We start from the raw sequence: 72089 nt of genomic DNA on the forward strand, positions 1-72089 counted from the left end.
AACACGGCTCAGTTAGATGGGGATTTGACATATGATATGGAGTCGGTGGCCATTTTGGATCGACAAGTTTGAAAGTTGAGGTCAAAGAATATGGCTCCAGTGAAGGTGCAATGGAGAGGGCAGCTAGTCGAGGAGGCTACTTGGGAGACCGGGCGGGATATGTGGAGCAGATATCCACACCTATTTGAGACTCCATGAATGATTCCAGACCCTTTAGAGCATAAACATTTGTTTAAGAGGGGGAGACTGTAATGACACGACCAATCATTCTGAGTATTATAGCCTCGTTCCCCCGTTTATTTCTTCTTCTATGCTCATTTGTTCTTATGTGACTTGACGGGGTGGTTGGTTTGGTTCCGAGGATATTTCGAAATAAATTGGGACAATTAGTCCCAAGGTTAGAAGCCTGAGTTGAAAGAGTTGACAGGATGTTGACTTATCTGTAAACGGCTTTAGAATGGAGTTTTGATGGTTCCGATAGCTCCGTATAGTGGTTTTGGATTTAGGAGTTTGTCTGTATATTGAATTGGAGGTCCGTAGATGATTTTGGCTTGAATTGGCGAAAGTTGGAAAATTAAAGTTTGGAGAGTTAACTTTATGGTTACCGGGCTCGAATTTTTGTTCCGGAAGTTAGAATAGGTATGTTGTGTCATTAATGACTAATGTGCAAATTTTGGGGTCAATCAAAGTTGGTTTGATAGGTTTCAGCTTTGATTGTAGAAGTTAAAAATTCATTAGTTTCAATAGGCTTGAATTGGGGTGCGATTGGTCTTTTTGATGTTATTTAATATGATTTACAGCCAATTTTAGACCTCGACTAAGTTCGTATCATGTTTTGGGATGTGTTGGTATGTTTGGTTGAGGTCCCGGGGGTCTCGGGTGGAATTTGGATGATTAAAGGATCAAAAATGGGACATGAAGCATTGCTGAGATTGTGGGCTTTCTAGTGTGATCGCACCTGCGAGGGGTTTGGTCGCAGGTGCGACGCCGCAGGTGTGGCAGGGTAAGCGCAGGTGCAAGAAGTGAGAAGGGACCTGGGAAGCGCAGGTGCGGAGGAGAAATCCGCAGAAGCGAAAGTGTATCTGCGCGAGGTATTCTGCAGATGCGGAGCTGAGAAGTAGGGATGGTGATCGCAGAAGCGATGGGATTTTCTATAGATGCGGTCCTGCAGGTGCGAAGAGGGGACCGTAGGTGCACTAGGTCGGGGCTTTAGTGGACTTTGCAGAAGCGACATTTTCTCCGTAATAACGGGATCGCAGGTGCGACCCCTGGCTTTACAGGTACGAAATGCCTGGGCAGTGTATATATTCGAAGGGTTCCGAGATTGATTTTCATTTTTGGACCTTGGGAGCTCGGATAGAGGCGATATTTGAAGGGTATTTCTCTATGTTACAAGCGGTAAGACACTTTTGATCTTTTTTATTCATCAATATTGAATACCCATTGAATTTCCCACCAAGATTATGTGTTTTTAAGGTGGAATTTAGGGAATTTTGGACTAGGGATTAGAGAGTAAGATTTGGGAATTTGAGTGGCGATTTGGTATCGGATTTGGGTAATTTTGGTATGGTTGGACTCATTATTGAATGGGTGTTCGGATTTTGTAACTTTTGTTGGATTCTGAGATGTGGGCCCAGGGTTGACTTCGGGTTGAATTTTTGATTTTTATTAAAGAACTTAGCTTATTCATATGGAATTGATTTCTATAGCTCGTGTTGATTTTATTGATTTGTTTGTGGCTAGATTCGAGTCTTTCGGGCTCTGATCCTCGATGCAAGGGCTTATTGCTTATTCCATGCTCATTTGTTATTAGGTAACACTTCTAAATTTGGTTATGAGGGTATGAATTCCTGAAACACATGTTATGTTGTTGGTGTTGAGGTGATGTAGATCCTAGGTGACGGGCATGTGGGTGTGCACCGTAGTAATTGTGACTCGGTTGATTCTATGGAATGATGTCGTCATCTAATCTTGCTATTATTCATGTTTACTCCATGTGTTAGAGAAATTGAGCTGTGATTAATGTTAGAGATCATGTCTAGGCTATGTGCTGGTACTGTTGGGACCCACATAGGTTGTTCTTTTATTGTTAAGTTATTTTCTTAAATTGTAGTTATGCACTCAGTCGCATTCATCATTTGCATATCATATCTCGGTCCCTGATATCATTTATTCTTACATCATGTATCATTGTTTTGGGCTATTGGCATGAGTGTTGTGAGCCCGAAAGACTGGAGAGATTGATGACTGAGTGAGGCTGAGGTTCTGATTGTGAGTGAGTCATGATGGGATCGGGCTGCACGTCGTAGGGAGTTTTATTGATTCATGATGGGATCGGGTTGTATGCCGCATCATGTATTATTGATTCATGATAGGATCGAGCTTCACGCCGCAGCAGAAATCATTAATTCATGATAGTATCGGGTTGCGCACTGCAGCAGGTTTTATTTGCACTTAGGCAGGATCCGCAACATACCAGCAGTAAGCACAGGTACCGTACAGTACTGAGTGACTGAGTGTGATGAGTGAGAGTTGAGACAGACAGATTGAGTGCTCTGAGAGTGGGAGTACGGGAGGCCATCATTGTGATGCATTACATGTGACATGTACATTGACATGTAGATATAGAGATGTAGCACTCCTCATGTCAGTCATACTTGGCATATTTTATCCGTGTTGAGCTTAAACTGTTAATTACTTGAAAGCATGTCCATATTTCTGAACTGTCTATCAATTGATTTTTTGAATTCTTTCTGAGTATTACCGTTATCATCTGAATTTGGATTGTACCTTTCTGAGGTCGTCACTGCTTTTAGCCCAAGGTTAGTCTTGTTACTTATTGAGTGCATTGGGTCGGTTGTACTCATACTATACTCTGCACTTCGTGTGCATATCCAGGTACTTCTGGGTACGACAGTTGCTAGCTTAGAGCTTTATCTATTGGAGACTATCGAGGCAGCTGCCTTGATGTCTGCAGGCCTTGACTCTACTTCTTTTCAATTTATTTGTACTGTTCCATCTTTCTAGACAGTGGTTAGTAGTAAGACTATGTTATAATTTAGATACTCATGTACTCAGTGACGCCCAATTTCTGGGGGATTTTTTATTGAGTCGCGGTACTTTTTTTTATTAGTAAATTATGAGGTTTTTACTATTTAAGCTTATTCCAGTATGTTTTAAATTAAAGATGCGTGGTTATTTGCGATAGGCATCATCACGACATATGAGATTTTGGGTCGTGACACACTTCCTATTTACAATATCGCTGCAATGATACATGCGCTATACACTTCCTTTTGATAATTCATTTGTATAACATGTGTATTACATGTGCTATATGCTCATTTTTCCCGTCTTATTGAATGATAACTTATAATGATCCAGCCAGCCATTTTGTGTGTTTGAGCCCCATTTTCCTATTTTATGCTTTTTGTTTGTATCTTTGTTGTTTTGTGATTTTTGGGAATGGTTGGTTTAGTTTTGGGGAAGTTTTGGAGTGAATTGGAATACTTAGTTTCAAGGTTGGAAGCTCAAGTTTTAATAATTGATCGAGGTTTGTCTTTTGTGTAAACGATCCCGGAATGGTGTTTTGATGGTTCCAATAGGTTTGTACGATGATTTTGGACATAGACGTATGTTCAAATTTGTATTTAGGGGATCCTAGGTTGATTTGGCTCTTTTTGGCGACAATTGGAATTTGAAGGTTGGAAAGTTTATAGGTTTGACTTGGAACTGATTTTGTGGTTATCGAGGTTTGTTTGGGATTCTAGGAGTTGGGATAAGTTCATTATGTCATTTAGGACATGTGTGCAAAATTTGGGTTATTCCGAGTTGGTTAGTCATGGTTTGGCATCAATTTTAAAAGTTAGAAGTTGATTACTTCATTAAGCTTAGATTGATGTGCGATTTGTCGTTTAGATATTTTTATGTGGGATTTGAGACCTCGAGTTTGTCTGCTTATGTATTAGGACTTGTTGGTATGTTTGAATGGGATCCCGAGGGACTCGGGAGTGTTTCAAATGAATTTTGGATAATTTTGGTAAAGTTTAGAATAGCTGAAGTTGTTGGTGTCGGGTGTGCTTTGCGATCGTGGAGCAAGTCACATGACCGTGAAGGTTTATTTTAGGGCAGTGGAATTTTGCTCTTTGCGTTCGCAAAGCTTTTTGAGCATTGGACTTCGCGTTCACGACATGGTCATCGCGTTCGCGTAGGAGGATGGAAGGCTGGGGTAGGCTAGAGCTAAGTCTTCGCGTTCGCGAGAGGCTTATCGCTTATCGTGTTGTTCCGGGGGAGATTGATCATCGCGTTTGCGAGTTGAGGACCGTATTCGCGAAGTGTATTTTCTGGGCAGTGTAATTTTTTGCTTGGCGAACACGAGGCTTGTGCCACATTCGTGAAGGGTAAAACTTGGTAGAGTTATAAGTTGTCATTTTCGAGACTTTGAGCTCATTTTATCATATTTTAAGATTGGGAGCTCGAATTGAGGTGATTTTTACCCACATGGATTGGATAAGTGTTCTTGACTTGGATTTGATTATTATTCATGATTCTATATTTGATTTTGACCTTTGATTGGTGAATCTAAGAGGAAAAATTGGGGATTTTTGTAACGACCCGACAGGTTATAAAATTGGGGTTATTTTTTTAGCCCCGTTGACACAGACAATCAGTCAGCACTGTACGGGTGCTTGACATTAATGTGTAATGACTCATTTTTTATAATATACATTTAAGTCATTAGCCAATAAAATAAAAATAAAATAAAAATAGAAAAGAGAAATAAAATAAATAAAATGGCCAAAGCCCAAAAAGTTAAATGCCGTAGGGCCCGGATAGAGTGGAGAAATTAAGAGATTCTTTGAAATCACAAAGAATCGAGAATTAGGGAGGAGAGAACAGAGCATTAAAGCTCTTGCAAGCAAACAAAAGGGAGAAACAGCAAATACTCATAATGCTATCACCGTGACTTTCTTATTCAGGTATTGAGATATCCATTGATACATAATTTTGTGTTGCAAATATATCTATGTCATGGAATTGTAATGATGGCTCATTATTGAGCATGATGTGATAATGATTAGGAGGCATGATGGTTAAGTAATAATAAATAATTTTTTTTTCCTGTTAAACTATCAAAACAGAACCCAAACACTACAACTGTCAAAAACTCTCCAAAACCTTGTGGAATCGAGTCAAGCTCTACAAGAGTGTACCAATAATTTCAAAATACAATACTGTTTTGGAATAGGTAGAACATCTAAAAGTTGAAAGTGACTTCGAGGCATGCAAACATTATTTTAGTAAAAAGTAACTGGACATCAAATGTGAATTCGTCCAGAATATGTATTTGGAATCTATTGAGACTTTAATATAAATATTACATCTGCAGTTTCGGATCTTTGTCTTTTAATTTAGATAGATTTGACTTTTACTCTGGTTATTATTATTACTGGAATCCGAGTACTAATCTAAGGGAATTTAATTGAATAATTAAGTTAGATGATGATAATATTAATTTTGCTCCTTTAATTCATGGTTTACGGTGTGAGATATTAAAATTTAGCTCTAAGTTTCAAAGTTAGGGATATTGAGTTTGACCCATTAAGTGACATCGGATATCAATATGTTGTATAGATTGAGGCCATTGAAGGCCGTTTGGTTGGTGTTCTAGACATTGCAAAGTTGGAAAACTTATGGTTAGCGTGGTAAGTGAGACTTTAAGCTTTGATACTTGCGTTTTCAAAAATTCATTTGGAAAATATATTTTGTCTGCCTGGTCCATGTGTTGGAACAAGCGTGTGCTTGGCAGAATCAGTGGTCTTCGACTAGCCGCAAATATATAATTTTATGAAAAATACTAAAATTATATTATAAGTTGTTTGATGGTGTGGTACGGCTGCAAGCCATGATATTGGATTTGATGATGTGATACGACTGTGAGCCATGTTGTTAGTTTTGATTATTTGATATGACTGTGAGCCATGGTGTTGGACATTGTGTAAGCTTTTGTACATCACTGTGGCATTGTGTATGTTTTCAGATATATATTTGGGGCATTGTATATGCTTTAGTGGGCATTATATATGCTACATCACATATTTGAGGCATTGTGGTGCCGTCGCGGACTCATTGGGGTGTTGGTTAATTTTTTTCACTGCCGTTTATGACTAGTCCTTAGTGTGTACTATGTTGAGATATGTGTACTTTGCTGGTTAATTTGTATTAATTTTGTGAAACATATATATTGAGTTTTTTAAAAATATATTTGTTGTATTTATTATATTGTACTGGTTATGGTATGCTTGTATTTTCTAACACTCGTTTCAGGGGTATTCAAAGTAGCGGATCGAGGATTTTACTGGGTTATATTTACGTAAAACTCAATCCTTACCTGCATTCCCATAACGATACTATTGCTGACGACGACACTAGTAGCCGACGAGATTGCTAGGATTGATCCAGTTATTGAGGTGGTCACCGTATTCACTACTAGAAATTCGATAAAAACCGACCAACGTTGGTCGGTAATGGCAAAAAACCGACTAAAACGCGACCATTTACGTGTGGACGGTATTTTTGTGGTCGAAAAGGAATACCGACCAAAGTTGGTCGAAAATTACCGACCAAAGTTGGTCGGAAATTAAATTCAAAAAAAAAATATTGCAAAAAAAACCGACCAAAGTTGGTCGGTATTTTAATTATGTAAAAAAAAAAATTTACCATCTGGGAATCGAACCGGGGTCTGTACTGTGGCAGGATACTATTCTACCACTAGACCATTTGTACATTTTGTTTTAAGACTGTCTTTTATTTGATTTATACTCTTTAATTGTATTTTCGCACGAAAATAACCGACCAAAGTTGGTCGGTTTTATTAAAAAGTAAAATTACCGACCAAAGTTGGTCGGTTTTTTTAAATGACCCGCCGAATTAACCGACCAATTTTGGTCGGTTTTTTTAATATTAATTTTTATTTATATTAATTGAAAAACCGACCAAAGTTGGTCGGTTTCTTGAAACATAAATTTTGCGGGACTCAAAAATAGTTTCCCGCATTTTTGCGCCAAAGAAAACCGACCAAAGTTGGTCGGTTTAGTAAAAAAAAAAAAAAAAATTTGAAAAACCGACCAACTTTGGTCGGTTTTTTGGTCGGTTTTTTTGCCGACCAAAGTTGGTCGGTCGACCTTGGTCGGTTTTTGCCGAATTTCTAGTAGTGATTATTCGTGGAGGTTGTCTAAAGAGTCTTTAGTATTTATTTATATGATATTCTTTATTTTGGGATTTACACACCCGACCTTGAGTCTTTCGTAATTCTCTTAGATGCTCCATGGTCTAGTATGAGATTTAGGCTAGAGTGTTGTTCCTCCATTTTAGTTATTATTGTTCAAAGCTATTTGTAAAATAATTTGGATCATTAAATATTGGTATTTAATTAGTGAAATGCTAGGAACTTACATTTATTTCGCCTGGCTTTTGTATAAATGCTAGGTGTATGGTATAAGCTGATTCGTCTAGCAGGTAGTGCTAGTTGGGTGCCAGTTACGTCTAGGGGGTAGTTTGGAACGTGAGAAAGTTGGTATCAGAGCGTAGGCCTTAAGTTCTGGGTCATGGAGCAGTGTTTGGTAGAGTCTTGTTCATGGGTATGTAGACGTCCATACTTATGACCTTGAGGCTACTGAACATCTAGGATATTTTCCCTCCTTTCATTCCTCATTCGTGTGTTAAATTAAATTAAGTTGAGCCTTAAGATGTCCCTTTTACAGATGGCTAGGACACGCATATTCTCCACTGTTGGACAACACTAGAAGTTATAAAATATATATGCAGCTAAGAGTTGCCTTGGGTACATGGGATATTATGTGCTTTGGTTGTTGGTTCGATTGGAAACACAATTGTAAATTTTGGGATAACTTTATTTCTAAAGAAACCTTGCCCAAACGTTTTTTTAAAGAAGTTCGTGGGTCAATCAATATTTTTGACATTAATCTATAAAGTGGTCCAAGGATATAATTGTTTCTTAAGAGCAATTTATTCAACATTCGAGGTTATGAGTGCAACTCTCCTTTATGAGCCTAATTAGGAGAGGGAAATAGTTGAGTAGGAAAGTAACAATTGTAATATAATAGCTTAGCTAGGTCTAGCTTGTTAGGCTTGGCTGTGAAGGACATTTTCAGGAAAGTACTTATATGGTTCTATACTTGGTGCCTCTTGAAGTAATTTGCTATTATTCGTAATATTGCAATGGTGACATTATAAGTGTGACCTTGACGTAAGAGTATATAATTCAAATGTATTGAGTATAAGCATGCTGCTGGCACTACGTGATGCAATCTGTTAATGGTGAGAGTTCGTGTATAAATGCTAGCTTGTGAGAGTATATAAGACTTAAGTATGTGGCTTTGCACCGATATTGTAAAAGGTTGAGTATGAAACTTAGCACATAGTAGCATTATACAGAGTAGTGAGACTGTCACACATCAGAATGAAATAGATGAACATTAAAAAAAAGCTTCAATACTTTTTAAAAAAATGAAATGACATGACTATCGCTGAGAAAAGTAATTAGTTTATACCTTTTTGTTAATATACGTTATGTTCGATAAAGCATATATTTGAGGAAGAAGAGCAACACATTATTAGATGTATATGAGGATTTAAAAAAAGGAATTTGTGTACTTGGATCTACCATTTGGTTTTAACCTAAGTGGGAGAGTCTTACTATTGGACTGATTTATCAGATATATATGGATATGGTTCAAAGTTGTACGAACTTGTTATAACTTAGCGTGGTTGACTTGAGCTCATCTTGGGTTATGATTTGTCGATTTCGTGTTTTCCTACAGTTACTTGCTATAAAAGATTGTCGCATTTTCTATTTTGATTAAGCCTAGTATAGATGATTCACTTGGTATGCATCTACGCATAGCTACCTCATAAATAAAGGTTCTAGACATGATAAGTAAAGGTTATGTGTTTATTTAACTATATCTCGGGGTGCTACATTAGAGTAATCAATTACTGAATTAGTCTTTATGATTAATGAATTCCCAGATGTATTTTCAGGGGACTTATCGAGTGTACTACTTATTAAGGAGATAGACTTGGATAATAATATATTTTTGAAAACTTAGTCTACTCTTTTCTCTATTATAGAACAGCTTTGTGGAGTCAAAGGGACTAAGAAAACAATTACAAGGTTTCGGAATTAAGAGGTCACTTGACCAAATGCATCGGCCACCATATTGGCCTCCGCCTTTCGACTCAAGGCATGGGCCATCACATTGGCCTTCCTAGGATGATATAGAATGGTGATATCATAGTCCTTAAACAACTCTAACCACCACCACTGCCGCAAGTTAAGATCTTTCTTTTTGAACAGATTCTGTAGACTCCGGTGGTCGGTAAAGACCTCACAAGGGAGACCGTACAAATAAAGTCGCCAGATCTTCAATGCATGTACAATATCTGCCAACTCCAAGTCATAGACCGGATAATTCTTCTCACGAGTCTTCAACTGTCGAGACGCGTAGGCAATCACCCTACCGTCTTGCATCAACACCGCGCCAAGGCCAATACATGATGCATCACAGTACATAGTATGAGACCATGAACCCGTAGGCAACACCAACACTGAAGCTGTAGTCAAAGCAGTTTTGAGCATTTAAAAGATCGCCTCACACTCCTCGGACAATCTGAAAAGAGCACCTTTCTGGGTCAATCTGGTCATAAGTGCAACTGTAGATGAGAAACCCTCTACGAAACGACAGTAATACCTGACTAAACCAAGGAAACTCTGGATCTCTATAGCTTAAGACACTCTGGGTCAATTCTGCACTGCTTCAATCTTTTTCGAATCTACCTTGATCTCCTCACTCGACACCACATGACCCTAAAATGCCACTAAATCGATCTAGAACTCACACATTGAGAATTTTGCATACAACTTCTTTTCTCTCAATGTCTGGGGCACGATTCTCAAGTGCTGCTCATGATCTTCCCGAATGCGGGAGTACACTAAGATATCAACAATAAACACAATGACGAATGAATCAAGATAAGGCTGGAATACACTATTCATCAGGTGCATAAATGCTGTTAGGGCGTTGGTCAACTCAAATGACATCACGAGAAACTCGTAGTGACCATACCCAGTCCTACATGCAACTTTCGAAATATCTGGATCCCGAATCTTCAGGTGGTGATAACCTGACCGCAAATCAATCTTTGAGAACACTTTGGCACCCTGAAGCTGATCAAACAAGTCATCAGTGCGTGGTAATGGATACTTGTTCTTCAATGTAACGTTGTTCAACTACCGATAATCAATACACATGCGCATAGAACCATCCTTCTTCTTCACAAACGAGACCGGAGCATCCCCCGGCGATACACTAGGTCGAGTGAAACCCTTAAAAGCAACCCTTGCAACTGCTCCTTTAACTCCTTCAGTTCCGTTGGGGCCATACGATATGGTGGAATAGAAATAGTGCCCGGCAACAAGTTAATACTAAAATCGATATCTCTATCGGCTTGCATGCTCTGAACATCTATCGGAAATACATCTGGGAAGTCTCTTATTATCGGAACCGACTCAACAGTAGGAGTATCAGCACTGACATTTCTCACAAAAGCTAGATAATTATCACAACCCTTCTCAACCATCCGCTGAGCCTTTAGAAATGATACAATCTTTCTAGGAACATAATATAATGCACCCCTCCACTCTAACCGTGGTAGACCTGCCATAGCCAGCGTTACAGTCTTGGCGTGACAATCTAGAATAGCATGAGAGGGCGACAACCAGTACATGCCCAAGATAACATCAAAGTCTACCATACTAAGTAATAATAAATCAACTCTGGTCTCAAAATCGCCAATAACAACTAAACACGACCGATAGACACGGTCTACAATAATAGAATCTCCCACAAGAGTGGACACATACACATGAGAACTCAAAGAATCACGAGATATATCCAATTACAAAGTAAAGTAAGATGACACATATGAATAAGTAGATCCTGGATCAAATAATACTGATGCATCTCTATGGCAAACCAGAACCATATATGTAATGACCGAGTCTGAATAAACTGCCTCCGTCTTACCTGTAAAATCATAGAATCTAGCCTAGCATCCCCCCTCTAGGGTGAACTCTACCCGTCCGTCCTCCACCCCTAGCTGGCTGTGCGGGTGGAGCGAGCAACTGGAGCAGCAACCCTGGCCTAGGAAGTATGTGGACCTAACTGAATTCGTGGAGCCTGAGTAGCCACAGGAGATGCACCCCCCGAGTTTGCGGCAGTCTCTAACCATGTGAGGGCTATCACCATACTCAAATGAAGCTCTCGGTGGGCATGGATGCTGGGACTAGCTCGGACCTGGTCGGTTGGACTAACCAATGAAGGCACCCCATGCAGGAGGTGCACTAGAAAGTGGCTGGGCAAAGTGTGCAACCTGGGACCTCGGAACAACCTGAGCACCACTAGAACCTCGCAGTGCCGAATGAACTGGAAGACTTATATAGCCTCTACCATGACGGGCTGTAGCCGCAACGTGACCATCACTGAATCCTACAGTACCTCGAGGTCTCTTGGCCTCCCTGCAATCTCTCTCACAGCCCCGCATACCCTCCAACCACTCTGCAATCTCAACCACCTGCTGATATGGAGTATCTGTCTCCAACTCTCGAGCCATACTGAACTAATACCATAGTTGATCCCCTTGATAAATCGACGAATTCGCTCTCTGACTGTAGAAACCAAGGCAGGTGCATGTCTGGACAAGTCACTGAATCGGACAGCATACTCCGACACTGTCATTGTACCCTAGCGCAGCTACTCAAACTTTATGCTCCATGCATCCCGAAGGGTCTGAGGAACAAACTCTCTCACGAATAATTCTAAAAACTGAGTCTATGTAAGTGAAGCTCCCTCAGCCGGGCTACCCTATTCGCCACCACCGATATGCCTCTCGGGACAGCTAGAAAGTAGTGAAAGCAACCCCGCTCGTCTCCACAATACCCATAGTGCGGAGAATACGGTGGCACTACTCAAGAAAATAATGTGCATCCTCTGAAGCCAAACTACTAAAAGTAGGATGGTGATATTTCTTGAATCTCTCGAGCCTAAGCTTCTCCTCCTCATCTGTTGCTGCCCTAACAGTGGGCTGAACCGGAGCAACAGGTTGTACCAGTATAATCTATGGAACCTTAGTCTACTCTTTTCTCTATTATAGAACATCTTTGTGGAGTCAAAGGGACTAAGAAAACAATTACAAGGTTTCAGAATTAAGAGGTCACTTGACCAAATACATCGGCCACCACATTGGCCTCCGCCTTTCGACTCAAGGCATCGGCCACCACATTGGCCTTCCTAGGATGATATAGAATGGTGATATCATAGTCCTTAAACAACTCTAACAACAACCACTGCCGCAAGTTAAGATCTTTCTATTTGAACAGATTCTGTAGACTCCGATGGTTGGTAAAGACCTCACAAGGGAGACCGTACAAATAATGTCGCCAGATCTTCAATGCATGTACAATGTCTTCTAACTCAAAGCCATAGACCGGATAATTCTTCTCACGAGTCTTCAACAGTCGAGACACGTAGGCAATCACCCTACCATCTTGCATCAACACCACACCAAGGCCATCACATGACGCATCACAGTACACAGTATAAGACCCCGAACCCGTAGGCAACACCAACACTAAAGCTGTAGTCAAAGCGGTTTTGAGCTTTTGAAAGATCGCCTCACACTCCTCGGACACTCTGAAAGGAGCACCTTTCTGGGTCAATCTGGTCATAAGTGCAACTGTAGATGAGAAACCCTCTACGAAACGAAAGTAATACCCGACTAAACTAAGGAAACTCCGGATCTCTAAAATTGAAGACACTCTAGGCCAATTATGCACTGCTTCAATCTTTTTCGAATCTACCTTGATCCCCTTACTCGACACCACATGACCCTAAAATGCCACTAAATCGATCTAGAACTCACACATTGAGAATTTTGCATACAACTTCTATTCTCTCAAGGTCTGCAGCACGATCCTAAAGTGTTGCTCATGATCTTCCCAAATGCGGGAGTACAATAAGAGGTCATCAATTAACACAATGACGAATGAATCAAGATAAGGCTGGAATACACTATTCATCAGGTGCATAAATGTTGCTGGGGCGTTGGTCAACTCAAAGGACATCACGAGAAACTCGTAGTGACCATACCCAGTCCTACAGGCAACTTTCGGAATATCTGGATCCCGAATCTTCAGGTGGTGATAACCTGACCGCAAATCAATCTTTGAGAACACTCTGGCACCATGAAGCTGATCAAACAAGTCATCAGTGCATGGCAATGGATACATGTTCTTCAATGTAACGTTGTTCAACTACCGATAATCAATACACATGCGCATAGAACCATAATTCTTCTTCACAAACGAGACCGGAGCATCCCCCGACGATACACTAGGCTGTGTGAAACCCTTATAAGCAACCCTTGCAACTACTCCTTTAACTCCTTCAGTTCAGTTTTGGCCATACGATATGGTGGAATAGAAATAGTGCCCGACAACAAGTTAATACTAAAATCGATATCCCTATCGGCTTGCATGCTCTGAACATCTACCGAAATTACATCTGGGAAGTCTCTCATTATCGGAACCGACTCAACAGTAGGAGTATCAGCACTGACATTTCTCAAAAAAGCTAGATAAGTATCACAACCCTTCTCAACCATCCGCTGAGCCTTTAGAAATGCTACAATCCTTCTCAACCATCTGCTAAGCCTTTAGAAATGATACAACCCTTCTAGGAACATAATCTAATGGACCCCTCCACTCTAACCGTGGTAGACCTTCCATAGCTAGCATTACAGCCTTGGCGTGAAAATCTAGAATAGCATGATAGGGCGACAACTAGTCCATGCCCAAGATAACATCAAAGTCTACCATACTAAGTAATAATAAATCAACTCGGGTCTCAAAAGCGCCAATAACAACTAAACACTACTGATAGACATGGTCTACAATAATAGAATCTCCCACAAGCGTGGACACATACACATGAGAACTCAAAGAATCACGAGATATATCCAATTACAAAGCAAAGTAAGATGACACATATGAATAAGTAGATCCTGGATCAAATAATATTGTTGCATCTCTATGGAAAACCAGAACCATACATGTAATGACCGAGTCTGAAGCAACTGCCTCCGTCTTACCCGTAAAAGCATAGAATCTAGCCTAGCATCCCCCTCTAGGGTGACATCTACTCGTCCGTCCTCCACTCCTAGCTGGTTGTGCGGGTGGAGCAGCAACTGGAGCAGCAACCCTGGCCTAGGAAGTATGTGGACCTAACTGAATTCGTGGAGCCTGAGTAGCCACAGGAGATGCACCCCCCGAGTTTGCGGCAGTCTCTAACCATGTGAGGGCTATCACCATACTCAAATGAAGCTCTCGGTGGGCATGGCTACTGGGACTGGCTCGGACCTAGTCAGTTGGACTGACTGATAAAGGAACCCCATGCAGGAGGTGCACTAGAAAGTGTCTGGGCAAAGTGTGCAACCTGGGACCTCAGAATGACCTAAGCACCACTAGAACCTCGAAGTGCCGAATGAACTGGACGACTCACATAGCCTCTACCATGATGATCTGTAGCCGCAACGTGACCACCACTGAATCCTACAGTACCTCGAGGTCTCTTGGACTCCCTACCATCTCTCTCACAGCCCCGCATACCCTCCAACCGTTGTGCAATCTCAACACCTGCTGATATGGAGTATCTGTCTCCAACTCTCGAGCCATGCTGAACTAATAGCATAGTTGATCCCCTTGATAAATCGACGGACTCGCTCTCTGACTGTAGAAACTAAGGCAGGTGCATGTCTGGACAAGTCACTAAATCAGACAGCATACTCCGACATTGTCATAGTACCCTGGCACAACTGCTCAAACTTTATGCGCCATGCATCCCGAAGGGTCTGAGGAACAAACTCTCTCACGAATAATTCTGAAAACCGAGTCCATGTAAATGAAGTTGCCTCGGCTGGGCTACCCTTTTCGCCACCACCGATATGCCTCTCTGGACTGCTAGAAAGTAGTGAAAGCAACCCCGCTCATCTCCACAATACCCATAGTGCGGAGGCTACGGTGGCACTCCTCAAGAAACCAATGTGCATCCTCTGAAGCCAACCCACTAAAAGTAGGATAATGATATTTCTTGAACCTCTCGAGCCTAAGCTTCTCCTCCTCATATGTTACTGCCCTAACCATGGGCTGAACCGGAGCAACAGGTTGTACCAGTATAATCTTTGGAACCTTAGTCTACTCTTTTCTCTATTATAGAACAGCTTTATGGATTCAGAGGGACTAAGAAAACAATTACAAGGTTTCGGAATTAAGAGGTCACTTGACCAAATACATCGGCCACCACATTTGCCTCCGCCTTTCGACTCAAGGCATCAGCCACCACATTGGCCTTCCTAAGATGATATAGAATTGTGGTATCATAGTCCTTAAACAACTCTAACCACCACCACTACCGCAAGTTAAGATCTTTCTGTTTGAACAGATTCTGTAGACTCCGGTGGTCGGTAAAGACCTCACAAGGGAGACCGTACAAATAATGTCGCCAGATCTTCAATGCATGTACAATGTCTGCCAACTCCAACTCATAGACTGGATAATTCTTCTCACGAGTCTTCAACTGTCGAGATGCGTAGGCAATCACCCTACTGTCTTGCATCAACACTATGCCAAGGCCAACACATGACGTATCACAATATACAGTATAAGACCCCGAACCCGTAGGCAACACCAACACTGAAGCTGTAGTCAAAGTAGTTTTAAGCATTTGATCGATCGCCTCACATTCCTCGGACAATCTGAAAGGAGCTCCTTTCTGGGTCAATCTGGTCATAAGTGCAACTATAGATGAGAAACCCTCTACGAAACGATGGTAATACCAGACTAAACCAATGAAACTCCGGATCTCTATAGCTTAAGACACTCTGGGTCAATTCTGCACTGCTTCAATCTTTTTCGAATCTACCTTGATCTCCTCACTCGACACCACATGACCCTAAAATGCCACTAAATCGATCTAGAACTCACACATTGAGAATTTTGCATACAACTTCTTTTCTCTCAAGGTCTGGAGCATGATCCTCAAGTGCTGCTCATGATATTCCCGAATGCGGGAGTACACTAAGATGTCATTAATTAACACAATGACGAATGAATCAAGATAAGGCTGGAATACACTATTCATCAGGTGCATAAATACTGCTGGGGCATTGGTCAACTCAAATGACATCACAAGAAACTCGAAGTGACCATACCTAGTCCTATAGGCAACTTTTGGAAAATCTGGATCCCGAATCTTCAGGTGGTGATAACCTGACCACAAATCAATCTTTGAGAATACTCTAGCACCCTGAAGCTGATCAAACAAGTCATCCGTGCATGGTAATGGATACCTGTTCTTCAATGTTACGTTGTTCAACTACCGATAATCAATACACATGTGCATAGAACCATCCTTCTTCTTCACAAACAAGACCGAAACATCCCCAGGCGGTACACTAGGCCTAGTAAAACCCTTATAAGCAACCCTTGCAACAGCTCCTTTAACTCCTTCAGTTTCGTTGGGGCCATACGATATGGTGGAATAGAAATAGTGCCCGACAACAAGTTAATACTAAAATCGATATCCCTATCGGCTTGCATGCTCTGAACATCTACCGAAAATACATATGGGAAGTCTCTTATCACCGCAACCGTCTCAATAGTAGGAGTATCAGCACTGACATTTCTCACAAAAGCTAGATAAGTATCACAACCCTTCTCAACCATCCGTTGAGCCTTTAGAAATGATACAACCCTTCTAGGAACATAATCTAATACACCACTCCACTCTAACCATAGTAGACCTGCCATAGCCAGCGTTGAAGTCTTGGCGTGATAATCTAGAATAGCATGATAGGGCGACAACCAGTCCATGCCTAAGATAACATCAAAGTCTACCATACTAAGTAATAATAAATCAACTCTGGTCTCAAAAACACCAATAACAACTAAACACGACCGATAGACACGGTCTACAATAATAGAATCTCCCACAAGCGTGGACACATACACATGAGAACTCAAAGAATCACGAGATATATCCAATTACAAAGCAAAGTAAGATGACACATATGAATAAGTAGATCCAGCATCAAATAATACTGATGCATCTCTATGGCAAACCAGAACCATACATGTAATGACCGAGTCTGAAGCAACTGCCTCCATCTTACCCGTAAAAGCATAGAATCTAGCCTAGCATCCCCCTCTAGGGTGACCTTTACCCGTCCGTCCTCTACCCCTAGCTGGCTCTGCGGGTGGAGCGGCAACTGGGGCAGCAACCCTCACCTAGGAAGTATGTGGACCTAACTGAATTCATGGAGCATTAGTAGCCAGAGGAGATGCGCCCCCCCGAGTCTGCGGTAGTCTCTAACCATGTGATGGCTATCACCACACTCAAATGAAGCTCTCGGTGGGCATGGCTGTTGGGACTGGCTTGAACTTGGTCGGTTGGACTGACCGATGAAGGTACCCCATGCAGGAGGTGCACTAGAAAGTGGCTGGGCAAAGTGTGCAACCTGGGACCTCAGAATGACCTAAGCACCACTAGAACCTCGAAGTGCCGAATGAACTGGACGACTCACATAGCCTCTACCATGATGATCTGTAGCCGCAACGTGACCACCACTGAATCCTACAGTACCTCGAGGTCTCTTGGACTCCCTACCATCTCTCTCACAGCCCCGCATACCCTCCAACCGTTGTGCAATCTCAACACCTGCTGATATGGAGTATCTGTCTCCAACTCTCGAGCCATGCTGAACTAATAGCATAGTTGATCCCCTTGATAAATCGACGGACTCGCTCTCTGACTGTAGAAACTAAGGCAGGTGCATGTCTGGACAAGTCACTAAATCAGACAGCATACTCCGACATTGTCATAGTACCCTGGCACAACTGCTCAAACTTTATGCGCCATGCATCCCGAAGGGTCTGAGGAACAAACTCTCTCACGAATAATTCTGAAAACCGAGTCCATGTAAATGAAGTTGCCTCGGCTGGGCTACCCTTTTCGCCACCACCGATATGCCTCTCTGGACTGCTAGAAAGTAGTGAAAGCAACCCCGCTCATCTCCACAATACCCATAGTGCGGAGGCTACGGTGGCACTCCTCAAGAAACCAATGTGCATCCTCTGAAGCCAACCCACTAAAAGTAGGATAATGATATTTCTTGAACCTCTCGAGCCTAAGCTTCTCCTCCTCATATGTTACTGCCCTAACCATGGGCTGAACCGGAGCAACAGGTTGTACCAGTATAATCTTTGGAACCTTAGTCTACTCTTTTCTCTATTATAGAACAGCTTTATGGATTCAGAGGGACTAAGAAAACAATTACAAGGTTTCGGAATTAAGAGGTCACTTGACCAAATACATCGGCCACCACATTTGCCTCCGCCTTTCGACTCAAGGCATCAGCCACCACATTGGCCTTCCTAAGATGATATAGAATTGTGGTATCATAGTCCTTAAACAACTCTAACCACCACCACTACCGCAAGTTAAGATCTTTCTGTTTGAACAGATTCTGTAGACTCCGGTGGTCGGTAAAGACCTCACAAGGGAGACCGTACAAATAATGTCGCCAGATCTTCAATGCATGTACAATGTCTGCCAACTCCAACTCATAGACTGGATAATTCTTCTCACGAGTCTTCAACTGTCGAGATGCGTAGGCAATCACCCTACTGTCTTGCATCAACACTATGCCAAGGCCAACACATGACGTATCACAATATACAGTATAAGACCCCGAACCCGTAGGCAACACCAACACTGAAGCTGTAGTCAAAGTAGTTTTAAGCATTTGATCGATCGCCTCACATTCCTCGGACAATCTGAAAGGAGCTCCTTTCTGGGTCAATCTGGTCATAAGTGCAACTATAGATGAGAAACCCTCTACGAAACGATGGTAATACCAGACTAAACCAATGAAACTCCGGATCTCTATAGCTTAAGACACTCTGGGTCAATTCTGCACTGCTTCAATCTTTTTCGAATCTACCTTGATCTCCTCACTCGACACCACATGACCCTAAAATGCCACTAAATCGATCTAGAACTCACACATTGAGAATTTTGCATACAACTTCTTTTCTCTCAAGGTCTGGAGCATGATCCTCAAGTGCTGCTCATGATATTCCCGAATGCGGGAGTACACTAAGATGTCATTAATTAACACAATGACGAATGAATCAAGATAAGGCTGGAATACACTATTCATCAGGTGCATAAATACTGCTGGGGCATTGGTCAACTCAAATGACATCACAAGAAACTCGAAGTGACCATACCTAGTCCTATAGGCAACTTTTGGAAAATCTGGATCCCGAATCTTCAGGTGGTGATAACCTGACCACAAATCAATCTTTGAGAATACTCTAGCACCCTGAAGCTGATCAAACAAGTCATCCGTGCATGGTAATGGATACCTGTTCTTCAATGTTACGTTGTTCAACTACCGATAATCAATACACATGTGCATAGAACCATCCTTCTTCTTCACAAACAAGACCGAAACATCCCCAGGCGGTACACTAGGCCTAGTAAAACCCTTATAAGCAACCCTTGCAACAGCTCCTTTAACTCCTTCAGTTTCGTTGGGGCCATACGATATGGTGGAATAGAAATAGTGCCCGACAACAAGTTAATACTAAAATCGATATCCCTATCGGCTTGCATGCTCTGAACATCTACCGAAAATACATATGGGAAGTCTCTTATCACCGCAACCGTCTCAATAGTAGGAGTATCAGCACTGACATTTCTCACAAAAGCTAGATAAGTATCACAACCCTTCTCAACCATCCGTTGAGCCTTTAGAAATGATACAACCCTTCTAGGAACATAATCTAATACACCACTCCACTCTAACCATAGTAGACCTGCCATAGCCAGCGTTGAAGTCTTGGCGTGATAATCTAGAATAGCATGATAGGGCGACAACCAGTCCATGCCTAAGATAACATCAAAGTCTACCATACTAAGTAATAATAAATCAACTCTGGTCTCAAAAACACCAATAACAACTAAACACGACCGATAGACACGGTCTACAATAATAGAATCTCCCACAAGCGTGGACACATACACATGAGAACTCAAAGAATCACGAGATATATCCAATTACAAAGCAAAGTAAGATGACACATATGAATAAGTAGATCCAGCATCAAATAATACTGATGCATCTCTATGGCAAACCAGAACCATACATGTAATGACCGAGTCTGAAGCAACTGCCTCCATCTTACCCGTAAAAGCATAGAATCTAGCCTAGCATCCCCCTCTAGGGTGACCTTTACCCGTCCGTCCTCTACCCCTAGCTGGCTCTGCGGGTGGAGCGGCAACTGGGGCAGCAACCCTCACCTAGGAAGTATGTGGACCTAACTGAATTCATGGAGCATTAGTAGCCAGAGGAGATGCGCCCCCCCGAGTCTGCGGTAGTCTCTAACCATGTGATGGCTATCACCACACTCAAATGAAGCTCTCGGTGGGCATGGCTGTTGGGACTGGCTTGAACTTGGTCGGTTGGACTGACCGATGAAGGTACCCCATGCAGGAGGTGCACTAGAAAGTGGCTGGGCAAAGTGTGCAACCTGGGATCTCAGAACAACCTGAGCACCACTAGAACCTCGAAGTGCCGAATGAACTGGACGACTCACATAGCCTCTACCATGAGGGGCTGTAGCCACAACGTGACCACTACTAAATCCTATAGTACCTCGAGGTCTGTTGGCCTCCCTACCATCTCTCTCACAGCCCCACATACCCCTCCAACTGCTGTACAATTTCAACCACCTGCTGATATGGAGTATCTGTCTCCAACTCTCGAGCCATGCTGAACTAATACCATAGTTGAGCCCCTTGATAAATCGACGGACTCACTCTATGACTGTAGAAACCAAGGCAGGTGCATGTTTGGAAAAGTCACTGAATCGGACAGCATACTCCAACACTGTCATAGTACCCTGGCGCAGCTACTCAAACTTTATGCTCCATGCATCCCGAAGGGTCTAAGGAACAAACTCTCTCACGAATAATTCTGAAAACCGAGTCCATGTAAGTGAAGCTGCCTCGGCTGGGCTACCCTCTTTGCCACCACCGATATGCTGCTGTGGACTGCTAGAAAGTAGTGAAAGCAACCCCGCTCGTCTCCACAATACCCATAGTGTGGAGAATACAGTGGCACTCTTCAAGAAAACAATGTGCATCCTCTGAAGCCAAAACCACTAAAAGTAGGATGTTGATATTTCTTGAACCTCCTGAGCCTAAGCTTCTCCTCCTCATATATTGCTGCCTTAACCATGGGCTGAACCAGAGCAATAGGTTGTACTAGTATAATCTCTGGAACCTGATCGATCTGGACCCGCTGCTCTGGGGTATAGGCCGCGGGAGTCTGTGCTCTTCCCCCAGCCTGAGATATGGCTGGTGCAAGTGGAATCAACCCTGCCTGAGCCAAGGTACCAAACATGCTCAAGAACTGTGCGAGGGTCTCCTGAAGTGCTGGGGTGGCAACAGGTGCCTCGAGTGCCTGTCCCCCAACTAGAGCGACTGGTGGCTCTTCTGTCGTAGCTCGGGCAGGTGCTCTGTCTGCACCACATGCCCCTCCTCGACCTTTGCCCCAGCCTCGGCCTCTTGCGGCTCTAGCAGGGGGCGTGGGTGTCTAATCGTCGGATCTTGGAGTGCGTGTCCTCACCATCTTTGAGAATAGAAAGTCAAAGATTCAGTTTTCGAAGTCAACTAATTCGCACGATAAGGAATCAAAGAAGTGAAGTTTTCCTAATAGTTCTGTAGCCTCTCGAAGATAAGTACAGACGTCTCCGTACCGATACGCAAGATTCAACTAACCCTGCTTATGACTCATAATACCTATGAACCTAGAGCTCTAATACCAACTTGTCACGGCCCCAATTTTTCTCCGTAGGATGTCATGATGGCACCTAGTTTCTATGACTAGGTAAGCCTAACAGATAATAATAACTTGATGGAAACAACTAACAAATACTAAGACAAAGCAGAATAACTGATATAACCTTCCGAAACAAAATATAACCTCATCAATACACTCCCCAAAACCGGTAGAGCTAAGTCATAAGCTCTATCCAATAAAACTAGAATATCTAATACATCATTGTCTGAAGGAAAAGAAATAGAACAATAGTAAAAAGCACAGGATGGTGACTCCAAGGCCTGCGGACGCCGAGTAGGCATACTTTGAAGTCTCCATAAGGTAGTTACAAATGATCTTTAACTACTGGCACGAGCAGATGTACTTGGATCTACATAAAAATGTGTAAAAGCGTAGTATGAGTACACCACAATAGTACCCAGTAAGTATCAAGTCTATCCTCAGTAGAGTAGTGACGAGGCCAGGTCAATACACCTACTAAGATATAAATAAGCAGTATGAAAATGTTGTACGGGTATATAATGGAAAACGAAGAAATAACTGATAAGAAACAAGATAATAACATGAACTAATATCGAAAATCAAACATGGAAATCTCATAAAAGAAGCAACTAAAGAGAACTACAATGATTATATACGGACAACAACTGCTAGAACAATAAAGAATGAAACAACAAGAAATGTTCCCACCAAAACTCTTTGCAACATGACATAAACAACAAGAATCACAAAGGGGTACTACCTCATGTACAATAAAATCACAATCGAGGTACTACCTCGTATAATCAAGAATCACAACCAAGGTACTGCCTCGTATTTACATTTCTCAATTTAAATCACAATATTTCCTTATACCGCTGCGCGAGCCTTATATTTGAAATGGGTTTTGTAAACAGTTTTCCCGAAATAGCTACATGCACTTTAGCCCACCTTAAGACGCCGCGTGGCTTCACGTAGTTCCCCTAGAAGCAACACTCATACAGGTCCTACCTTATACCACCGTATGCACATCAACCCCAAGCCTTATACCACCGCATGCGCGTCAATATCACATTACAATAATAATACAAGTGCCCATATATCACAATTTTCCAACAATCCACATTATCAATATTTCCACAACAATAGCCCACGGCTCCACTGCAACGAGTACAAGAAAATCAACAACAACAATTAATGTGAAATGCTCAAAAGGAAGATGTTTCAAAAATAACAATTTTGCCTCAACGTGATAACAACTTTCACAACTTCAATACCAATAACTCAAAAATGAGAGACAATGCATGACCACGATCCTAAATAAGAATAACTCACATTGGAAGAGATAATATATAGTAATGACTTCAAATAATGGGAATCAACAATGGAAGAGATAACATGAACAATAACTTCAAATAATGGTAATCAACACAAAAAGAGGTAACATGAACAATGACTTCAATTAATGCTAATAAACAATGAAAGTTATAACATGTATAATGACTTCAATTAATGATAATCAACAATGAAGAGATAGCATGTAACAATAAAAGAGACAACACGTCCAACTATAAGCATGAGAGCAAATTATCAATTAGGAGGTAGAACAAGTGTTAACGAAGTCATTTAAGACATGTAAGGATAGACTAACACTGTGTAAGGATAGATTGACTAAGTTAATTTAGAACATGATATGGAATTTTAATTTAAGCATGGAAATAATCTAAGGAACCTAAACTGGACAAATACTACATACAACCTGTGTACCCACTCGTCACCTTGCGTACACGGATTTTACTTAGCACAATAGAATCAAACAATACCAATCCTAAGGGGTAGTTCCCCTACACGGAGTTAGGCAGGACACTTACCTCAACTAAGCCAAATCAACACTCCAAAATAGCATTTCCTTTAAAATCTGCCTCCACACTGCTCAAATCTAACCAAAATCGACTTAATATCATCAAACAATGCTAGGGAATTCAATTGCAATAGATAAAGCTAAGATCTTTACACTTTTCCCAAAAAATTAACAAAAGTCAAGCCAGGGCCTGTCCGGTCAAAACCCGGGTACAATGGTAGATTCCTACTACCCATAACCCCACGAGTTCATATATGTGATTAGTTTTAAAATTTCAATCCAATCGACTCTCAAAACTAGATTTCTTTTTTTACAAAAACTTGACAAAGTTTCACAAATTTTCACTTTGATTCACATGGTTTCGATATTAAAATTTAAGATATGTTGATGGAATATGATTAATTTACCCAAGGTTTATAGGTGAAAACCCCTCTCAAACTCGTCTCCTACCGAGTCTAGGGTTCAAAAATGAGAGAATAAATTCAAAAACTCCTGTTTCCCAGCCCTTTAACCAGCTGCAGATGTCGCATTTGCTACACAGGATTCGCTTTAATGAACCCTTGCAATTGTGGACTAGGGCTCGCATTTGCGGACCCTGACAGCCTTAAACATCATCGCATTTGCAAGAAAGGCTTCGCAAATGCGAACAGTGTCCAATATTTATTGCATTCGCAAATGCAAGGGGGTAGTCGAAACATGTTTGAAACTCACCCGAGCCCTCAGGGCGCCAAACCAAACCTTCACACAAGTCTAAAAACATTATACAAACTCGCTCGCGTGATCAAAACACAAAAATAACATCTAAAACTACGCATCGAACACTAAAACGCATGAATTTCAAAGAAAATTAATCGTCTGAATCAGATCAAATCAACTCCAAACGACACTAAATTTTGCAGACAAGTTCTAAATACCATACCGAACCTATTTCAAGTCCCAAAATTAAATTCCGAGTTCGATAGCTAAATGTCCACCTATAGTCAAACCTTTCAACTTCAAATTGTCAAATTTCGGCATATCAACATAAATCAACCTACAGACTTCCAAAATAAGTTTCGGGTATACGCCTAAGTCCAAAATCATGATACAAAACTATCGGAGCTATAAAAATACAATTCCGAGGTCGTTTTCACAAAAGTCAATGTTTGGTCAATATTTTTTAATTTAAATATCTAAGTCAAGAATCAAGGGTCCAAATCAACCCAAAAGCTTCTCGGAACGAAACTAACCAATCCAACAAGTCATAAACACACATGTGTGAAGCATCAAAATGAAAATGGGGTGCAGTTATACAAAACGACCGATCAGGTCGTTACAGAGATATCAAAAGTATTGGTCTTCGATATTTGAACTGTTCATATATTAAATACGAGTGTTAGAGACTCAAGAAATTACCGTAAAGATGGTTAATTCTGAAAGAAATTGAAAAATACACCATTGTAGACTTCGTGGTTAGTCTATCATATTTGTTAAGATAGATATGATCCTAGTTGCAGTGATCGTGATAAGCTCATCGAGCACGCCTAATTCAGACTAGATTACTTACACATCATATGATCCTATATAGTGATATTTTAGAGATATTACGCAATAGCACGAGATGCCCATATCATCAACCGTGCTAAGAGTAATAGTATATAAAATATTTACGGATCTAGGATTTTGAGAAAAAGGGTGCACCACCAACAACGGAATTGAGACAAGTAACGAATGCATGATGCTAACTATATAATTCCAACAATTGCTAAGCTAAGGTTTGAGAGTCGTAGGTGATGAGATAGGAAGTTAGACAAGAGATGTTGGAGGATAATAATTTTCTTAACGAGTTTAGTGATTAATGACACAACAAACGTGAAAAACAATTCTCTATCTATTTAGAAGCGAGTTACCGATAATTATATGTAGCATCATACACCATTGATTTACAACCTCTTAAAGGCGTAAATGACAAATTAAAATAGGTAAAAGTTCTTCACACGTAATGTGCTAGATCATATACAATCTAAATCTTTAATAAAAGGAAATAGCAAATTTGATAGAGAAAAAAATAGAAAATAAAGAAATAAGAGGGAGTAATAGACGTAACTTTGAAAATGACAAAAAGAAAAGAAATAAGGAAGAATAACAGGTGGGAAGACCGGGGGGGGGGGGGGGCGAAAGAAAGAATAGAACAACGACGAATATTAGATTTGGAAACAAAAACCAAGAAAGAAGGGAAAGAGGTAAAATAAAATGAACATTCGTTCGTGAACACATATAATGGCCGTATCTAAATGTAACAATCACTTCTTTCTTTTAAGCAAAGTGCACCAACACACTTTTATTTTGATGGGTTCCCAAGCAGACATTAATTCAAATTTTTAGCATATTAACACTACAAACTCAAAGTTTGGGGAAGAAAGCATGGGGTCCTGTGAACCATACTTATAGGTGTAGATCCGCCCCAGCGCCGTCGTATGTAAAAGTATTATGTAGGAGCGTATGGGTATGTTCTAGCGCTGCTATACATAAGAGCGTTATGTAGGAGTGCTTAATATGTTCCAGCACGATGGAGGCATAATAGAGTATTTGTATCTAGCCCGACCACTAACCAGATGGATATTACATAGTTCCTTTTAACCGACTTCGTACATGATATTAGTTAGCAAATCGATAAATAGATATTGTCGTTTAAAGCTCTATATGGTTGCAAGTATCGTTCACCAGTTGGATGGTTTGAACCTGGTGAAGCACAACTATTGGATCCAAATTTGGTTTAGCAAGCCTCAGAGAAGGTTGCGTCGTATGTGGGGATGACTTCAAACAACAGAGAGCAGACAAAAGTCATATGCCAATAACGAGATTGTGATTTGGAGCTTATAAAAGGGGAACAAGAGTTCCAAAAGTTTTCCTTATGAGATTTATTTCGGAAAGTTGGTATGTTCATGACAAGAATCAGACAATTCAGCCCAAGAAAGTGGAACTACATAAAAATTTGACATACAAGGAAGGTCTCATATCTATTGTTAATAAATAAATTGGTAATTGAGGTGGAAGAAGGTTGCTACAATGAAAGTATTATGGTGCAACCATCCAACAGGTGAGTCCGAAGTAGACATGCGAAGCAAGTACCCGCAGTTGTCAGGTATTCTTTCTAACCTGTTCGAGGATAAAAACTTATTTAAGTGGATGAGAATATAATGACTCATTTTTTTATAATGTACATTTAAGTCATTAGTCAATAAAAAAAATAAAAAAAAAATAGAAAAGACAAATAAAATAAATAAAAGGGCCAAAGCCCAAAAAGTTAAATGCCGTAGGGCACAGATAGAAAAAGTTAAGAGATTCTTTGAAATCACAAAGAATAAAGAATTAGGGAGGAGAGAACGGAGCATTAAAGCTCTTGCAAGCAAACAAAAGGGAGAAACTAGCAAATACTCAGAAAGTTATCACCGTGAATTTCATATTCAGGTATTGAGATGTCCATTGATACATATTTTTATGTAGCAAATATACCTATGTCGTGGAATTGTAATGATGGCTTATTATTGAGCAAGATGTGATAATGAATAGGAGGCATAATGATTAAGTAATAATAAATAAATTAATATTTTTTTAGTAAAAAGTAGCTGGACATCAAATGTGAGTTCGTCCAGAATGTGTATTTGGAATCTATTGAGAGTTTAATATAAATATTACATCTACAGTTTCGGATCTGTCTTTAAATTTAGAAATATTTTGACTTTTACTCTGGTTATTATTATTACTGGAATCCGAGTACTAATCTAAAGGACTTTAATTGAATAACTAAGTTAGATGGTGATAATATTAATTTTTCTCCTTTGATTCATGGTTTAAGGTGTGAGAAATTAAGATTTAGCTCTAAGTTTAAAAGTGAAGGATATTGAGTTTGACCCATTAAGTGACATCGGTTATCAATATGTTGTATAGATTGAGGCCATTGAAGGCCGTTTGGTTGGTGCTCCCGGTGTTGCGAGGTTGGAAAACTAGTGGTTAGGAGGTTAATGAGAATTTAACCTTTAACACTTGCTTTTTCAAAAATCCGTTTTGAAAATATGTTTTGTCTGCCTAGTCCATGTGTTGGGACAAGCGTGTACTTGGCAGAATCGGTAGTTTTCGACTAGCCGCAAATATATAATTTATAAAAAATACTAAAATTATTTTATAAGTTGTTTGATGGTGTGATACGGCTGTGAGCCATGATGTTGGGTTTAATGATGTGATACGGCTGTGAGCCATGATGTTGGTTTTGATTATTTAATACGGCTGTGAGCCATGATGTTGGTTTTGATTATTTGATACGGCTGTGAGCCATGATGTTGGTTTTGATTATTTAATACGGCTTTGAGCCATGATGTAGGGCATTGTGTATGCTTTTGTACATCACCGGGGCATTGTGTATGCTTCATGGTATATATTTGGGGCATTGTGTATGCTTTAGTGGGCATTATGTATGCTCCGTCACATATTTGAGGCATTGTGGTGCCGTTGTGGACTCGTTGGGGTGTTCGTTAATATTCTTCATTGCCGTTTTTGACTAGTCCTTAGTGTGTACTATGTTGAGATATGTGTACTTTGCTAGTTAATTTGTATTAATTTTGTTGATACATATATATTAAATTTTTTAAAATATATTTATTGTATTATATTGTGATGGTTGTGTTGTGATTGTATTTTCTAATATTTGTTCCAGGGGTATTCAAAGTGGCGGGTCGAGGATCTTACTGGGTTATATTTACGTATAACTCACTCCTTACCTGCATTCCCATGCAGATACTATTGCTGACGACGACACTAGTAGCGGACGAGATCGTTAAGATTGATCCTATTGTTGAGGTAGCCACCACATTATTCGTGAAAACTGTCAAAAGAGATTTTATTATTTATTTATATGATATTCTTTATTTTGAAATTTACACACCCGACCTTGAGTCTTTTGTAATTCTCTTAGATGCTTTATGGTCTTGTGTGAGATTTGAGCTTGAATGTTGTTCCTCCATTTTAGTTATTATTGTTCAAAGTTATTTATAAAACAATTTGGATCATTAATTATTAGTATTTAATTAGTGAAATGTTAGGAACTTGCATTTATCTCGCCTGAATTTTGTATAAGTGTTATGCGTATGGTATAAGCTGGTTTGCTTGGCGGGTAGTGCTAGTTGGGTGCCAGTCACGTTTAGGGAGTAGTTTGGGACGTGACACAATGCCCCTCACCTAAGCACGTGTATGCATATCATTGTGCATGCGCTCACTACTGGTATGTAAGACTCCGAAGGGACGGATCCTGACCAAGCGCTAATCAAAATCCAATAAGGCCTGCTACGGCGTGCAGCCCGATCCAAATAACAATAAGCCAATAAGGCCTACTGCAACGTGCAGCCCAATCCACAATAACACTCTCTGCACGGCTCTAAGGCCCACCTCAGTCATCAACCTCTCAAGTCTCAAGGGCTCACAATCTTATATCACTCGGCCCAACCAGTACCACATATGGAAAATAACAACAATGTGTTGAAAGTGAATACTGAATAGAGACTGAGATATGACATGCAATGAATAATCATGACTGAGTGTGTAACTTACAGTTAAATCAGATAGCTCAAAACAACAGAAATAGCCTTAGTAGGTATCAACCAAATAAGCACATTGCCTAACATGATTTCTAACATGAATCACAACTCAAATAATCAAAGAAGAAAGGAAAACATGGATGCGACAATATATGATAGCAAAACAAGCCCGGTAATATCACGACCCAAAATCCAACTAGTCGTGATGGCACCTAACCCAACCCGCTAGGTAAGATAATTATCAACAATCTAATTCAAATGAGATTTACTGAGAAATTAAATGATGAAATGACTGAACTGTTATACAACTTCCCCAAGGACTGGTAGTACAAATAATGAGCTTCTAAGATTTAGAGTTTACAATGTTGGTATGAAATAAACACATCATCTGTTTGCAATATATATGAACAGATTAAAAATTTTATAGTTACCAAGAATAAGAGGAAGCTATGACGGAAACGCAGGTATATCTTCAATGCCAGCTCCCGCTATACACCGTAACATCAGCATCCAACATCTGCACGCAAGGTGCAAAAGTGTAGTATGAGTATAACCGACCCCATTTACTCAATAAGTAACAAACTTAATCTTAGGTTAGAAGTAGTGACGAGCTTGGACAACGGTTAAAGTATAAAACCAACAGCCAGGAACAACTCGTAATGATATAATGAAAACAGTACAAGTAATACTCAAAGATATGGTGCTCAGCTCGTTCATAGTTACGTAAAATAGGCATGCTTTTCCGGTATAACAGTAAGACCCAAATATTTCACCGAAATCATCAAAAGATGAATATGTTAGAAAAACTATGATTTTTCCCAAAAACCATCAACAACAGACAAGATGTTCCATTATCAGATGGTATGAGGAAAGTACATCTCTATGCCTCTATGTCAATGTGCATGTGAATTCTCAAATATCACAATACCGTACAACATGAGGAAATACATCTCTATGCCTATATGCCAAGTATGCATGTCAAGTGTAATGCACCAAAGTGATAAAATCACGTGATCATGCTCTCGGAGCAGTTAACCTCACTTAGCATGCTCAATCACTCAGTCCTCCTAGTCACTCAGTCCTCCCAATCACTCGGCACTCGCGCTCGTCACTCGCACTCAGCACTCACACTCAGCACTCGGCACTCGCACTCAACACTCGGTACTCGCACTCATCACTCAGCACTCGTACTCGTCACTGCACTCACTACTGGTATGTCAGACTCTAGAGAGGCGGATCCTTCGCAAACGCTAATATAACCCAATAATAGCATGAATAAATAAAGCTTGATATGGCGTGCAACCCGATCCCATAAATATCACTCATAATCAGGCCCTCGGCCTTGCTTAGTCATCATCCTTTCCAGTCTCTCGGCCTCACAAATCTCATGCCAATCAGTCCAAACAATGATAACATGATGTGACAACAAATGATATCAGAGACTGAGATATGATATGCAAATGATGAATGTGACTGAGTACATAAATGCAATTTAAGCAAATAACTCAACAGCAGGAATGACCTCAGTAGGTCCTAACAAAATAAGCATATAGCCTACATATGGTTTCTAACATGGATCACAGCTCAATTACTCTAGCATGTAGATATTTCATGGATAGAAACACGGTTAGGTAACTACACAATACCACGAAATCAATCGAGTTGTCATGCCCCGACCTCGGGGAGCGCGACCGGCGCTCAACCGAGATAACCTGGCCGAGCAAGCATGTACAATTCTTCTACCCAAACTCACTCGTGAATAAAAAGAAGATATATTTCATTAATTAGAAAATGAGAAGGTTGCATGAACAATCCAAATTTCATTACCGTTAGAACTTCATTCTTGATTTCCCAAAATATTACATTACACGTTCAAAATTTAGAAGTGGAACACGTGATACAATTACAACATTACTAGTTTGACTTCCCAAAACAAAGGTACCACCCATGTCATGTCTACGGAGCCTCTAATAGATATAAAAAGTAGCATAATGGTGCCGGCAACCAGACTCCAACTATACCTCAAAACAATATACATAGTGGACAGAAGATATAAGACCCTGAAATGAAGTAGGGCTCACTAAGTCAGCTAAAGAGAAGGTGTACTACTATTACTGATCAATACCACCTACTGTGGAACCACCTACATCCAATAAAGATGCACCGTCCCCGGCAAAGGGGACGTTAGTACATATGGAATAGTACTAGTATGTAAAACTAAACACCCTCTCAATAGAATGACTAGCAGTAAAATGAGAGTGAAACATGAAATCAATGAGAGCCTCGAACAATATCAAGGTGTCGAGTTAGGAGAAAGATAAATTTCAAGTAAGTTTCAATATTTTTAAGTTGGGATATCTTTAGTACTGATATACCATCGTGCTTTTAGCACGGAGTCCGATCTCACCCCGATCGACTAAGCCATCTCACCCCCAGACATCTAATCATAACACCACCATATGCGCGGCATGGCGTTCGATCTCAGCCCGATCGGCTAAGCCGTCTCACTACAATGCTGTGTGGGTTGACATCACATCACATCTCGCTAGCAATAATCTCATCCCATTTAAAGGGAAATATCTCAACACATCAATCTTATCCTATATAAAGGGAAACAATCTCATCACATCAACACGGGGATTTACCCCTCAATCACTCCTGCACCGGCACGTGTAGTTTCAGGGTTAGGTTAATTTGACCTACCCTTCCTCGACGACTAAACGATACTCCCAAAGAATTTGTTATTTAAAGTATTTACAACTCATATCACAATCTTTCACACACCTTTCCATTTCATTGGCACTAGTGGCAATAATTGTAATATCATTCTTGGCATGCCGGTCGTATTTCATATTTCATACTCACCTCTATAACATTCAAGCGTTACCATGGATTATAATCAATAAGAGAATTTAAAATCAAAACTTTAAGTAAACATATGAGCAAGCAAGAGTCTTAAGCACATTGAGTTTCTCTTCCATGATTAGGCATACTAACTTGCAATTGAAACATGATTTTTAAATCATAACACCTTTGGTACATTGACCATACTAGATTACATTCTCAGAGGGAATCATGATATGATAGGAATATTTGGAGCACACTTTGGGTACATACATATTTCAACACAATGCTTATTTTAGAATAATCAAATCTATTAGGAAGGAATCGGAATATGAGACATAGGAAATTGGGCCAATCATAATCGCAACTTACTAGGAAATCATGGAAATCGATTCTACATGAGAAGTTTAGCCAACATACTTTGCTTGAGCTTTCTTTGATTTACTGCAACGTTTCAAAACTCCTAGCAACTTCAATCTAATTAAAGACACGACAAAATTTATCTATAATTAGGAATATTCTCTGGGGTTCAGCTCGTTTGAGATTTTTATCAAGCACTAGGTGTGCATTAAGTCTTCAAGGTCCTCCTATGGTGGATTCCTTTACCATACAATCAATCCCCACTTCAATAGGCCATCCACAAATACTCCACAACTTCCCTACCACCTTTATTAGTACATGCATGCATAAATGACAACTCTTATTCTCAAAACCTTTTTCCTCCATTACCTATTCCCAACCCAAATTTTGAAATTGAAGGCTAGGGCTAGAATCCTACCTCTTGGATGAAGACCTTGTGAGTTATCCTTATGAATTCTTCCAAACATGAGCTAATATTGAGGAATAATATATTAGGAATTCCTCTTCTCACTTTAGACCACTTTTCTCTCTCTAAAATATCAGTTTGAACCTTCTAAAATGACCCCTAAGTTTGATTTATAAAAATAGGATCGGGTTTTAAAACAAGAAAATGCACCCTCTGAACTCAACTCTGCGGTCGCTGAGTGCACACTCAGATCAGGTCTGCGGCCCGCATAAATGATCCCTAAAACGTGGATGGTCTGGTCCAGTCTGCGGCTAGGTTTGCGGCCTGCATATCAATTGAGCGGCCAAAGAATCTCCCTCCGAAAATCTTCATGTTGGTTCTATGACGGATGTGTGGCCCGCAAAATGATTATGCAGTCGGATAGTTGACCGCAAAACAACCTTCAAAATTTGCCCATTTCTCTACTTCACTCTACGGTGGATCTGCGGTCCGCAGATCAGTTTTGCAGTCGCATAATAGATCGCAAAAATGCCTTGTTCTGCAACAATTGTTTTCTTAAACTCCCCAACGCTCTGTTCAACCCAAAAAGTCTGTACTTCGGCACCACGAAACCCCGGATTTCAGGTGAAATTTTATGTGGCCTTACACGAGTCATAATTCACATGGTGTACGCCCAAATGCCCGTCACCTAGCATGTGCGTCACCTCAACACCAAACACATAACACATATATTCAGGGGTTCATACCCTCAGAACCATGTTTAGAAGTGTTACTTACCTCGAACAAGCCGAATCCAATACAGAGCAAGCCGAACAATACTCTAGAAATGCTATCCCGTGCGTACTGACCTCTGAACGGCTCAAAACTAGCCAAAATAACTCAAGCACAACAAATAATGCATAAGGAAACAATCCCAAATGTAAAGGTCGAATTTTTACACATTTACTCAAAGTCAACCAAATAGTCAAACCTGGGCCCACACCTCGGAACCCGACAAAACTTACGTAATTCGACACCTCAAATACCTTAGCCTACGCCATAAGTAAATTGATGAAAGCTCGAAAATAAGATGTTACATCCCGTATTTTCGTATGTTAAAGTTTTGTCGTAAGTTAATCGACTTATGTTCGGGAATGAAATTATTTTGAGATTATAAGTATTATGTTGTTTCAAACAAGTGATGAGTAAATTCGTGAAGGTGAGAGGGTAAGCAAATCGAAAAAAATAAATTTCGTCGAAGTTTGACATTTTGGGATAAAATACGGTCTGAGCCATAATACCCGGTATTTATGGACTAATGCCATACAAGGTACCCCATGACCGCGATAGAAGGGTACATAAAGTGTATTAAAAGTGAGTATTATTTTAAGTAATTTTAGATAATTCTTAATTATGTGAATAATTGGGTAATTAAGAATTTTTAAGTGGGAGATTAACTTGTAAATTGAATTTTATTGATAATTAATTAAGTGAGAATCTTGGATAATTACTAATGGACAACCTCCATGTGGAAGTATGGAAAGTATGGCAGCAAATTGCCAACTAATATTATGCCTAAGGAGGTGGTGGCACAAAATAATCAAGCATGGATATTGGGCTCATCGCTGCTGGACCAAATATTGTGAATAAATACATTTTCCAATGATGGAAGTTTGATGCATGAAATTATGCATCAAAAGGATTCCAGCAATGTTAATGATTCTTCCAAGTCAAAATTAGAAGGAATCGTTCAATCAAAACTAGATCCACCAGTGTCCAAGAATGCAAGTGAAGATGCAACAACCATCAAACCAGCTTTGACTTCAAATAAGTTAGCTGCAAAAGTGCTGCAGCTTCGCATGAAAGGGTTGCATGACGAAGAATACAAAGTTTTGATTCGGGATGTATGTTAGAGGGATTGTCAAGAGAATTGGCTCAGGTATGTTAAGGCTATCCCTTCTTTCTTTTGGCATGATCCATACGATACAAACGAAACGAGCAAATGCACTACTTTCATAAATGACTCTATTCATAGAAATGCTAGTGATGCTTATGTTCTTGATTCCCCATATGTCCTATTATTCTATCATCTGTTCATGGGTCTCAAAAAATACGTAAGTTGATAAAGTTTATTTCATGATATTAATCAAAGGCATAATGGTCTTATGACATTCCGAAAGATTTATTGACGTACTTCTAATGCATTGCATTCATTTATACATGTACATTTACCCATGATCAGATGGCATTATATACACATATATATGTATATGGGATATGGAAAAAGGTTACGGCATTTTATAGGCATCACCACCTGATCAGCTAGTATACGTTGATGATTTGCCCACAGTGGCCGAGATGATATGATGGGATGCCCTTAGAAGCTTGATGATGTTATGACATATACCTAAGCATGGTATAACATTTATACGCATATGCATGACATTGTAAATATTAATGATTCACAGAGTTGTTCAGACTTACATGTTGAGTCTTTTACTACATGTTTCTCGCATGTCTATTATTTACTGATTTTCATTCCTTACATACTCAGTACGTTATTTGTATTGACGTCCCTTTTGCCTGGGGACGCTGCGTTTCATGCCCGCAGGTCCCGATAGAAAGGTTGAGAGTCCTCCAAGTAGGCTATCAGCTCAGTGAAAGGTGTTGGTGTGCTCCATTTGCTCTGGAGTTTCTATTTGGTCAGTATGTTTAGGACATGTGTTGATTGGTATGGAGGGGCTCTGTCCCGACCTTTATGATAATTATGTATTCTTAGAGGCTTTTAGACAGATGTCATGGATATGAAAGATTGTATGGCCTTGTTGGACTATATTTTAAGTATATAATGGATCACATTGACCTTATAGGCCCGTATGTCACAGGTATGAGTTTCTATATCAGGTTGGGTCATTCTATGTCGGGTATTCCCTTATGTTTACTCGGTTTATCTCATGACGCCCCTTCTGGCCCACTTACCTATGATGATGTAATAAGAAAGATATGTTACGTTGGTACTCGGTTGAGTCAGGTACCGGGTGCCCGTCACGGCCCATTGGTTTGGGTCATGACAAAAGTGGTATCAGAGAAATTCTATCATAGGGAGTCTATAAGCCGTGTCTAGTAGAGTCTTATTTATAGGTGTGTTGTGCACCACACTTATAAGCAGGAGGTTACAGGGCATTTAGGACGGTTATTCTTTATTCTTACTCTAGATCGTGTGTTAGAGCTCTATTGTAAGAACTCAATTTCTTAAACTCTATCTTATTCATAATACGATGATGCCTACATCTAGAAAGATGGTTGGTAAGGGATTGAATACGGTTGTGGAAGAGGTGAGTCAGAGGAACTTAATTTTGCATCATGCTTATGATGAGTAAATGTAAGGTCTTCAGCAAATCATACGTGTACTAAGACGTGTAACCTTCTTGATAAGGATCCTTAAGGCAATAATATCTATCCACCCTTATGGTGAAAGGCAATGAGAGATGCCGAAGATAAATACAAATTTCAACAAGTAAAAGAAACAAGATGAAAAAGGGTACGAGGTACCCAGCTAATGAAGATTATCAGTATTTACAATTCAGGCATAGGAATATAAGCCTTTTGTATTACATTCAACAATAACAGAGGTATGTACAATTGGCCACACCCATCTCATTTATGCCCTATGGGGGCTAACATAAGTAGTATAACAGAAGACATGATATCAGGATCTAGCTGGGGTTAGGGTAACCCAAAAATAGTGGATGGATTGTTAGTGTTAGCTGACATTTCCGAAGGATATTGAAAATGTGCTAATAGATCTCCTTGTGAGACACCCAGATGGTTCACTCTAAAATAGTACTGTCACGCCCCAAAACTGAGGAGCGCAATCGGCGCTCAACTATGTGAACCCGGCCGAACAATCCTATTTAGATTTCCTTCTACCCAAACTCATTCATGAATAGTGAGAATATATATGTTTTCGTTAATCAACAAATAAAGTGATCATGTCTGCAATACCAATTTCTTACCATCAGTTACATTATTTTAAAGTCTCAATTCCAAACACATTTTTCATAATCTGAAGTGGAAATAGTAATTCAAGCACAACAAACGAGTTTGACTTCCCCAGCACCATTATACAACCCACACTATGTCTACGGAGCCTTTATAGATAAAGATGAGTACAATGATAATGCCGGCAACAAGGCCCCGGCTATACCTCAAACAGAATACACAAATAACAAAAGATGCATGACCTCGGGATGAAGTGGGGCTCACCAAGTCGGCTGGGAAGAAGGTGTACTGCTATCACTGATCAATATCTCCTGCTGTGGAACCACCTGCATCCATTTAAAGATGCAGCGCCCCCGGCAAAAGGGACGTTAGTACCGTCGAATAGTACTAGTATGAAAACTAAACACCAATTTAAGAATTTAGAAATACAAGATGAATATGATGAACCAGTGCAGCAATAGAATAATATAGATAACCGTTTAAACCATAGCAAGCTTATTAAGAGATATCAATAACATTTATTGGATTTAAGATGGGATCCTCTATAACAATCTTCACACAAAGCGGCCCTGCCGCCTCACCCGATGTATGCAGGTGGAGGTGTACGTACAATACCACAACTCTAATCAAGCGGTCCTGCCACCTCACCCCAATGTATGCGGGTGGATGTATAACCACAGTACCAAGAACCTATACAAAGCGGCTATGCCGCCTCACCCCAATGTATGCGGGTGGAAATTTATCAACGATACCAATACCAACACAAAGAGGCTATGCCGCCTCACCCCAAATGTATGCGGGTGGTGGTTCCACAACAATACCAAAACTATACACAAAGCTGTCGTACCGCCTCACCCCAATGTAAGCGGGTGGAGGTGCAGTCCCGCAATACCATAATCCCTACACAAAGCGGTCATGCCGCCTTATCCCAATATATATGCGGGTGGAGGTGTATCACAGTCACAATCTCTATACCATAATCCCACACAAAGCGGTCATGCCGCCTTATGCCAATGTATGCGGGAGGAGGTGTATCACAATCACAATCTCTACACAACTTGGCATAATAACTTTCACATAAATCACGACTAGAAATTATAAAATGTGGATACATAATCCATAGTTTGGGACACATCCTCAATTTATAATGCAATATGATAAGAGCATTTGAAACACGAATTGAACATATATCTTCATCACAAAACTTATCGGAATACTCCATTTATAATCAATATCTCAGAACTTACAAGGATATTGGGAATTCCAATTCTTAAAGAAGAGTTTAGCCAACATACCTCAATTGAGATTCTTTAAACTCTAAAACATTCCGGAATTCTTAGCAACTTTAATCTATTTTAGAAATATAACAAATTGAATCAAAATTAGGAAGATGATCATGGTTCTAGCTTATTTGAGCATTTTATCAAACACTAGGTGTGCACAAGGTTTCAAGGTCCTTTTATGGAGGATTCCATCATCCCACAACCCAATATTTACCATGCTTAGTTCAACAATCTTCCTACACCCCTTGATATCACATGCATGTAAAATAATCAACTCTCATGCCCAAAAATTATCTTGCTAATTACCCATTTTCAGATGATTTGAAAATTAGGGTTTAGGTTGTAGAATCTTACCTCTAGGATGAAGACCTACTGAGCTTGCCTTCTTAATCTTCCAAAACTTGAGCAAGAATTGAAGAACAATTATTGAAGAACACCTTCTTACTCTAGGGCACACTCTCTCACTCTAAAATGTCAGATTATATCTCAAAAATGGCCCAAAACGTACATTTAACGAAGTAGGGTCGGGTTTAAAAAACCCAAAAATGAAGCTCCGGAACAGGTTCTGCGGTCGCATATACGACCGCATAATAGTTATGTGGTCCGCATATCGGTCACATAATTGGTGTCCAAAATGACCAAAAATCTGCCTAAGTCTGCGGTCACTATGCGGTCTGCATAACTGTTCTGCAGTCGCATAGTACACCGCATAAAAGTTATGCGGTCGTATAGTTGACCGCATAATTGCTTCAAACTGACCCAAGTAACTGCCTCACTCTGCGGCTATTATGCGGTCTGCAGAGTGATTCTGCGGTCGCATAATGGACTGCAGAAATGCACTTTTCAGCCAAAAATTTTTTCTTTACTTTTCGGTGCATTGTTCAACCCAAAACATTATTTTCGACACCACGAAACATTAATTTCTTTTGCAAAATTATACGGGGCCTTACATTATCCCCCACTTAGGATCATTCATCGTCGAATGAGGGTCAAAATCTGTTATTAGCATATTATGCAACTCAGATTTTCATACTACACACCAGTAGCCCCAAATTTGACTAACTCCCTAAATTTTCAAAACTTTTGCCAGAGTTTCCTTTGTAATTAGGCCTATCCACCTGTCAGAGAGCCCCAGAAACACATATATACATATTCCAACGACATAACATAATACAAAACAACACCAACTGTGGTCTCATCAGCAATATATTTCTAGAAAGGAACACCCTTAACGCCAATTGTTCAAATGAATACATGGTCATTCAAACAAATAAGGATACGTTTTCTTCATTTCTTCCTCAGCCTCCCAAGTAGCCTCTTCAACCTGTTGGTTTTGTCACAACACTTTCACGGAGACAATTTCTTTATTTCTCAATTTCTGGACTTGCCGATCAATAATAGAAACTGGAATCTCTTCGCAAGTCAATTTCTCATTTACTTCAATAGTCTCAACCGGAACAATGAGTGTCGGATCTCCGACTACTTTGTTCAACCTAAACACATGAAACACCGGGTGTACTAATGACATCCCAGGTGGTAGTTCAAGCTTGTATGCCACCTCACCGATCCTCTGAATGATTTTGTACGGTCTGACATACCCCGGACTCAATTTCCCTTTCTTACCAAATCGCATTACACCCTTCATGGTGGAAACTTTCAAGAATACCCAATCATCTTCTTGGAACTCCAAATCTCTACGACGAACATCCGAATAGGATTTTTGATGACTCTGAGCAGTCTTCAACTGCTTCTTAATGATTTTAACATTTTCCATAGCTTGATGCACAAGGTCTGGCCCTATAAAATCTGCTTCCCTAATTTCGAACCACCCAATAGGAGATCTATATCTCCTACCATATAAAGCCTCGAACGGTTCCATTTGAATGCTAGCATGATAGCTATTGTTATACGTAAATTCTATGAGTGGTAAATGATCATCCCAGCTACCTTTGAAGTCTATAAAACAAGCGCGCAAAATATCCTCAAGCGTCTGAATAGTCCGCTCTGCCTGACCCGTCATTCTGCGGGTGAAAGGTTGTACTAAGATTCACCTGAGTACCCAAACGTTGCTGAAATTTCTTCCAAAAATTAGTAGTGAATTGTGCCCCCCGATCAGAAATGATTGAATTTTGGGGTGCCATGCAACCTGACTATTTCTTTAATATACAACTGAGCATACTGCTCCACTGTCTAGGTAGACTTAACTGGCAAAAAGTGTGCTGATTTCATTAGACGATCCACAATCACCCAAATTGAGTCATACTTGTGCGTAGTGCGCGGTAATCCTACCACAAAGTCCATATTAATCATTTCCCACTTCCACATTGGAATTTCTATGTTTTGTGCCAACCCACCGGTCTTTGGTGTTCGGCCTTTACTTGCTACAATTTGGACATCTTGCCACAAAATCCTCCACATTGTTCTTCATATAATTCCACCAATAGACTTCCTTAAGGTCATGATACATTTTCGTAGAACCTGGATGCACGGAATACCTAGAAGTGTGAGCTTCAGTCATAATTCTTTCCCGGAGACCATCCACATTTGGAACACAGAGTCGCCCTTGTTACCTTAGTGTACCATCATCCATGACAAGAGAAAAGGCCATGGTATTATATTTATGAATCCCCTCTTTCAACTGCACCAACAATGGATCATTGTATTGCTTCTCTTTGACTTCCACAACAAGCGATGATTCAGCCCTATTTTGCACAATTACCCCTCCTTCACTAGAGTCCGCATGACGAACTCCCAAACTAGCTAATCGGTGAACTTCCTTGGCTAATCGCCTCTGATATGCCTCCAAGTGAGCCAAACTACCCATAGATTTCGGGCTAAGAGCATCAGCCACAACATTGGCCTTTCTCGGATTATATAAAATATCAATATCGTAGTCCTTGAGTAACTCAAGCCATCTTCTGTACCTCAGGTCCAATTCCTTCTGCTTGAAAATATATTGAAGGCTCTTATGTTCCGTGAATATATTAACATGGACCCCATATAAATAATGACGCCAAATTTTCAATGCAAATACCACTGCCGCAAGTTCTAAATCATGTGTTGGATAGTTCTTTTCATGATTCTTTAGTTGCCTAGAAGCATAAGCTATCACCTTCCCATGTTGCATTTATACACACCCAAGCCCGATTCTTGAAGCATCACAATATACCACAAATCCATCTATACCCTCTGGTAGAGTCAACACCAACGTCGTAGTCATTCTTGCTTTCAATTCCTGGAAACTCTTTTCACAAGCATCTGACCATTGGAACTTAATTGCCTTCTGCGTCAATTTAGTCAATGGAGATGAAAGAGTAGAAAACCCCTCCACAAACTTTCTGTAATATCCATCTAAGCCTAAGAAATTGCGAATCTCTGTTGGAGTTGTAGGCCTCGGCCAATTCTTCACAGCCACAATTTTCTGAGGATCAACCTTAATCCCCTCACTAGAGACAACATGACCCAAGAATGTGACAGACTCGAGCCAAAATTCGCATTTCGAATATTTTGCATAAAACTAGCTTGAACATCCCACCTCAACAGTGTTTCAAGTTTGACTACACATGATGGAGTTTTGCAAGGATTCGGGAATTTCGATACTAGAAGAAAAGTTTATCCTTCATACCTTGACAGAGCTTTCCTTGGTGTAACAATAACGTCCCGACACTTCTAGCGATGTTAATCTATAGAAGAGGGGAGAATTACAAGCATGATTAGAGGAATTCATATGGCAAGAGTTGCTACACTGACGACCCAACCCTCCCTCAACTAATTCAAGAACAAAACCACCCATGATGGTTCAATAACTTCCCTACAGTCTCTATCAGCTCATGCATGTGATAAATCTACCCTCATCACCCATAATCAACCCAAGCCCGAAATTGAAGAATTGAGGGAAGAAATTCTTACCTTTTTGAAGCCCTAGCAAGTTCTTTTTGATAAAATTCCAAGGCTTGATCAGAGTAGAGTAGTGAAATGGGGGTCATGTTATAAAATTAGAAAAATAAAGTCCCGATGTCAATTTGCGGTTTGCAAAATTGACCACATAATGGCCTTCCAGAACTGGGTGTTTCTTCGTCACTCTGCAACAGGTCTGCGGTCTGTAGACTAATTCTGTGGTCCCATAGTGGACCGCAGAACCTCCTTCTGAAATTTCTCATGTTGGTTCTGCGATGGGATATGCAGCTCGCAAAATGATTCTGCGGTCGCAAAACGGTTCTGCGGCCGCATAATGGTCTTCAAAATTGAAAAATCTTTCTACTTCAATCCGCGGCCGATCTGCAGCCCGCAAACTGGTTCTACGGTCGCATAGTCGACCGCAGAACTGCCATGTTCCATAAACTTTTTCCTTCAACACCTCGACGCACTGAGCAATCCCAAAAGTTCGTACTGCTACAATCCTCAAACACATTAGCTTACCTCGGTACCACAAAACCTCGGGTTATAGGTGAAGTTTCACGGGGCCTTACATATATTTTATGGCATTTAAATATATCTTTCGTTCATCTAAATTAATATTTATCACGATTGCAAAGTACGTGGTAGCACGTGGGCTTCGCTGTGCGAAGGTGATTGTTATTGTGGGCACGAGGTGTCATATGTGTAAGATTTAGAAATTGTGGTCTGTAACTTGTAGTTTATGAGGTGTAGTGTGTCGGGGTAATTCTTGTTGTAAGTCCATGTGTTGTGAGTGATTTGATTATTTGAGTTGTCATATATTTTCCTTATTTGAGTTCATTTAGATCTCATCGGTGTTGTGATTATGCTGTTTCTTTGTTACTCATTTACTACTTGCTGCCATTTATGTTTCTATTACTTCATTGTTAGTTATAAATAAATAATTTTTCCGCCGTTGGTCTTACATTGATGTTCTTTCCATTATTAGCTTATGTATATCTTGAACAGGTATCTATGTCTAGTAGTGTCTTGACATGGCCTTGTCACTACTCTACCGAGGTTAGGTTTGATACTTACTGGATACCATTGTGGTGTACTCATGCTATGCTTCTACCCATTTTTGTGCAGATCCAGGTATTCTGATTGTGTTGTTGAGAGTTGCGTCTGTGCGGTGGGAGATTTCAAGGTATACCTGCTTGACGTTCGCAGGCCTCAGAGTCACAATCTTACTTCATTATGCTACTATTAAATTATAATTGAAAACAATATTGTGCTTAGAAATTCTAGTGTGTTTTAGTAGTTCTTATGACTCCGTACTACCGGTTTTGGAAAATGTATAACTATTGGCCGCTTGCGGCTATGTATGTCATTTAATGGTTTATGGTAAATGATTAAATAGTTCAATTCTGTTATTAAATCAGCATATGTTAGTCTTACCTAGCCTTAGAGACTAGGTGCCATCACAACATCCTTAGGTGGATAATTGGGCTCATGACACCAAATAATACTACAATGCTCCAATTAATTAAATTTCTCAAGCGTCGCAAACAATTGGATATCTACCATTAGATATCTCAACTACATCAAAATATAATCGAATAATAATCAATATTCAATTAGGGCTCACAAATTGGCTACAAGTGTTCAACCATTCCAAATCATCCAATAGGTTCACCCATTAGCCTATTCGATTCTATTCTTATCATTTGATACTCATTCGAAGTCATTAACTATCCAGCACCACGAAGTCACTATTCATCATCTTCCTTAACCAAGATTTATAAAATATTTAATTTAGGTGAATACTTAGTTGTCTGCTCTCAATTTAGCTAACAAATAATTCAATCGGTCCATTGCATAGATCAATTTTATTTCTAAACACTATTTATTTTCTTCTTTATTTTCTCAAGAACTCTATTCACTCCATGAACTAGGGTTATATAATCTAACCTTCCATCCATTAAAACTTCCAAAAAATGAAACAAATACATTTAACCACTCATTATAAACGAGTTTGAAGTATTAAAATTACCTCTTGAAGACAAATCTTGAAAATCTTTATTTTTGTGTTCTTGTAGAATTTGAAAAACTCTAACAATTTTCATTGTTGAATCTTGTTAATACTAGCGTTAATTAACTTTAATTAACACCAAACATGGATTAAAACTCACCTTTCATTGGCCAAATGTCACGACACAAAATCCCACATTAGGTCGTAATGGTGCCTAGTCGTACTTACTAAGCAAGACAACTCACAATCAACATAATACAATCCAGATTCCTTTAATTAACAGAGTCATTTCATAAATAAAGACAGGAATAATCTCAAAACAGTATAACATCTGATACAAACATAACATGGTCCTAACACAACCAAAATACTACAACCCCAAAGGACTAGGTGGCACAAGTACAAGAGCAACTACTGAATAAGTAAAAGTGTGAATATATAATCAAAACTGTCTGAGATAACAAAAATAGATAGGATATAATAAAGAGACAGGGACTCGGGCAGAATGAATCCATGAGGTGTGGCTCACTCTAATTCTATACGCAAACACTTAGGCTCAACAAAAGGCTCCGCTAGTATCCATCTGAGGATCTGCAAAAATCGATATACAGAAGCGTAGTATGAGTACATAACAGTCGGTACCCAGTAAGTATCAAGTTTAGCCGCAAAGAAGTAGTGGAAAGTCTATAAGCATCAAGATACTTGCAACATAGATATAAATAACAGAGCCTAGAGCTAAAGTAGTAAAAATCTTCATAAACTACTTGTTACGACCCAAACCCCCAACGGAGCCATGATGGCGCCTAATATTGCTTGCTAGGCAAGCCAACGGTTTCATAATAACAATGAACTAAATTAGTAGAACTTAATTATCTCAACAACAAAATACCATAAAATATATGAGAAAAACAACAATAATGCAACTACAACCATCCCAAAGATTTGGTGTCAACGACTACGTGAGCACTACAGAATCTCAAAATACATAACAAAATACTCAATACAAACTGTTTGACTGATAGAACAACAATAACAAAAATAAATAACATAAAAGTTTAAGGTTTACGAACACCACAGCAACTACCTCGTAGTCTCTACAAGCTAAAATCGGTGCGAACCCTAGCAATCACCGCCGCCAGAAGTACCTAGATCTGCACATAAAGTGCAGAGTGTAGTATGAGTATAACCGAACCCATGTAGTCAATAAGTAGCAAACCTAACCTTGGACTGAAAGCAGTGGCAAGCTCAGAAAAAAGTTAGTGTCCAACATCGATAACGAATAACAACACATGAATAATAGTGACGACACTAAAAGTAAATAACGCAAAAGGTAACATGTTCATCTTGTTCATAAGTATGAAAAATTAGACATGCTTTCCAAGTATAATAGTTAAAGCCCAATCTTTCACCGAAATCACTAATAGATAAAGTTTTCAAGGAAAAATTATGATTCTTTCAACAAACAAATAAGACATTTCATTTACTTTTTAGCATGAGGAAAATACATCTTTATACCTACATGTCAAATATATATGTCAAGCCAATAACATCATTGTGAAACTATCAAATGTAACCACACTCAACATGCTCACGGTGCCTGGCACAAGTGCCCCTCACCATCACACACAAAACCATACACAGCTCTGTACGAGTGCCTGACACATATGTGTAATAACATGATCGATCGTTTAGTGTAACTGCACCCCATTACCTATCTTTATGCTTCTCATATGTGAGTTTATGATTTTATGACTTGCAGGGTTGGTTAGTTTTGTTCCGTAGAGCTTTCAGGTTAATTTGAACTCTTTGATTCTTGACTTAGAAGTTTAAATTAAAAATATTGACCAAACTTTGACTTTTGTGAAAATGACCTTGTAATAGTGTTTTGATGGTCCCGATAGCTTTGTATCGTGATTTCGGACCTGGGCGTATGCCCAGAATTGATTTTGAAAGTCCATAGGTTGATTTGCCAAAATTTGGCAATTTGAATTTGAAAAGTTTGACCGTAGGTTGACATTTAGATGTCGATCTTGGAATTTGATTTTAGAACTTAGAATATGTCAATTATGGTATTTAGAACTTGTCTGCAAAATTTGGTGTCGTTTGGAGTTGATTTGATAGGATTCAGACGTTTAGTTGTAATTTTAGAAATTTTTGAACTTTACTTTGAAATTCATGGTTTCATTGTTCTATTTGTAGTTTTAGATGTTATTTTTGTGTTTGATCACGCGAGCTAGTTTGTATGATATTTTTAGACTTATGTGGACATGTATCAGAATGGTTTTGAATTGAAAATGTGTTGCTGGTGTTGTTGTTGCTCAATTATTGCAATTGCAAGCACCAACCTCGCAATTGTGAAGATGACATTGGGGTCTCAGATGTCGCAATTGCGACTTCCCTTTCGTAATTTCGGGAAGTTCGGAGTTGATTCAGATAGAAAATTCTCAATTTAGAAGCTTTAAGTTGGAAGAGTTGATCAAGGTTTGACTATTGAGTAAACAACCTCAGAATTGGGATTTGAAGATTTCAATAGGTTCGTATGATGATTTCAGACTTGGGCGTGTGTTCGGGTTGAGTATCGGGTAGTCCGGGAGCATTTCAGCGCTTATTATGGAAAGTTGGCATTTTGAATGTTTTAGAATTTCATATGTTTTGTTTGAAGTATATTTTGATGTTATCGATGTCTGTTTGAGGTTCTGATCCTTGGAATAGGTTTGTATTGTTATTTATGACTTGTGCGTAAAGGTTGGCGTCATTCCGGAATGTTTAAGTATAAATCGGATGCGTTCGTCGAAGTTTGAATATTGGAAAGTTGAAAGAATATTTCGATCATCGATTTGTAGTTTTTGTTTGGTGTGATTTGAGGCCTCGACCAGGTTCGTGTTGGCCTCAGGTGTGTGTTTTGGGATGGTTTCAGACCATGTTTGGGTGATTTGCAGCTGCTGGTTTCTGGTGTCCTTGGCATGCTTCACGATCGCGGAAGGTACGTGGGAGCAGAAGGGAATTGTTCTTCCCATTAGCGGGCTAAGAAATGTGACCACGTAGTGTCCTGGGCTGGACCATCATGTTCGCAAACGATGTTACGCGTTCACGTAGTGTTGAAGCAGGGGCTGATGGAATTGGTCTTCGCGAGCGCAAATTTCTCCAGCATTCGCAATTATTGGACTGGTAGTCTTCGCGATCGCGAGTCTTCAGACGCGATTGCATAGGGCATTTTTGGCGGCAGAGGTGGTATTGTTTCGCGATCGCGAGGCTTCAGACCGCGATCACGAAAGGCAACGCCTGGGCATAATTGTTTTAAATCGGGATTTTTGCTCATTTCACTCTTGGTTTGGGAGATTTCATCTATCGCAAGGTAAGTAACTCCCTCAGATTGTTAGCTAACTATATGGATTCTACAAGGATTTAAACATGGAAATTAGTAGAAATTATGTGATTTTGAAAAAAACCTAAAAATTGGTATTTTTGGATTTTTACCAAGAAATTGGACATGGAATTAGGAATAAATTATATATTTGAATTCGTGGTGTTACGGGTAAAGTTTATCTTTGAAATTTTTTGCAATCCGTGCACGTGGACCGGAGAGTTAACCATGTGGAATTTTCGAGCAGAGCTAGTTTCGGATCATTTGGCTTTCAATCGAAGAGTTAGAGAGGCATTATAGCCAGTTATGAAACTTCGGAGCGAGGTAAGTCTCCTGTCTAACCTTGTGAGGAAGAAACTATCCCATAGGTGATGTAATTGTTATATGCTACTAGTTGTGGGTGTTACGTACGCACGAGGTGACGAGAGTCCGTACGTAGCTAAAGCATATTGATGGCCGGATAGACTTAGGACATTATCATGTAATATTTGAATTATTTGAACTCATTCTGCTAGCTTAATTAATTGAATTTATAAATGAAATTGATTTAGAAATAAATATATGTTAGGCCGAGCCTTATCACCTTAAGTTGTTGGGAAGTTATTTGAGAAACAGGTAAAGGTTATATTCACTTTATGCTCACGTACTATATTATATGCACGTGTCTCGTAATTCGACAAGTTCCTTCATTTCTTATGGATTGGGCCTAACGCCTCGGTAGTTTAATAAATGTATCTATGGTTCGTGTCGGTCGACCCTCGGCAGTGTACACAATATTCTGGATTTGGCCGTACGAACTCGACATAATCGTGCGTTATATCGCTAGCCATCCGAATATTCACGAGATTATCCTTTCACTAATGCCTGGCATTTTACATGGTATACCTTATCCGTTTGATACTGGCACTTGATACATCTGGTCTATTGAGATAGAATACGAGACTAAAAAATTTATATCTTTAAAAGAAATTTTTGGAACATTAACTTACACTTATACCCCATTATTGATGTTGTGCTTCATATCTACTTATGATTTATCATATTGCTTTATTGGACCTCTAATAAGTGTCGATGCCGAGCCCTCGTCACTACTTCTCCGGGGTTAGACTAGATACTTACTGGGTACGCGTTGATTTACGTACTCATGCCAAACTTCTGCACTAAATGTTCAGGATCTGACAGGTTCATTTCGTGGACATCTGGGCGCGTAGGCGGAGCTGCTGAGAACACTTTATGGTGAGTTGCATTTCAGGCTACGTATCGCAGCCCACAGAGTCTCTGTTGTATTGTTTACTTTATCTTGTCTTATTTACATTTCCAGACAAATGTTGTATTATTGTTGTACTCCTTAGTAAATGATCTAGCACATGTGGCACCAGGTTTTGGGGATGTTCTAGTTGATGCTTACGGATTTGCATATTATTATCACCTTTTATTTTATTCAATACAAATTATGTATGTACCTGTGAATGTAAAGGTGTAAATTTCCTTACATAATAAAATTTTATGATTTCAAAAGTAATAAAATGAATAATTTACATGATAGTTTACCGTTGGCTTGCCTAATGACGACGTTGGGCATCATCCCGGCCTATAGTGGATTTTGGGTTGTGCCAGCTTGGTATTAGAGCTCTAGGTTCACTTGGGTCTCACGAGTCATGAGCAAGTCTAGTAGAGTCTTGCGAATCAGTACAGAGATGTCTGTACTTATCTTCGAGAGGCTACATGGCTGTTAGGATCACTTCCCTTCTTGATTCCTCGTCGTGCGATTTGATTCCATTGAAGCTTATGCCTTCATTTCCTTTCTACTCAATCTTATGCGACGTGGAGCGCTGGTTATCAATTGGGCATCGAGGAGTTATAATGGTAATGCAGATATGGTACAAGATGTTTCTCTCTACGTATTCGATTAAGCTATGGTCGTCGCCTCGTGGAGGGATGTTCTGTCATTTCATCGCAATGATTAGTGTTGCCTACAGTTTCGCGGCTATGCACGGTGCATTATGATGTTCATGAGTGGTTATCGCGCGGTGTTGGTGTAATGGTAAGGTGCTTATTTATGTGATGCGGTAATGAATGACTCAAAAGGAGGACTACTCGGTTCATGGTTTAGAGGTTCGACATTTAATTCCAGCGGAGGAGAGGCAATTGGACTATGGATGTTCGGGCCTCGGTTGATGGAGTAGCGAGATCGGATATTTTCGAACTTGGTGGAAATTCTCATTTGTGACATGGTGTAGTCGTCCTTGTTGGAACGCATTGAGGCTCCTCAGTGTAATAAATGACTTGCATCTCGAGAGCCACCTTGCTCATATAACACCACAAGCTACACGGCATCACAACACAAGTGCGAATAATCAAGCTGTCTGATAACCCACATGGCCCAATAGAGTATTACATGTAATAGCTAACGACGGGAATAACATCCAATGCCCAAAGACTCTTCCGTAAGCAATGCTATGCCGAACGAACACATCCGACCTGATGTAGAGGACACGTTCACATTGGACCCACCAACGGATCTTAAGATGATTCCGATCATCCCATACTGGGCCAACAACCTTTCAAGGATCCACAATGGTCCTATTCTTGACACGCACGAGTAGCCGTCCAATCCCAAACAAACTCCCACACTCCACAACCAAATGAATAGAGAGTCTTTCAGACATAAACTCTCACATTAGCGATAGTACCAGAATCTCCATACTTGGTTTCAATCCTTAATAATCAAGTGACTAACATGTCACACTTATACAATTTTCCCGTGGGATACGCTCCCATGACCTTCCGCACCAGGTAGCAAAGTCTGCACCTCCATACCACCAATCGTACTAATTTTGTAAAGCAAATCAAGAATACATAAATCAATACACAATGCCTCTTACACAGGACACCATTCTCAGGTGATACTAAAGAAAATGCCAGCTTACTCTAAAAATCTGAATTCTTCCCTGCTCATCTGAGCTTGTGACATTCTTATCAACACCGAGCCGCAACCTTGATCCTCAACTTCCAATTCCCATGCCGCTCACTACATCTATCATGCCGCTACGCGAGAGTACAAGAATTCATTATAATCCCTAAACTACTAGTAGAATAACCAATTCCCATACCGCTCACTACATCTATCATGAAGGTCGATTTGAGATCGTAATTAAGTAATTTTAGTATGGTTGGACTCGTTATTGAATGGGTGTTCGGATTTTACTAGTTTGGTCGGGTTTCGAGACGCAAGCCAGGGGCTGACTTTTTGAGTTGACTTTTTAATTTTCTTAAAGAGTAACTTTATTATTCGGAATAAGTACCTATGGTTTGTATTTATGGTATAGAGTTATTTTGGCTAGATTCGATCCGTTCGAATTTAGATAATCGCGAAAAAGGCTTACTAGGGGATTGAGTTAGCATGTTTTGAGGTGAGTGTCTTGCCTAACTTTGTGTTGGGGAATTACCCCATAGGATTGATGTTGTTTTGTGTTAATTGTGTGTCACGACCCAAAATCCACCTAGTCGTGATGGCACCTAACCCAACCCATCAGGTAAGTCAATTAACAACTATCCAATTTAAATGAGATTTATTAAGAAAAGAAATAAAAATACAACTGCTTTTATACAAGAATTTCCCAATGACTGATATTACAAATCATGAGCTTCTATGATTAGAATTTACAAAGTTGGTATGAAATAAATACATTATTTTTTCGAAATGTACATAAACAGATTTTTATAAATCTAAGGCTACCATGAACAAGTGGCAACTACAGCCGGAATGCTGGTACATCTTCAAATCTAGCTCCCGTCGATCACAGCAACATCAGCATCCAACATCTGCACGCAAGGTGCAGAAGTGTAGTATGAATACAATCGACCACATGTACTCAATAAGTAACAAATCTAACCTTAGGTTCAAAGTAGTGACGAGCTGGAACACAGGTCGGGGTCCAATACTAATAGCCAACAACAGTTCATAACAACAAAATGGAAGTAATAAAAGAAGTAGTTCAGAAATAAAATACTCAGCTCGTTCATAGTTCCAGAAAAATAGGCCTGCTTTTCAAGTATATCAGTGAAAACCCAAATCCTTTATCGAAATCACCAAATTTAAGAGTAAGTTTGAAAACTGTGATTTTTCCCAAAAACTTTTCAACAACAGAAAAGATGTTTCATTATCAAATGGCATAAGGAAAATACATCTCTATGCCTACATGTCAATATGTAGGTGAGATCATGAATGACACCAAAACAGGAGTGGCAGAAAGAAATGCATCTCTATGCATGTATCTCAAGTATGCATGTCAAATGCAATGTATCTCAGTGATGAACTCATGTACTCACACTCTTAGAGTACTCAATCTCACTGTCTCACACTTTCCACTCATCATGCTCAATCACTCGGTACTGTATATGGCCAATCCGGCCCAGGCTCAGTCACTCAGTATTATATATGGCCAATCCAGCCCAGGGAAGATCTAACCCGAATATATACATAGCAGTTGCTAGTCAGTCACTCAGTACTGTATAAGGCCAATCTAGCCCGGGGAAGATCCATCCCCAAATATAAATGCTTCAGGCAAGATCCATGCCCAGGGAAGATCCATCCCTAAGTATAGATCAATCGCGCTCACTAGGGGTGTGTACAGACTCCGGAGGGGCTCCTTCAGCCCAAGTGCCATAATAAGCCAGATCCAGGCATAAATCATTATAACATGCTGCGGCGTGCAGCCCGATCCTGTAATATCACTCACAATTAGGCCCTTGGCCTTACTCAGTCATCAATCTCTCTAGTCTCTCAGGCTCACAATGCCATGAAACTAGCCCAAAAATGATGATATGATGTGTCAATATATAGCAACAGAGACTGAGATATGATATGAAATGAATGAACATGACTGAGTATGAAATTGCAATGTAAGCAAATAACTTAACAGTATAAATGACCTCAGTGGTCCGAACTGAAAAAGCATGTAGCCTAGACATGGTTTCTAACATGATTCACAGCTCAATAGGTCTATTACATAGAGATTTCAAGGTTACAGATAAGATTAGGTAACTACATAGTGACACAAAATTAATAGAGTCACAATTCACATGGTGCACGCCCACACGCCTACATGCCCACATGCCCGTCACCTAGCAGGTGCTCCAAAAATGCCATCCCGTGCGTACCAATGTCCGAACGGCTCAAAACTCGCAAAAATCAACTCAAATACATCAATTAATGCCAAAAGAAACAAACCCAATCGATAAAGGTCGAATCTTTAATCAAAAGCCCAAAATCAACCCAAAGGTTCAACTCAGGCCCGCGCCTCTGAACTTAACAACACTTATAAACTCCGACAACCCATTCAATTACGAGTCCAGCCATACCAGTTTCACTCAAATCCGACTCCGAATCGACATTCAAAACTCAAAAACTCACTCTATGAAGCTTTAGGCTAAAATCCCCAATTTTCTCTTTAAAACTCATAATCCAATTACCAAAAATGAAGATACAATCACGAAATATAATCCAAAACCGAGTGTAGAACACTCACCCAAATCCTTGTGATGAAATTTGCCTCCAGAATCGCCTCAATCCGAGTCCCACATCTCAAAATATAATAAAAGAACCCAAAACCCCAATGTACAGCTTCTGCCCAGCATTTTTGCTTTTACGAACAAAGGGCCGCTTCTGCGGCGTCGCTTTTGCGACAAAATTCCCGCTTGTACAGAAAATCCTGGAGTTCTGCTTTTCCGCAGCTATGCAACAGGCATCGCTTCTGCGCAAGCGCAGGTGCGAGACACGACACGCTTCTGCGCACTCAACCGCTTATGTGATCACAACTTTCGCTTTTGCGCACACGCAGGTGCGCTTCTTCTTCCACATCTGCGATGATCCCCAGCCAAGCTTCTTTCGCTTCCGCGACTAACTATCCGCATCTGCGGACTCGCATATGCTTCCATGAATCCGCATATGCGGAAACACTAGAACCAGCAACCTTAGCCAAATGCAACATGCGATGAAATGGTCCGAACCTCATCCAAAACTCACCCGAGCCCCTCGGGACCCCGTCCAAATATACCAATAAGACCCATAACATAACACGGACCTGCTCGATGCCTCAAATCACACATAACAACATCGAAGCGACGAATCACACCTCAAATCAAACTTAAATGAACTTTGAACTTTCAACTTCCAAAACTACGCCATAACGTATCAAATCAACTCGGAATGAACACAAATTTTGCACACAAGTCTCAAATGACATAACGAAGTTATTCCAATTTCTGGAACCACAATCCGAATCTGATATCCACAAAGTCAACTTCCGGTCAAACTTATGAACTTTCCAAACCTTCAAATTTTCAACTTTCGTCAATTAGTGCTGAATCCTTCTAGGAACGTCCAAATGCAAATCCGGGCATACGCCCAAGTCCAAATATCACCATACGAACCTAACAGTACCATAAAAACTTCGTTCCGGGGTCAAATTCACAAAAGTCAAACTTGGTCAACTTTTCCAACTTAAAGCTTCAACGATGAAATTCATTCTTCCAAATCGATTCTGAATAACCTAAAAACCCAGAACCAACGATTCACACAAATCATAATACATCATACGGAGCTACTCATGCCCTCAAACTACCGAGCGAAGTGTAAAAGCTCAAAACGATCGGTCGGGTTGTTACATCCTCCCCCACTTAAACATACGTTCGTTCTCGAACGTGACAAGAGTCGTTCCAAAGCCATCAAATCGCCGTGTAAACTTACAATGAACATACCCGGGGGTGATCCCATGTCACCTTATCCTATCTAGGCCTGGCAACACAACACCACTAAAGATCATTACTTAAACCTTAGCCCGTACAGCATAGAATCCAACTTCCCACATCCGGAATTCCTACAGGCCCCGAACCTCGCGTCTACACACTGTATAAGTCTGAACAAGCTGTATCAAGCCATAACCATAACCCAAGATGTAATCACACGATATACCGCATAACTCGCGTACTTGTAGCAATAACTTCTGACCACAATAACTGCTCAAAACGAACCTGGTACCAGTAATAAACCTCATATTCAACAAAACCTCGCTCTAAAACCTTCGCACACTCCCGATGATGAAATAAACACGCAGAAACTGCTAGCCACACATTAGATCAACAAACCATGGAGCTCTCTCTTCTTCGACAAGAACTATAGCCAATTTCTAAGCCGATTAGTGACATTATCCTTCCAAATATACAACAAACAAATCCGATGGCACCCATTCTAGGTCCAATGACCTTACTTTATAAAGCCCAACTATCCCATTTACATGCCATACCAATACTACCTAGAATCACGACCTGTGCAATCTGTGCACCAATAAGCAACAACTCAAATGTACCCAAAATGGAAAATGACTAAATTGAGAGAATCACCCCGCAATATCAACAAGTACCACCACAACCGCAATGCTATGAACCCATCATACATGGTAGAACCAAGACTCACAAATCTAACACAAAGGATCATATCCCAACTTAACTTCGCTGCAATGCGTGACCCCATCCAAGCACTGGTCCACATGAAATACCTCAAGCCACAATGCTCAAAATCAATAACCATGTGCAATTTCTCATCAATTACTCAATGTGCATGACCGTAACCACGGAGTAGTGAATAGAACAATATACCACAGTCCGGAGAAAACATAACCAAGGTGCAATCAACTATTCGACACCCCAATAATCATCTCGCTCAAATCCCACTACAAGACCCAAACAGAACCGCACCATGTGTGCTTATAACCAACTAATAGCAATCCCCTCGTAGCATAGAGGAGTAATACATAGATCATATCAGATCAAGAATAAGCTCAACTATAACCGAATGGCACATCCCCCAATAATGGCAGTACAGAGTTGACCTATCCGACCCGATGTAGAATACACATCTTCGTTGGGCCTACCAATGGGCCCCAAATCAACTCTGGTCATCCAAAAATAGATAAATAATCTTTCAAAAATTCACAATGACCTAACCATAACATATACTATCATCTGTCTAGCTTTGGCTGCATCTTCACAGCCCACAACCACGAAACAATCTACTTTTGAGAACTCTTGGTCTCCAAATTCGTAGAATACATGAATCACCATATCGGATCCTAACTCAACCGCCCGAATATCTAACACATCTCTCATACACGATCATCCTACGAGGAATACTTCTATAATTCTTCCGTGCCACATAGCAAAATCTGATTACAGCAATCGATAAACTAGGCGAGTACCGCAATACCAATGAAGCACTCGTAAGTCGACACTCAGTGCACCTTCTGAAATGCACTCGTAATACTAATGAAGCACTCGTATGAAAAGTACGAGAATCTCATAATCAACTCTGAGTCCAGCAGAAATACATACCAGATTAGTCAGAAATCTTCCATTTAATCCCATTCAGGAGAAAATCACAATACGCAACATGCTCCTTACGCCGGTAGGAAATATCCATCTGAAGCCATGATAGAAACTATCGAGAACTTTTTGAAACCCATTTTCCCATAACTAAACCATCAGAATTGGGTCTCTATAACTCAACCAAGCCACACAGGTCACGAAACCCAAGAGTATTGACACCAAAATTCCTGTAGAGCCTCACCACATCATAAGTACCCAAAGAACCGATCATATCTATTAACTTGTTGATCCAACCTACTACCAAGTTGTACTATTTCTCTAAGTTCTGTCTGAATTATCCTTAAGTTGACACTCCTCCTCACCATAATACCATGATCCTCAAACAAAACTCACCCTACGAGATCCTCGAATAAAACCACACCACCTTAAGGCTCATAAGCCGCTGTATTCCCTCTCAAGCACCCCAAAAGTACCACAATCGAGACACTCACTCTGAAAAGACCTCCTATGAATCTAAATTCATTTCCTTCACCTTCTAGATGCTGAAATGTAGAATACATAGCGATATAGAAATGACACAAGTCTCGACACCATTCAACTTAAATCTCAGATTCTAGCCCTATACAAATCCGCAAAATTCTCAATTGCTACATATCAATCTTGAATCTATTAGAACCTTCTCTAGAGTCATCCACTCTGCTCAAATCTCAATTGCACCGACCAAATTAGCTGAACGTCTTGTTCCCCATTAGTTCAACAACACCCAAAGAAGTGACCCCACCTTAGCGCAATCGAGAAATTTTTTACACCATGCACACTACATCCTTGATGAATAACAACTCAATAATCCCATGATTCCCACATATCCATAAAGTGTAACATATCCCATATCCAGAAATTTCTTTACTCGAGTCATCCTCGATCTCAACCTCTACAAGTCATAACTGATCCACAAGTATGCCTCAGACCAACACCAATACAACACGTAACCATGTAATAAAATCGGTGATAGCAGACTCCCCCACTTGGCTCAAAGCCATTGAGCTAAACACTCGATAACTCACAATACCCATAGCCTAATACTCCCATAATACCTCAATGTGATTCAACTAAATCCTTCATAAGCTCGTGTAACACAAACCATCTAATATCTCCAATCATCTGCAATTCTTGCATTCATCCTCATGACGGTCAGGTCAACTTTCTCAACCAATCTGAACTCGAATCGCAATACCTATACCCACTGGGAGAAAAGAAGCCTCCACACAACATCATAAGGATCACATATCCGTAGATTACCGCGCAGGTGATAACCCACCTGCATAGCCTCAAATTGACATCTCTCTATCCACTTTCGCAGCTACAGCTACTATGCAATGCTTAATCTTCCTGAGTCTGAACTCATCAACAAGACATAAAAATCTACTTCGTTCCACAATTAAACAATATGAAAGTCTTTCAATACACTCATAACTCGAGACTATACGTCACATCAAGACAGCAATATAGCACCCAATAGTCTTTTTTACATCTCAAGAAAACTATTCTCGTCACAATCAAACCATCTGGACACATCCCGCAGTCACATCATACTCATCATCCAGTCTCTCATCGAGTCACAAATTCCACTCATAGGGACGCTACCAGACATATAAGTCCAAAAGCACATGCTCACACAACCGAAATCCCCATGCTCAAGCTACAAACATAACCCGGTCTCAAGTCCTCCAGACTGACCCATCATCAGCACACAAAAATCACATCTTGTATCTCATCCATGGAATCACAAGCCGGCGATGCACGGCTGATACCGAGCGCTCACATGGGCACACGAATGCGTGGAGGGAATTCAAAGAGTTATGTTTCAAGCTGAATCAATTCCGCACGATAAGGAAAGAAAGATGTGAAATTATCCTAAATGCCATGTAGCCTCTCGAAGATAGGTATGGACGTCATCATACCGATCCGCAAGACTCTACTAGGCACTTGCTCATGACTTGTAGAACTTATGAACCTAGAGCTCTGATACCAACTTGTCACGAACCAAAATTCACCTAGTCGTGATGGCTCCAAACACAACCCGTCAGGTAAGCCCATTAAAAACTATCCAATTTAAATGAGATTTATTAAGAAAAAAATAAAAATACGATTGCTTTTATACAAGAATTTCCCAAGGACTGGTAGTACAAATCATAAGCTTTTAAGATTAGAATTTACAAAGCTGGTATGAAATAAATACATTATCTGTTCAAAATGTATATAAATAGATTTTTATAAATCTAAGGCTACCATGAACAAAAGACAGTTACAGCCGGAATGTAGGTACGTCATCAAATCAAGCTCCCGTCGATCACAGCAACATCAGCATCCAATATCCACATGCAAAGTGCAGAAATGTAGTATGAGCACAACCGACCCCATGTACTCAATAAGTAACAAGCCTAACCTTAGGTTGAAAGTATTGACGAGCTGGAACACAGGTCGGGGTCCAACACCAGTAGCCAACAACAATTCATAACAACATAATGGAAGTAATAAAAGAAGTAGCTCATATATAAAATGCTTATCTCATTCACAGTTCCAGAAAAATAGGCATGCTTTTCAAGTATATCAGTGAAAACCCAAATCCTTTATAGAAATCACCAAATTTATGAGTAAGTTTGAAAACTGTGATCTTTCCCAAAAACCTTTCAAAAACAGATAAGATGTTTCATTATTAAATGTCATGAGGAATATACATATCTATGCCTACATGTCAATATGCAGGTGAAATCATGAATCACACCAATGCCGGAGTGGCAGAAAGAAATGCATCTCTATGCATTTCAGCCCAGGAAAGATCCATCTCGAATATATATATATATATATATATATATATATATATATATATATATATATATATATATATATATATATATATATATATCAACTGACAGTCAATCACTCAGTACTGTATAAGGCTAATCCAGCTCAGGGAAGATCCATCCCCAAATATAAATGTTTCGAGCAAGATCTATGTCTAGAAAAGATCCATCTCTCAATATAATCAACTGCGCTCAATAGGGTGTGTACAGACTCTGGAGGGGCTCCTTCAGCCCAAGCACCATAATAAGCCAGATCCAGGCATAAATCAATATAACATGCTGCGGCGTGCAGCCCGATCCCATAATATCACTCATAATCAGGCCCTAGACCTCACTCAGACATCAATCTCTCCAGTCTCTCGGGCTCACAATGCCATGAAACTAGCCCAAAAATGATGATATGATATGTCAATATATATCAACAGAGACTGAGATATGATATAAAATGAATGAACATGACTAAGTATGAAATTGCAATGTAAGCAAATAACTCAACAACAGTAACGACCTCAACAGGATAAGCATATAGTCTATGTATCCAAGACATGGTTTCTAACATGGATCACAGCTCAACAACTCTAGTACGAAGAGATTTCATAGTTATAGATAATATCAGGTAACTACACTGTACCACAGAATTAACGGAGTCACAATTCACACGGTGCACGCCCACACGCCAGTCACCTAGCATGTGTGTCACCTCAACACCAACACATAACACAAAATTCAGGGTTTCATACCCTCGACAACAAGTTTAGAAGTGTTACTTACCTCGAACAAGCCAAATCCAATACCGGGCAAGCCAAGCGATGCTCAAAAAATACCATCCCGCGCGTACCAACCTCCGAACGGCTTGAAACTAGCCAAAAGCAACTCAAATACATCAAGTAATGCCAAAGGAAACAAACCCAATCGATAAAGGTCTAATCTTTAATCAAAAGCCCAAAATAAATCCATAGGTTCAACCCAAGCTCGCAACTCAGAACTAGACAAAACTTATAAAATCCGACAACCCATTCAATTACGAGTCCAACCATACTAGTTTCACTCAAATCCGACTCCGAATCGACATTCAAAACTCAAAAACTCGCTTTATGAAGCTTTAGGCTTAAATCCCCAATTTTCTCTTTAAACTCATAATCCAATTACCAAAAATGAAGATAAAATCACGAAATATAATCAAAACCGAGCATAGAACACTTACCCCAATCCTTGTGATAACATTTTCATCCAAAATCGCCTCAATCCGAGTCACACATCTCAAAATATGATAAAAGAACCCAAAACCCCAATATATAGCTTCTACCCAGCATTTTCACTTTTGCAAACAAAGGACCTCTTCTACGGTGGCGCTTTTGCGACAAAATTCCCACTTCTGCGAAAAAACAGGGAGTTCTGCTCTTCTGCACCTGTGCAACATGCACCGCTTCTGTGCAAACGCAGGTGCGAGACAAGACACGCTTCTGCGCACTCAACCGCTTTTGCGATCACAGCTTCTGCTTCTGTGCACACGCAGATGCATTTCTTCTTCCGCATCTGCGATGATTCCCAGCCAAGCTTCTTTCGCTTCCGCGACCAACTTTCCACATCTACGTCCATGCTTCTGCAGATACAGAAACACCAGAACCAGCAACCTTAGCCAAATACAACAAGCGATGAAATGGTCTGAACCTCATCTGAAACTCACCCGAGCCCCTCAGGACCACGTCCAAATATACCAATAAGACCCATAACATAACTCGAACCTACTCGAGTCCTTAAATCACACATAACAACATCGAAACAATGAATCGCTCCTCAAATCAAACTTAAATGAACTTTTAACTTTCAACTTCCAAAACTCGCATCGAAACATATCAAATAAACACGGAATGAATACAAATTTTGCACAAAACGTCCCAAATGACATAACAATGTTATTCCAATTTTCGAAACCATAATCCAAATCTACTATCCACAAGTCAACTGCCGGTCAAACTTATGAACTTTCCAAACCTTCAAATTTCCAACTTTCACCAATTAGTGCTTAATCCTTCTAGGAACATCCAAATGTAAATCCGAGCATATGACCGGGTCCAAAATCACTATTCGGACCTAATGGGACCATTAAAACTCCATTCCGGGTTCAAATTCACAAAAGTCAAACTTGGTTAACTCTTCCAACTTAAAGCTTCAACGATGAAATTCATTCTTCAAAATCGATTCCGAATAACCTGAAAACCCAAAACCGACGATTCACACAAGTCATAATACATCGTACAGAGCTACTCATGCTCTCAAACTATTGAGCAAAGTGAAAAAGCTCAAAACAACCGGTCAGGTCGATACATTGTGGTATGTGAAGGCCGTATATGCAAGGTGACGAATAGGTACACGGGCTAAATATGGTAACTGACCAGTTAAAGTCATGTAGATCCTTTTATGCCTTTAATTGAATTATCATAACATGTTATCTTCATCAACGTTAATCTATCCTTACGTGATTTACTTGACATTGTAAATACTTGTCTCATCTCTTACTTGCTATTTGCTTTTACATGCTTAGTTGAACTTACTGTTTTCTCTTTTCCTTGTTAATTATTTAACTGTTGAGTTACCTTACTTGAAGTAGTTATTTCTAGAAATTTCTTATTGTTGAATCATGGTGTTGAAGTTATAAAGGTCGTGATTCACATTAAGGCAAAGTTGTAATTTATTGAAATACCATTCTTGTTGAGATATTCACTGTCGGTTGTTATTGTTGAGACTCTTGTACATATTGTGGTTGAGCCATGGGCTAATTACTGTGGAAACATTATTGTTGTTGACTTATTGATACGCATGCGATGAGATAAGGTGGGCTTGATATGCGTGTTGCTAGTAGGAAAACTACTTGAAGCCACGTGGTGTGATAAGGTGAGCTAAAACACGAGTATCTATTTTGGGAAAATAATTTTCAAAACTAAATGCAAGCCTCCCGCAGTGGCGTAAGGAAAGACTATGATTTCATTTGTGAAATGAGACTACAAGGCGGTACCTCGATAGTGATTCTTGTTGATACCTTTCATTTACATCACTTGTGTTTTGTTTGCATCATTTCCTTGGCATTCTTATTATGTGTTTTATTCTGTGATGTCTTAATTGCCTTAATTTCAATGTAGCTATTCTTGTTATGTTTCTTCATTGTATCATTTCCTTGTTTCCATTATTATACTGTACTATACCTGTTAAGTTTTCTTTATTTATTCTAGTAGGTGTCTTGACCTGACCTCATCACTACTCTACCGATGTTAGGCTTGATACTTACAAGGTACCGCTGTGGTGTACTCATACTACGCTTCTGCGCATTCTTTTGTGCAGATCCAGGTACTTGATACCGGCCTAGGCATCAGTGAGTCAAGCTTGGCTCAGAGACTTCAAGGTATACCTGTCGGCATTCTCAAACCTCGAAGTCACACTCTATCTAGTTTCTATTTTATTCTCCTTTTATAGATACTGTTGCATAGGGATGTTTAGTATACTTGTGTAGAGCTTGTGACTCGGTATCACCAGAGTTTGGGTGTTATGTTCAGTTGTGTTGCGGAGTCCTTTTTGTGATAGCTATTGGTTAAACTGAGTGTGTTATTATTATTTTCATCAATTCTTCATGCATGATAGGATTACCTAGTTCTAGAGACTAGGTGCCATCACGACATCCTATGGAGGGAGGGTGAACTTAGGCTTGAGATGTTCAAGAAGTATCAACCTCCTACTTTCAGTGGTTTAGCTTTAGAGGATGTACATGGGTTTCTAGATGAGTTCCATCGTATTCTCCGCACCATGGGTATTGTGGAGATGAGTGAGATTGCTTTCACTACCTTCCACCTGTTAGGAGAATCATATCAGTGGTGGCGAGCATCCGAGGAGATGATAGCCTAGCCGATGCAGGTTCACTTACATGGACTAGGTTTTCATAGTTGTTATGGAGAGAGTTTGTTCATCAGACCCTTTGGGATGCATGGCACGCAGAGTTTAAGCAGCTGCGCCAGGGTACTAAGACAGTGTTAGAGTATGCTATTCGAATAAGTGATTTGTCCAGACATGCACCTGCCTTGGTTTCTACAGTCAGAGAGCGAGTCTGTCGATTTATCGAGGGGCTCAACTATTGTATTAGATTCTAGATGGCTAGAAAGTTGGAAATATATACTCCGTATCAGTAGGTGGTAAAGATTGCATGGAGGTTGGAAGGTATGCGAGGTCGTGAGAGGGAGGATAGGGAGCCAAGAGGCCTTGAGGAAACAAGAGGATATAGTGGTGGCCACGCAACAACTATAGCCCGTGATGGTAGAGGCTATGTGAGCCACCCAATTCATTCAGCACTTCCAGCTTCTAGTGGTGCTCTAGTTGTTCCGAGATCTCAGGTTGCACACTTTGCTCAGCCACTTTCTAGTGCACCTCCTACACGGGTGCCTTCAGCGGTCGGTCCACTCGACCAGGCTCGAGCTAGTCCCAGCAGCCACGCCCACCGAGAGCTTGCTTTGAGTTTGGTGACACCTGTCACATGGTTATAGATTGCCCAAGACTCAGGAGGGGTGCACCTCCACAGATTACTCAGGCTCTATGGATTCAGTCAGGTCCACAGACTTCTCAGGCCATGGTTCCTGCCCTAGTTGCCGGCCTACCCACTCAGCCAGGTAGGGGTGGGGGACAGTCTGGTAGAGGTCTCCCTAGAGGGGGATGCCATGCCAGATTATATGCTTTTTCGGGTAAGACGGAGGCAGTCACTTCAGACGTAGTCATTATAGATATGGTTCAAGTTTTTCATAGAGATGCATCAATCTTATTTGATCCGGAATCCACTTATTCATATGTGTGATCTTACTTTGCTCTGTATTTGAATATATCTCATGATTCTTTAAGTTCTCCTATTTATGTGTCTATGTCTGTGGGAGATTCTATTATTGTGGACCGTGTGTATCGGTCATTTTTAGTTTCTATTGGTGGTTTTGAGACTAGAGTTGATCTATTATTGCTTAGTATGGTAGACTTTGATGTTATCTTGGGCATGGACTAGTTTTCGCCCTATCATGTTATTCTAGATTGTCACGCCAAGACGATGACCTTGGCTATGCCAGGTTTGCCACGGTTAGAGTGGAGGGGTGCATTAGATTATGTTCCTAGCAGGGTTACATCATTTCTAAAGGCTCGACGGATGGTTGAGAAGGGGTGTGATGCTTATCTAGCCTTTGTGAGAGATGTTAGTGTTGATACTCCTACCGTTGAGTCAGTTTCGGTAGTGAGATATTTCCCAGATATATTTCCAGTGAATTTTCTAGGCATGCCACCCGATAGGGATATCGATTTTGGTATTGACTTATTGCCGGGCACTCTGCCCATTTATATTCCACCATATCGTATGGCCCCAATAGAGTTGAAGGAGTTAAAGGAGCAATTGCAAGAGTTGCTTGATAAGGGTTTTATTCGGCCTAGTGTGTCGCAGTGAGGTGCTCCGGTCTTGTTAAGAAGAAGGATGGTTCTATACGTATGTGTATTGATTATCGACAGTTAAACAAGGTTACAGTGAAGAATAGGTATCCATTGCCATGCATTGATAATTTATTTGATCAGCTACAGGGTGCGAGAGTGTTCATAATGATTTGTTTGCGGTCAGGCTATCATCAACTAAAGATTCGGGATCTGGATATTCTGAAGACTGCCTTTAGGACTCTGTATGGCCACTACGAGTTCCTTGTGATGTTATTTGGGCTGACCAATGCCCCAAAACTATTTATGCATTTGACGAACAGTGTATTCCAAACTTATCTTGATTTATTCATCATTGTGTTTATTAACGATATCTTGGTGTACTCCCACAACCGGGAAGATTATGAGCAGCACTTGAGGATCGTGCTCTAGACTTTGAGAGAGAGGAAATTGTACGCAAAATTCTCAAAGTGTGAATTCTGGCTTGATTCGGTGGTAATTTTGGGTCATGTGGTGTCGAGTGAGGGGATCAAGGTACATCCGAAGAAGATTGAACCAGTATAGAATTGTCCTAGACCATCTTCAGCTACTGAGATCCGGCGTTTCCTTGGTTTGGCTGGGTATTATCGTCATTTCGTAGAGGGTTTCTCATCTATTGCTGCGCCTAAGATCAGTTGACCTAGAAGGGTGCTCCTTTCAGATGGTCCGAGGAGTGTGAGGCGAGCTTTCAAAAGCTCAAGACTTCTTTGACTACAGCCCCAGTGTTGGTGTTTCCTACGGGCTCGGGGCCTTACATTGTGTACTGTGATGCATCACTTGTTGGCCTTAGCGCGGTGTTGATACAATACGGTAGGGTGATTTCCTACGTATCTCGGCAGTTGAAAACTCAAGAAATTGTCCGACTTCATGGCATACGGTAGGGTGATTTCCTACGTAGCAGCTGGCTCATGTTTATATCCATGAGATTGTCCGACTTCATGGCATACCAGTATCCATCATCTCTGACCGGGGTACGCAGTTCACATTGCATTTTTGGAGAGCTGTACAACGTGACTTAGGCACACGGGTTGAGTTGAGTACAACATTTCACCCCCAGACGGACGGACAGTCCGAGTGCACCCTTTAGATTTTAGAGGATATGATTTGTGCCTGTGTCATGGATTTTAGGGGTGCTTGGGATCAGTTATTGTCGCTTGCGGAGTTTACCTATACAACAACTACCATTCGAGTATTCAGATGGCTCCTTATGATGCCCTATATGGGAGACAGTGTCATTCGCCAGTTGGTTGGTTTGAGCCGGGAGAGGCTATGTTATTAGGCACAGATTTGGTTCGAGATGCCTTGGAGAAGGTCAAGTTGATCCAGGATCGACTTTGTATAGCCCAATCAAGACAGAAGAGTTATGCAGATCAGAAGGTTCGTGATATTTCATTCATGGTTGGAGAGCGAGTCTTGTTCCGGGTTTCACCCATGAAGGATGTGATGAGGTTTAGGAAGAAGGGCAAGTTGAGCTCCAGGTATATCAGACCTTTTGAGATCCTTGAGAGGATTGGTGAGGTGGCCTACAAGCTTGCATTGCCACCTAGTTTATCTGCGGTTCATCCGGTGTTCCATATATCAATGCTCCAGAAGTATTATGGATATCCGTCTCATGTTTTAGAATTCAGCACAGTCCAATTGGATGTAGATTTGACTTATATTGAGAAGCCAGTGGCTATCTTGGATAGACTAGTCCGAAAGTTGATATCAAAGAACATTGCGTCAGTGAAGGTTTAGTGGAGGGGTCATCCAGTCGAGGAGGGGACCTAGGATACCGAGCATGACATGCAGAGTCGTTATCCTCATCTATTCACCACTTCAGGTATGTCCTTATGCATGTTTGAGGAGGAACATTTGTTTTAAGGAGGGAGAATGTAACTACCCAATTGGTCCTTTTGTGTAATTGCGCCCCCCTTACTCTTTTTTATGTTTCATACATGAGCGTTTGTGATTTTACGACTTGCGGGGTTGGTTAGTTTTGTTCCGAGAAGCTTTCGGATTAATTTGGACCCTTTGATTCTTGACTTAGAAATTTAAATTAGAAAGATTGACCAAACTTTGACTTTTCTGAAAATGACCCGGAACTGTGTTTTGATGTCCCTAATAGCTTTGTATTATGATTTCGGACTTCTGCGTATGCCCGGAATTGATATTGGAAGTCCGTAGGTTGATTAGTGTTGATTTGCCGAAATTTGGCAATTTGAAGTTGAAAAGTTTGACCGTAGGTTGACTTTTTGCTATCGAGCTCAGAATTTGATTTGGGACTTGGAATATGTCCTCTATGGTATTTAGAACTTGTCTACGAAATTTGGTGTCGTTTGGAATTGATTTGATAGGATTCGGACGTTTAGTTGTAATTTTAGAAATTCTTGAACTTTACTTTGAAATTCATGCGTTTTAGTGTTTGATTCGTAGTTTTAGATGTTATTTTTGTGTTTTGATCGCGCGAGCAAGTTCTTATGATGTTGTTAGACTTATGTGGATGTTTGGTTTGGAGCTTTGAGGGCTCGGATGAGTTCCGAACATGTATGGGAATGGTTTTGAACTGAGTTTGTGTTGCTGGTGTTGTTGGTGCTTAGTTATTGCAATTGCGAGCACCAGCCTCGGAATTGCGAAAGTGATAGTGGGGGCTCAGATGTCGCAATTGCGACTTCCCCTTCGCATTTGAAAAATCAGCAGGATTTGGACTAAGTTCGCATTTGCGAACATTTGTTCGCTTTTGAAAAGTTCCCAGCTTCGCAATTGCGAAGCCTTTTCTCGCAAATGCAATGATGGCTTAGGCTGTCAGGGTTCGCAAATGCGAGCCCTGCTCCACAATTGCAAGGTTTCGCAAATGCCAACCATGTGTCGCAAATGCGACATCTGCAGCTGGTACAAAGGGCTAGGAGATGAGATTTTTAAAAACATTCTCTCATTTTTTAACCCTAGACTCAGTAGGAGCCAATTTCGAGAGGGGAATTTCACCTACAAACTTTGGGTAAGTGATTCTAATCTATTTCTAATCATATTCCATCAAAATATTTTAGATTTTAGCATCAAAATCATGTGAATCAAAGTGAAAAATTGTGAAACCTTTTTAAGGTTTTGAAAAAAATTAAGAATTTGAGTTTTGAGAGTCGACATATATGAACTCATGGGATCATGGGCAGTCGAAATCTACCATTGGACCCGGATTTTGACCGGACGAGCCCCGAGTTGACTTTTATTGACTTTTTTGGAAAAAGTATAAAGATCTTAGCTTTATCTATTGTAATTGATTTCCCTTGCATTGGTTGATGATATTAAGTCGATTTTGGTTTGATTTGAGCTGTGTGGAGACGAATTTTAGGGGAAAAGCTATTTCTGAGAGTTGAATTGGCCTAGTTGAGGTAAGTATCTTGCCTAATTTTGTGTGGGGGAACTACCCCTTAGGATTTGGGCATGATTGTATCTTTTGTGCTATGTGAAAGCCGTGTACGCAAGGTGACGAGTGGGTACACGGGTTGTACATGGTATTTCACCGGTTTAGGCTACTTAGATTATTTCCATGCTTTAATTGAAATGTCATATCATGTTCTAAATTCTCATAGTCAATCGATTCTTATTTGTGTTAGTCTATCCTTACATGCCTTAATTTACTTGTTTAACACTTGTTCCACATCCTAGTTGATATATTCTTATTTGTGGTGGAGTCGTGGGCTATTGTTGTAGAAATATTAATATTTTTGATTGTTGGCATGTTTTGATATATGGGCACGTGTGGTGCGAGTTGTTATTATAATGTGATATGACGCGTATGCGGCAGTATAAGGCTTGGGGTTAATATGCATGCGGCGGTATAAGGTTGGACTTATATACATGTTACTTGTAGGGGAACTACGTAAAGCCCCACAGCATCATAAGGCGGGCCAAAGTGCGTGTAGCTATTTCGGGAAAACTATTTTCAAAAAAACTATTTTAAATGTAAGGCTCATGCGGCGATATAAGGAAATATTGTGAATTGTGAATACGAGATGGTACCTTGGTTGTGATACTTGATATATATACACGAGGTGGTACCTCAGTGGTGATTCTTATTATACATGAGGCGGTACCTCGTTGTGATTCTTGTTGTTTTTTTCTTCCTTGTTTTGTCAGTTATTGTCCGTATATGATCATTGTGGTTCTCTTTCACTGATTTCTTTATGTTATTTCCATGCTTAAAATTTTGGCATCAGTTCATGTTGTTAACTATTTCATATCAGTTATTTCTCGGCTTTCCAATATTTACCCTTATTACATTTTTATACTGTTTATTTATATCATGGTAGGTGTCTTGACCTGGCCTCGTCACTGCTCTACTAAGGTTAGGCTTGATACTTACTGGGTGCCATTGTGGTGTACTCATACTATGCTTCTGCACATCTTTTTGTGCAGATCCAAGTACGTCTGCTCGTGCCGGTCGTTAGTGATCATCTATTAGCTGCTTTACGGAGACTTCAAGGTATGCTTGCTCGGCGTCCGTAGGTCTCAGAGTCACCTTCCTTGACTTTTACTACTGGTGTATTTTTCATTCAGACAGCGATGTAGTAGGCACTCTAGTATGACTCTGTAGAGCTAATGACTCAGCTCCACCAGTCTTAGGGAGTGTATTGTTGTTGTATCTATTTTCAAAAGTTTACATCGATTATTCAGTCTTGTTTTGGTATTTTGTTAATTATTTCTGTCATGTTATTATTAACTATTAGGCTTACCTAGTCGTAGAGACTTGGTGCCCTTACGATATCCTACGGAAGGAAATTGGGGTCGTGACAAAATGCCCCTCACCAAAGCACAAATATAGCTCTAGGCCTGTGCTCAATGTGAATACCAGTCTCCGGAGGGGCGAATCCTTGTCCAAGCGCTAATCAAATATAAGCCAATAATCGATATCACATAGCCCTATTATGGGTCTTGGTGCACGCGTCACCCCCTAGAATGTACCACTTAGCCCAATATGGGCTTGGCGCACGTGTCACCTCAAAATCAATACCAAATCAATTCTATGGCCCAAGTTCATTCATCAACCATTCAAGTGTTAGTTAACCACCTCTCGCAATACTCAGTTCAATAGTGTTACACATATGAAGCATCAAAAACATGTGAGAAATCAAAATAAGAATACAAGGAGATAGCAATATCATATACAGATATAGCATCATGACTGAGAGTATGTTTACAATTAAGGCAAATAGCTCAAAACAACAAGAGTAGACCTATAATGTCTCAAACAAATACGCACATAGCTTAGACATGATTTCTAATTTGAATCATAGCTCAAATAATCATTCAAATAGACAAAACACAGATATAACGAGGAATGATAGCAAATAAAGTCTCACAGTAGTCTAAAATCCACCTGGATCATGAATAACCCGGTGCGCACACACACACGCCCGTCACGTAGCATGTGCGTCACCCTCAACACATCCCAAATATCATAGTTCACAAGGATAATTACCCTCAAACCAAGTTTTTATATGTTACTTACCTCAAAACGAGGGAATCAATACTCCAAAACATCCTTCCCATGCAAATCGACCTCTAAATGACTTGAATCTAGCCAAGACAACTTAATATCATCAATCAAATCCATAGGAAACAAGCTCAAACAATAAAGGTATGATCTGAATCAATTATGCAAATTTAACCCCGGGCTCGCACCCCGGAACACAACCAAACTCACAAATTTCAAATACCCATTCCAATACGATTCTAAATATATGTGTTTCATCCAAATCCGATCTCAAACCGTGATTGCAATGGGCGGTGACCATGATCATGAAGAAGAACGACTTGCAGGGCTTTAGAATATCCAATTATTGGATTTTAATTGTATTTTGTTTACTTTTTGAGTTCATGGAGCACAAGGAGATTTTGGAGGAGATAAATACGCAAATCATGAGGGTAAGTGATTTTATTTTTGTTTTTGATTATGTATCTTATTTCTCCATAGATTATTATACCTAAATCAAGGATTTGAAGAGAAGAAATTGGGGGGTTTTGACTTGAACTTAAGACAATAAATTTTGGAGTTTTTAACAAGAAATCGAAGTCGAATTTAAGGATAAATTATATATTTGGACTCATGGTGGTATGGGTGATCAAAATTAATGATCAATTTCGTATTTCGGGCCCGAAGCCCGAGGTTGACTTTTTGATTTGGGTTAAACATTGAACCTTTATGACATGAGGTTGATTCCCAAAGCTTATAATGACTTATGTGAATATTATTTGACTAGATACGAGTCGTTTGGTGGTAGATTTCAAAGGAGGAGAGATTTTGGAAGATTAAAGTATCTGAAAAGAGGTAAGTCTCTTCTCTAGCATTACTAAGAGGGAATTTTCCCAAAAGGTGATTTATATGATATTTGTTGATTGATTTCAGAGCTATGTATATATGAGATGACGAGCGTATATGCGTGCGCTTGGGTTTTGACCATGTCCGGATAGACTTAGGCCTACATCGTGCCTTGTTTAATTGCCTTTTGAGTTATGTGAACTATTTACACATGCTTTAATTGACTTAATAAACATGTGGCTAATATTAATCATGATAGAGACTGTTCTTGGACCAACGACTTGTTAATTCACACTTAATATAGTACTTTCGTTGTTTGGAGCTTTACGATTGGCCGTAATCTTATACTTTGCTTATCTGATTTATGATTTAGCGACTATATAGCTATTATTACACATATTAGATACCATGCCTAGGCTTAATTATTTGTTGATTGGGCATGATTAGTTACATTCTCCTTATTGAGTCACATGATTAGTTGTAGTCACACCCTACATTTATGAATATACACCCTGGTCCAATGCATATATTTTATCTCTTGCGCATAGGGACATATCTTGAAATATGGATACTTGATAAGTATTGGGATTAAGGCTGTGAGTTAGTCAAGATGATTATGGCACGAGGTTTCTACCATGCGATTATTGTGAAATTGATATTATTATGACACGTGAGTTGTCCATGCAACTGCTATTGAGCATATGCTACTTGATTGAGCCATAGACCTATTACACACTTGGATATGGATCTATCCCTTTAAATTCAGGTGATCACTCGTGATATATTTGGGCCCTGAGAGTGTAAGTACATGGATTTATATTGGGTACATGGATTTGTACCAGGCACATAGATTTGTGTTGGGTGCATATTTATATACGAGTCTTGGTACGTATTTTGATATTTGCCTCATTAATGTGAGAGGCTTATCATTATCATATCAGGCAGGCTTAGTGTTTTGGATCATATTTAATTATCCTTAATCGAAGCAAAATTACACTATTCATTGGTTGTGCACCTTAATACTCATGATTTAATGTTTTCGAGTATTTTATTATTTTATTCCTATTATTTATTATTGATTATGTCACGATCCAAACCGATGGGCTATGACGAGTGCCCGAGTCCTACCTGTTTAACACCCCTAAGCATGCGTCTAAGATATAAACATGAATTAATAGTAGGTCATGAATAACACCTGTCAATAAACTGCTGAATCACGTGAATAACATATGTACGGAAAATATGTCTAAAAGACATATATACATATACATGCGGAATACGGTAGGGCGAGCCGACAAGGCTGCTATAGAAACTGTATGTCCAAAACTAGAAGCCGACAAGGCCACATACTATCCATTTATACATAACTGTCTACAGACCTCTGATAGAGTATAAAACTATATGAAGGATTCGACTGGGCCCCGTCGTACCCATATCTACGTACAAAAATAGTGTACCAAA

This window comes from Nicotiana tabacum, chromosome 13 (genome assembly GCF_000715075.1).
Source record: "Nicotiana tabacum cultivar K326 chromosome 13, ASM71507v2, whole genome shotgun sequence".
NCBI classification, from domain to species: Eukaryota; Viridiplantae; Streptophyta; class Magnoliopsida; order Solanales; family Solanaceae; genus Nicotiana; species Nicotiana tabacum.